At 46.6% G+C, this 72,089-nt stretch overlaps 2 protein-coding genes across 6 annotated transcripts; both read left to right on the top strand.

Moving 5' to 3' along the window:
- Nucleotides 1-36,979: 36,979 nt before the first annotated feature.
- LOC119276234 (transcriptional corepressor LEUNIG-like) lies at nt 36,980-50,425 on the top strand. 5 transcript variants are annotated; one of them, XM_037557263.1, is made up of 18 exons: nt 36,980-37,313; nt 38,334-38,431; nt 38,545-38,654; nt 39,982-40,356; nt 40,491-40,573; nt 41,545-41,632; nt 41,730-41,805; nt 41,956-42,005; nt 43,047-43,346; nt 44,017-44,187; nt 45,009-45,239; nt 45,309-45,423; nt 47,394-47,503; nt 47,581-47,730; nt 47,873-48,037; nt 48,136-48,255; nt 49,536-49,742; nt 50,024-50,425. In XM_037557263.1, the coding sequence occupies exons 1-18, from the start codon at nt 37,282-37,284 to the stop codon at nt 50,168-50,170; spliced, it is 2,628 nt and encodes an 875-aa protein (XP_037413160.1). In that variant the 5' UTR covers nt 36,980-37,281; the 3' UTR covers nt 50,171-50,425. The 5 variants fall into 5 exon arrangements, with proteins under 5 accessions (XP_037413160.1, XP_037413159.1, XP_037413157.1 ...); XM_037557262.1 differs by having other exon boundaries at nt 43,984-44,187; XM_037557260.1 differs by having other exon boundaries at nt 43,044-43,346; nt 43,984-44,187.
- Nucleotides 50,426-51,620: 1,195 nt separating this feature from the next.
- Nucleotides 51,621-53,888, top strand: LOC119276233. The gene has a single exon (XM_037557258.1). It carries the CDS (start codon nt 51,835-51,837, stop codon nt 52,720-52,722), a length of 888 nt encoding a protein of 295 aa, XP_037413155.1. The 5' UTR covers nt 51,621-51,834; the 3' UTR covers nt 52,723-53,888.
- Nucleotides 53,889-72,089: the final 18,201 nt, after the last annotated feature.

The raw sequence follows: 72,089 nt of genomic DNA, 5'->3' as shown, positions 1-72,089 counted from the left end.
TGTCTTCAAAGACCTCGTGTTTTGAAGACTTTCATAAAAATCGCCTATTCACCCCCCCCCAGTCGACAACTAGCAGTTTCATGGATATTAAGGCCTCCTTTTAATAGAGAACCGGAACGAAGCATTAGCACTTAGTGAATACATTAACTCCTCAAACTACGGTAATCACTGGAGAGAATCCCAATTATTGTCACCTTGGGGTATATATGCGGATCATAACTCGTATTAGGTGTCTACAACTTGCAAGATAGGATCAAGAACTCACATATATTCATGAAAACATAATAGGTTCAGATCTGAAATCATGGCACTCGGGCCCTAGTGTCAAGCATAGTGGATACTAGGGATCAAACCCTAACAAAACTAACTCGATTACATGATAAATCTCATCCAACCCATCACCGTCCAGCAAGCCTACGAAAGAACTACTCACTCCCGGCGGTGAGCATGATGGAATTGGCGATGGTGGAAGGTTGGTGATGATGATGGCGACGGATTCCACCCTTCGGAGCCCCGAACAAACTCCAAATCAGCCCACCCGATGAAGAACAGGAGGTGGCGGCGGCTCTATATAGTAAAATGTGATGAATCCTTCTCTTTGATTTTTTTTTCTCCATGAATAGGTATATATGGAGTTGGAATTAGGGTTGCCAGAGCTCCAGGGGCAGCACAAGCCTGGGGGCGCGCCCTGGGGGGTAGGCGCGTGATGTCTACTACGCACCCTTCTTCTTGTAGACTCGTGTTGGACCTCCAAGCGCAGAGTTTTGTAGGACAGTAGCAAATTTCCCTCGAGTGGATGACCTAAGGTTTATCAATCCGTGGGAGGCATAGGATGAAGATGGTCTCTCTCAAACAACCCCGCAACCAAATTGACAAATAATCTCTTGTGTCCCCAACACACCCAATACAATGGTAAATTGTATAGGTGCACTAGTTCGGCGAAGAGATGGTGATACAAGTGCAATATGTATGGTAGATATAGGTTTTTGTAATCTGAATTTATAAAAAGAGCAAGGTAACTAGTAACAAAAGCGAGCGAAAATGGTATTGCAATGCTTAAAAACAAGGCCTAGGGATCATACTTTCACTAGTGCAAGTTCTCTCAACAATGATAACATAATTGGATCATATAACAATCCCTCAACATGCAACAAAGAGTCACTCCAAAGTCACTAATAGCGGAGAACAAATGAAGAGATTATTGTAGGGTACGAAACCACCTCAAAGTTACTCTTTCCGATCAATCCATTGGGCTATTCCTATAAGTGTCACAAACACCCCTAGAGTTCGTAGTAAAATAACACCTTAAGACACAGATCAACCAAAACCCTAATGTCACCTAGATACTCCAATGTCACCTCAAGTATCCGCAGGTTTGATTATACGATATGCACTACACAATCTCAGATTCATCTATTCAACCAACACAAAGAACTTCAAAGAGTGCCCCCAAGGTTCTACTAGAGAGTCAAGACGAAAACGTGTGCCAACCCCTATGCATAAGTTCACAAGCTCGCAGAACCCGCAAGTTGATCACCAAAACATACATCAAGTGGATCACGTGAACATCCCATTGTCACCACAGATAAGCACATGCAAGACATATATCAAGTGTTCTCAAATCCTTAAAGACTCAATCCGATAAGATAACTTCAAAGGGAAAACTCAATCCATTACAAGAAGGTAGAGGGGGAGAAACATCATAAGATCCAACTATAATAGCAAAGCTCGCGGTACATCAAGATCATGCCAAATCAAGAACACGAGAGAGAGAGAGAGAGATCAAACACATAGCTACTGGTACATACCCTCAACCTCGAGGGTGAACTACTCCCTCCTCGTCATGGAGAGCGCCAGGATGATGAATATGGCCACCGGTGATGGATCCCCCCTCCGGCAAGGTGCCGGAACAGGGTCTCGACTGATTTTTCGTGCATATAGAGGCTTGCGGCGGCGGAAGTCCCGATCTAGGTTCTGTTCTGGAAGTTTGGGGATATATAAGAGGTGTTTGCGTCGGGAACAAGTCAGGGGGTCCACTAGGAAGCCACGAGGTAGGGGGCGCGCCCTCCACCCTCGCAGTGGCCTCGGGACTCTTTTGGTCCATCTTCGATGCTCCGTGGGCTTCTTCTGGTCCAAAAATAATCTCCGTAAATTTTCAGGTCAATTGGACTCCGTTTGGTATTCCTTTTCTGCGATACTCGAAAACAAGGAAAAAACAGAAACTGGCACTGGGCTCTAGGTTAATAGGTTAGTCCCAAAAATCATATAAAACAGCATATAAATGCATACAAAACACCCAAGATGGATAATATAATAGCATGGAACAATAAAAAATTATAGATATGTTGGAGACATATCAGCGCGCCCCCTGGGCTTGTGGCCCATGGGTGGCCCCCTCTAGTATCTTTTTCCGCCATTATTTTTTATATATTCCAGAAATATTCTCTGTAAATTTTCAGGTCAATCTGTGAACTTTTATTTCTGCACAAAAATAACACCATGGCAATTCTGCAGAAAACAGCGTCAGTCCGGGTTAGTTCCATTCAAATCATGCCAATTAGAGTCCAAAACAAGGGTAAAAGAGTTTGGAAAAGTATATATGATGGAGATGTATCATGCGCGTTGATGCCGCGACGCGGTTTGTTGCTTTAAATGACAGTTCGTGGTGTTTTCTCGAGGCCACCGTCAGTGCCTTCGACGAAGACTATGAGGTGTTTTCTCAGCATGCCCGTGCTTACCTCAACTTGAGAGCCAGCAGGTTGGTGCCAGGAGCGGCTCAGGCAACTCACCACTACAAGGAGGGCACCCATGATGTGGAGGCCTCACCCTCTTCCAAGTCCAAGGACCCAATCGTCATCGATATCTCTGACGATGAGGAGTAGCTTGTCTTATTAGCTCACTATAAGGACCTATGTTCAGTTAGCTAGCTATGTCAGTTAAGCATGTTTGGTTTACCTGTTGCATGTGATGCTCCTGCCTTTCTTTAACAAATTCTACTGAACTGTCCTATGTACTTTTACCATGCAATTTGATCCTTTAGTGTATATATTCTATATGTCGTGCAATGTGGTGCTCACTTATTAATTGTTTGGTTAAGTTGTTGTCTTGTTCAGTTAACTGTTTTTGTTTAATTCTGCAATGTGATGTTCAATTCTCCTGGGTGCAATTTTGTGTTGTCTTCCATGTGAGAAATAAATCGAATTTGGTTGTACAAAATACATGAGAAGCAAATACAGTTGCTATATTTCCAAGTTGTCAAGCATGCTTGGTTTGGTTAACTGTCTAATCTTTCAGTATGTTATATATTGTGCAATGTGGTGCTCAGTTAATGTTTGGTTCATTTGTTGTGGTGTTTAGTTAACTATTTGTTTTAATTATGCAATGCGATGTTCAATGGTTGTGGGTGCATATTTTATTGTCTACCATGTGAGAAATAAATCGAATTTGGTTGTACTAAATACATGAGAAACAAATACAATTGCTATATTTCCAAGTTGTTAAGCATGCTTGGTTTGGTTAACTTCCTGATCTTCTATTAGCAGTATGTTATATTGGTGCAATGTGGTGCTCAGTATTGTTTGGTTAATTTGTTGTGGTGTTTGGTTAACTGCTTGGTTCAATTCGCAATGCGATGTCCAATTGTTGTGGGTACAATTTTGTATTGTTATGAATGTGAGGAATAAATCAAATTTTGTTATACTAAATACATGAGAAACATATACAATTGCTATATTTCCTAGTTCTTAATCATGCTTGGTTTGGATAAATGGCTTTTCCTTGTGACTCGAATTAATCTACTGAATTTACAGTGTGTTTACTTTTCATTAACATATTTTACTGATAGCATGTCAACCCTCACTTAACCTAATCAATTACAACCTTATATGTGTTGCAGGGAAACTATGGGAAGCACCGAGGTTTACAATCGAGGTTTGCACATGCATGTTCCTTTGTCTAGTAGCACATTATTGTGCAATTGCAGGAATCTTTCTAATATTTAGGTTTTTAACAATTTGGTCTTGCACATGTAGGTCCTGCTGTCAGAGGTTTTGACCCACTGTTCGACCCTTTTTGCATATGGGGGAATGAGTTGTCCATGAATATCAGTCAAGTCAAGAAACTCAGAAAGATTGTTAGGATAAAGAAACTAGCGACAAAAAACAACAAGATCTTTGTCTGCACAATGAAGAAAACATCAGTGTCGGTGTATAAAAGTAGGGGCTCTCCTTTTGACCCCTTTACCTGTGCACTGGCAGTTAGAGCCACCCGCCACGGCCACGCATAGCAAGGCAGGAAAGGGAAGCCGGAGAGAAGCCGAAGGCACAAGACAAACAAAGCAATGGCAAGGACCAAGGCCACAAAGATCGAATGGGCGAAGCAGGTTTCCCAAGACCCTTGGCGGGGCAGCCTCAGCAGCCCCGGCAAGACCCTTGCCGGGGCAGCTTGCCCACACCAGCAGAGTGAGCCACCTTTGAGCCCACCAACGCTAAACAAACGCATTGGGACAAGGCTCGGGAGGCACCTCCGTGGTGGCATGCAGATCTTTGTGAAGACAAAGAATAGTCAAGATCAAATGAGGATAAGAAGGCAACAATCATCACCGAAGAAACCCACAAGACCCCCGGCAAGATCCTTGTCGGGGACACCAGCGCGCCACGGTAAGACCCTTGCCGGGCCACCCAACAAGACCCTCGCCAAGCGCGCCAGCAGGGCCACTGCCAAGACCATGCCGGCCAAGCCTCCACCGCCGTTCGCATGCAGCTGACGACCCAACCAACTGGGCTGGCACCTGCGTGGTAACATGCAGCCCTTCATGGAGGCTCCACCACCGCGCCACCTCAACTACCTGCCTGCCTACATGGCACTGCATGCATCGCTGGCCAGGGCGCGTTTTAAAGCAAGGAGGAGCGGCGACGGACAGGACGGGCCTCGGCCCCGTCCCCGATAAAGTGGAGGGACACCTAAGTTGTGCATTAAATGCACGTTGTCCTGTAATACCAGCGATAAGCTCACAACGCTGTAGCACTTTCCACCTCCTGTGTGTCACTGTGGTAGCCCCTTTCGCCTATAAAAGGAGGCCCATGGTGCACTGGAGAAGGATTCGGCTCTTGGGAACCTAGCAGCACCCAGAGCTAGTTCAAGAGCTCCAGAACACTAAATACATCCACCAAAGCAGGATCGTAGGGCTTTACACATCTTTGCGGCCCAAACCTGGGTAAATCCCCTTTGTGCTGTCTACTAGTCCTGCTCTTCTCACGATCCCCGCGCCCCGCAACGGTAGTAGGGATTCCAATGATCCCATAGGTGTCGTTTCCCACCGACATCTTTGGCACGCCAGGTAGGGGTGCAATTGTGAGAATCCAGTCTAGTAGTTGACCTAGCTGTTCTTCATCGCCATGGCTCCCAAGAAGAAGAAGACCATGGTGATCGGTTCATCCGGGACCAGATTGCCAGTACCGGTGCGGACCAGTAGCGGGCCAGTCGCGGAGAGAACCCATGGCGCGGCCCGCGAACATCCACATCACCCTGGCGGTCCGGGCCTGGCGAGTGGCGTTGTTCGCGCGCCAGGCGATGAGCCACCAGTCGCAGGCTCCAGAGACAGAGTCGGCCCCCCCACAGGCGGCGCGAGGCCCGCCAGGGGCGCCGCCATCCCGCCAGACGGTGGCACGGCGGCCTCCAAGACACCAACACCGGCGCCCACGGCGCGCTCTTCCCAGGTTGTGCGTGATGAGCAGTGTCACCCTGCTGGTGACCCTGCGCGCCGCCCTGGGAAGAGTCCCATGCGCCCATCACATGACGAGGAGGGCCAGCATGCGCGCCGAGGTGCTGACGGAGGTGGCGAACGGCTGCGGGGCCGTGACGCAGCTCCTTCTAACGTGGTTAGAAGTCGAGGCGCATCGCGGTCCACCCAGCTCTCGCCACCACCCACGCCAGCGGAAGCCCTAGCGCGTGTAGCTGCTCCTCGATTTTCCTCCCACCGCGGAGAAGCTCGACGAATGGAGGGCCACCGTCCGGAGCCTCATTGGCATCACCAACAACGATAAGTTGCGGCCAGCGGGACCCGTAGGCCGTCACTCCACCGGGCCACCGCATGCCAGCGGAGACCGTGCTGGAGGCGATGCAGCCACGGTGCACTCCCCTCCTCCATCCCGGCCACCCCGGGCGTCGGTTCGTCGCGACAACGCTCGAGACGATACCTCCATCGCGTCGTCCGACCCACGAACCAACCGCGATCAGCGTCAAGTCCTTCGGGAGCGGGCTCATGAGGACGCTCGAACTACGATCGAGCGCCGACATGATGCACGCCACCAGTCGGACAGGCGGGCAGGGCCCTCCACGGACCACCCAGCGCCGGGAGGCTACGGTGGCCTACCTTACGAGGTGGGTTGTCCGGCCTTCACCCGTGAGCTGCGGCAGTTCTAGTGGCCCTCCCATCGTATGTTCAAGCCTGACATTGGCAAGAAGTACAATGGCAAGACTCACCCATCGGAGTTCCTCAGCATCTACACCATCTTGATGCAAGCTGCTGGGGCCCACGATGATAAGGTGCTTGCCAACTACTTCTCGTTGGCACTCAAGCCTAATGTTATGTCATGGTTGATGCACTTACCGGTGGATTCCATCTCTTCTTGGGCGGATCTGTGCCATGAGTTTGTTGGCGCCTTTACAGGAGGTCACCAGGCTCATGGCCAGGCGAGTGATTTGCACATCATCCCCCAGAAGGAAGGGGAGAACTTGCGCAAGTACATCCAAAGGTTCAGCCGAGTGCAGTACAACATCCCCGACGTTCATCCTGCCGCCGTGATCAGTGCATTGTGACACTCCAAAAAAATTCATTTTTGGTTTTCAGCAAATTCCTTGTTTGATTAGAAGGAGGCTATTCAAAATCTTTTAAAAAGGCTCTCCTTCTCAAAAAAAATCTGTTATGTCAAAATCTTCTTTTTGGGTCATCCTCAACCTTGATGTTTGGCTTTGAAAGACTTCTCCAAAAATTCTACCAAAAATCAGGCAGCCCCCAGGTGCAATGAGAGGCCACCTCACCAAAGATCAGCTCCAGATAAATTCTCCACATGCCAAATTCATTTCATCGAACACCTGGCCTGCACTGTTACTGTGCATGTTCAGAAAATTCAGTGATTCAGTTTGACAATCAGTGTCGTTTTCTTCAGAGACTTGGCGTCGATCTCACCAGTGCACACTGGCGCCTTGCGCACTGCTGCTTCTTCTTATCCAGAGCGCCGCACGCTCTCTTGGACGGCGCAGGTGTCGGTGTCGGCGTGCCTCGCCGACGCCGGCAGCTTCTGCGGTGGCAGAGCCACCCGTGGCGGCCAGCGAGAGCCAGCGCCAGCTTTCTGCGCCGTCCAGCACCGCCCAAAGCACCCGAGGCCTCCGCGTGGCCGTCTACTTGCCAGCACACGCCGCAGCACCGTCGACGTGGCCCGGCAAGCATAGGGCGCACTCTCTGCCGCCGATGGGCCCGCGAGGCGCCGTTCCGTTGAACCCGCAGAACAAGCCAAATCAAACCGAGGTTAGCGTCAAAATGAAACCAGTGGATCACCACTCTGATGCCCAGCCACCTAAACCAACCATTTGGCCACTGCAACATCGTAATCACCGCCGGAGTTATCCCGTTCGTGGGAACCACCTTGGGCCGGCTATAAATAGCCATCCCGAGCTCGCTTTCGACCAGCACTACCCCCACCACCTCACCAGAGCCCTGCCAAGACACCAGGAGGCCCCCGAGGAGGCCTTCTTCTTCGTCTCCGGTCCCCCATTCCGCCTCGGGCTCCATCTCGATCCACTCAGGTGAGGCCATCCCCGCCTCCCAAACCGCGTCAGTAGCCCTCTAGTGCACCCAGTACTCTAACCCGAGCTCCAATTCCACCTCCATAGCTCTCCCCGACGAGATCCAGCAACGCCCGAACCACCGTCCGCCGGAGTTGAGGCCGCCGTCGATGTGGTGCTCGCCGACGACCAACTCCACCACCCATAGGTGCGAAAGAACTCAAGGGACCCGTACGTACCAACCACTCTTCCTAACTCACCGTGGATCGCCGCCGGCGACCACCGCAGCCTTCGGGCGCCGGCGCGCTCTGTTTTCTCCCTCCAAATTTCAAACCTGATGAGTGGGACCCCCTCGTCAGCCTCTCATTTCTATTCGAACCGTTTTCTTTGGAAAGCGCCTTCGGGCAAATACGCTTTCAGTCTGAAACGTTTTTCTAGCTTTTTCTGTTCAGCCCCCTGGAAAGTTTCTGTTTCATTACACACAAGTCCCTGGGCTAAAACTTTAATATCTTTTAAACAGAAAAGGATTTTTGATTGATTCTTTTTCTGTCACCTTTATTTTTCTGTCTAGTTTTTTATCATATTTATTTGAAAAATATTGGGAGCACTTTTTGTGCACAGACGGTATTTATGTTAGAACGTATGTTTCTTTATATCGTAGATACCCGAGGAGGTGACGGAACCCCCAACTTCACCGAGCTAGACTCCGACTACTCCGAACCAGGCAAGCATGTTTGAACCTTTGATATGATGAGTGTTTTGCAATGTTGGCTTTGAGTAGCTAGTATATGGCATGTTCATATTTATATAGCAGTAAGTGTTATATTGCATGCAAAGCTGATGCAAGTAAGCTTCGAGACTCTATATGCTTTTGATGTGAGTTTACATGATCATGTGGTGACATGAGAGGTGGTAAGATGGCAGTGTTGTAGCATGCCAGTCTTATGCCAAAACATTTAACTCCAGTGTTAACGTGGATCAAGTCACGTTATCATCCATTCCTTCCTTTTGTGCTACCACATGTTTTCTGCAAAGAATATGGTTTAGTAAGTTGCAAACCGCTCTCCTCGTACACACCAGATAGAGAGGCCGTGATGAGGGTTCCATGGCCCTGGATTAAAGCCAATCATCCGGTCAGGGGGCATGGGTGTTTCCGTTTGGGACCGAGAGGGGGGCACCCCTTAGAGCGCGCGTATATAAATTTGATCCCATGCTATTCGAGGTTGTAGCCTCCCCGTCTCAAAGTTTTTCTTGAACGTTGCCTAGGGTGATTCCTGGCATCGTGAGGTGGAAATGGGTGTGTACTGGTTAGATGTGTTTCTGCTAAAATACCGTAAACGGAACTAGTCCTTCGTGACTACTGAAATCCGTTGGCTGTGGTTAAATAGTACAAACTCTGCAGAGTCAAAATCATTCAAGTAACCGTATCTTGGTCATCGTCTGTGTTCAACTTATCTTCATCAGTGTCAGTCTCAGTGACAAAACCCCGGTGTACAACATGAGTGTTGAGTCCGGCTAAATGATTATTCCTGTGGATGGACTAACCCGTTTATTACCATGTGTTGAGTATTTCCTGTGAGTGATATATCTTCATGAATTTATTGAATATGAATGATGAAATATAAGCCCTTTCTGTGATGTCGCTCAGACGTCCGACTGTGGCACTCTTGCTATTTACTTTCAATATAAGCCCTTTCTATGATGTCGCTCAGACGTCCGACTGTGGCATCTCTGTTATTTATTTTCATTATAAGCCCTTTAAGAGATGTCGCTCAGACGTCCGACTGTGGCATCTCTGTTATTTACTTTCATTATAAGCCCTTTCTGAGATGTCGCATAGACTTCCGGCTATGGCATGCAATGTCGTTTGCCTTTCAATATAAGCCCTTTATGTGGTGTCGCCCAGATGCCCGACTGCGGCATGTTAATTTATTTATTTCACCTTTCGAGGCGTCGCTTCAGACACCCGATCGGTTTTCAGTTATTTTCTTTGGGATTTCAGGAGGATTACCGCCTGACTTCCTTTTTATTCTACATGTCGTGCAACTTTATTATTTGAGTATGCATTGCTAACTGCTCATGGTGCATCTTGTTTGTATTTGTTATATCTTATGTCCGAACTGTCTTGCGAGTACATTCAAAGTACTCACCTGGCTTGTTGATTTGGCCAGATGTTGACGAAGGCGATCTCATGGATGAAGAGTTCGATAGCGAGTCCGACGCCTAGAGGAGTCCCAGTCAGTCCCGTGCGATCCTGGATTTAGTCACTTGTATTATACCCGCTTCCGCTACCCAAATAGATTCATCGAGCCTCACTCCGACGCCCGATGAGCTGCATGACTAAGAGTCTTGTTACCCACTCCACTGTGACATTTCCACCGCCACTTTTATTGCAAGTCGGTAGTATGCCACCACATCCTTGTGTCATATCCGCCCTTATGTAAAAATATTGGTGTGCTTGTAATAAGTTGTTGAGCAACCTCAGCTCAACCCTATACAATATTTAATACTACTGGATTTCTGTATCAAAGATTTGTCTACCAGTAAGAAGGATTTTTCCTATACTGGTCTGCATAAAGGTCGGTTGTTCAATAAGCTTTTTATTGAAAAACCGGTCATGACAAACTTGGTACTAGAGCCAGGTTGACTGTAGGAAGCCACTAGGTGCGATCGCTAATCGGTTATTAGCGTAATTAGTGCTATTTTAACATTTTGCAAATGTAGTCATTTTCTAACAGTCAGCATAAATTTATGATCTGACCATTCAGAATTTTTGCCTACTTTTGTAGATGGCTGGCAACGACTGTGAGTCGCAGGTGTTCGCCAACGTACCTGAGGGGTTCGTCAAGCTCCTCACCTCCATCGTCAAAATCGCGATCGGTCCATTGACTCGTCCGGAGTTCACACTCTACCAGCACAAGATCAACGACAGTCTGTCCATGCACCAGGCCGCGGTGCAATTCAAGGGAGGGCGTGTTGAGTTACGCCGCTTAGGTTTGTGGGAAGAGCCATGCCTACGGAGAGGCATGCTATGCAGATGGCTGCCCGTGAGGCGATAGCTCGTCTTCGGGATGTTCTTCCTTCAATGAAGACTCGTCGCTACCGCTACCTCCCCTGCCACGTGCCATACACCTGTCACTACGCATTTGCTTGCCCTAGAGGAGAAAGGGATGAGGCCATTGAGATGCTGGTTGACTATCTCAAAGCGCTTGAGGCCGCTTTTGATAACCTTGTGGACGACCTCGTGGCTGCTCGCATGTCCGTCGTGCACAGCTGTTCCGCCAACAGGAGGGAGCTTCTCCATACAGCTCCACCACTAACTTACGTCTCGTCCTCGGCATTTCACACACCTGCCACACCCGCCACTGCTCGCCGCCTGCCTACTCCTGAAGAATTTGACCGAGTCATCGCCCCTACTCCAGTCAGAGCTGCACCACCTACCGCACCCGTTCCAGCTCCACAGCACAGTGCTTCCCGTCTGGAGCCTATTATTGAGGGGGAGGTTGAGTCTCCAACTCCACTGGGCCTTACCCTTGGCAGGCCAAGGGAAGTCCTCACCATCTCCGACTAAGTGCGCCCAGCATGCCGTGCAGAGTGTCAGCATGTATGATATGTTTATATGTTCATAGGTTGTGAGAAGTAGTCTGTTTGCACATCGGCATCATGTAGGAACTGGAGAAGTGCACTAGCCTAAATAACATGTCAGGATTGTGTATGCACATCCTGAGTGATGTATTGTATAATTATGCTTGCGTGTAAGATATGTACTAAGCGATCCTTCTCCGTGCGCAATCGAGTATTTCCTTGAAAAATATTGGAGTTCTTAATATTATTATTATTTTGTTTCGCAAAAAAAATTGTTTTTGTCTCGTAGCTTTTCTCACAAATATTGTTACAAAAAATACCCCAGAGTGGAAAATGCATCGCCCTTGGACTCGCTCCATGCCAAGTCCGCCAGAAGAAAATTTTGGTACGCAGACAAGCAACAACTTCACACAGGGACAATCAAGTCAGCAAGGCAGTGACATTGCATTTTCTCAAGTATGCCGCCTCTTTGAACAAAGCCAGCAACAGCACCAAGAAGTTATGAACCAAGTCATCAATATGGGAAATCACCGTGGTCCGTATCAGCAGCAATCCAAATTGACTGAGTTACAAAAGACGCGTCCCCCAACATTTTCTCATACTGACAAACCTCTTGAGGCCAACGACTGGCTTCGGGACATGGAGAGAAAGTTAATTATTGCACAGTGTTCAGATTGTGAGAAAGTACTATATGCACCGCACTATCTCACTGGAGCGGCTACATCATGGTGGGAGAATTTTCTACACATGCACCCCAATGAAAATGAAATAACCTGGGAGGAATTCAAAGAAGGTTTTCATGGGGCGCACATCCCCAGAAGTATTATGAAGATCAAGAAGAGGGAGTTTGATGACCTCAAGCAGAGGACCATGACGGTGACTGAATACAACAGTCAGTTTACACTATTGTCTCGCTACGCCAACGAAGAACGTATGACTGAAAACAAGAAGATGGAAAAATTCTTGGACGGTCTGGCTCCACCGCTTAAATGCCAGCTGGTCGTACACACCTTCCCAGATTTCAAAACACTGGTGGATAAGGCTATTACCTTGGAAAATGAGCGACGCATCTTGGAGGATTTTCGCAAGCGCAAAAGGGACAAGACTACACTTGCTCGCAACCAACGGAGCAAGACTGATTTTCAGAAAGGTGGAGCGCACAAACCCACGACCAATGGTTCACGTCCAATCAAGAATTTCCATGCAAGGGACAAGGAGTTCACATATCGCCCAGGCATTACTTGCTACGCTTGTGGAGAAGAAGGACACTATGCCAAACAGTGTCCCAAGCCAAGGAACTCGACCCCAAAGCCGAACAACGGTGGCAATAGTTCAGCGCCCAAGCGAAACAATTTCAACCCCAATAACAACCACAAGAAGGGTCACCTGAACCACGTGACCAGAGAGGAAGCATAGAATGCACCGGATATCATACTCGGTATGTTCCCTGTCAACATAATACCTGCCACGGTTTTGTTTGATTCTGGAGCTTCTCACTCGTTCATTTCAAAGAGATTTGCTTTGCAAAATAATTTTTCGATGCTTCCCTTGGAAAAATCCATGATCATCAAGTCCCCTGGGATTAAGCAAGTTACTCAAATTACTGCCAAGGTGTGGTTATTGAGCTTGAAGGACTAAAGTTTCATGCAAACCTCATTGTATTGGAAAATAAAGGGCTGGATGTTATCCTAGGGATGGACTGGTTAACCACCAACAAAGGATTTATTGACTGCTTCAATCGGACTGTGATTCTCACCCATCATCACGGGAAGACAATAAAGATCTCAGCTCAGGAAAGACAGATATCATGGCAACCAAGGTTGAACAAGGTCGACACCTCAGAGTTAAGCAAAGTTCCAGTGGTATGTGAGTTTCCCGACGTATTTCCCGAGGAACTACCAGGCATGCCGCCAGATCGGGAAATTGAAGTCATCATTGAGCTAGCACCTGGAACCACGCCCATTTACAAGAAGCCCTATAGAATGGCACCCTCCGAGTTGGTAGAATTAAAGAAGCAAATAAAGGAATTACTGGACAAAGGATTTATTCGAGCCAGCTCCTCATCTTGGGGTTCACCAGTATTATTTGCCAAGAAAAAGGATGGGACCCTAAGATTGTGCATAGACTATCGAGCACTCAACATGGTCACCATTAAAAACAAATATCCAATGCCACGGATAAATGACTTATTTGACCAGCTCGCACAAGCCAAAGTCTTCTCGAAAATTGATTTGAGGTCGGGATATCATCAATTAAAAGTACGGACAGAGGATATTCCCAAGACAGCATTTACCTCAAGATACGGATTATACGAGTTTACAGTAATGCCGTTTGGACTGACGAACGCCCCTGCATATTTTGTCCACCTCATGAATAAAGTATTTATGAAATTCATGGACAAATTTGTTGTGGTATTCATCGATTATATTCTGGTATACTCCAAGACACCAAAAGAGCACGCTGAACATCTCAGGATTGTACTGGGAGAACTAAGGAAACATCAATTGTACGCCAAATTCAGCAAATGTGAATTTTGGTTAAGACAAGTCGGTTTTCTAGGCCACGTGCTAACCCAAGAAGGTGTTGACGTAGATCCGGAAAAGGTCAAGGCCGTACTTAGCTGGAAACCACCAGCCAGCGTAAAGGATGTACGAAGTTTCTTGGGAATGGCAGGATATTACCGAAGATTTATTGAAGGGTTCTCCACCATAGCAAAACCAATGACCCAGTTGCTCAAGAAGGATAAAAAGTTTGTATGGACCGAAGCCTGCGAGAAAAGTTTCCAAGAACTCAAAAGGAAACTGACAACAACACCAGTATTGGTCGTGCCCGACATACACAAAAGTTTTGAAGTGTATTGTGACTCATCCCGAAAGGGCCTCGGATGTGTATTAATGCAAGAAGGCAAGGTAGTCGCCTACGCTTCCAGGCAACTACGAAAGCATGAAGAGAATTACCCCACTCATGACCTGGAATTGGCAGCAGTCATCCATGCACTCAAGGAATGGCGACACTTTTTGCTTGGAAACCGTTGTGAAATATATACGGACCATAAAAGCCTCAAGTATATTTTCACACAACAAGAACTCAATTTGCGACAACGACGTTGGTTGGAATTAGTAAAAGGTTATGATGTTGGCATACACTACCATCCAGGAAAAGCAAATGTAGTGGCAGACGCCCTTAGTCGAAACCCCAGTCCGAGCAACGACAACCTACCAAATTTAAGACCAGAATTTCAGCAGGAATTTGCCAAACTCAACTTAATAATGGTCACTGAAGGCAGTGTGCCGAATTTGGAAATACAGCCTACCCTAATAGAAAAGATTAAGGAGGCTCAGTGTGGACACCCCAGCATTGAAGGCACAAAAAGAAAAGTGAGTTTGGGCAAGGCCTCGGAATTCGTCATAGACGAGCAGGGAATATTGTGGTACGGAGATAGGCTTTGCGTACCAAATATCGAGGACCTCAAACAGCAAATTCTAGCTGAAGGCCACACTGCCCCGTATTCAATCCATCATGGAGGAACAAAAATGTACAAGGACCTTCAGGAAAAAATTTGGTGGCACGGTATGAAAAGGGACATGGCCACGTTCATTGCATGTTGTGATTCATGTCAATGCATCAAGGCCGAGCACCAGAAACTAGCTGGACTATTACAGCCAAACAAGATACCCGAGTGGAAATGGGACGAGATTGGTATGGATTTTATTGTTGGACTACCTCGGTCACGACACGGAAATGATGCCATATGGGTCATCACCGACAGATTGACTAAGGTGGCGCATTTTATCCCGGTGAAGACAACTCACACCACTCAGAAGCTTGCCAGGCTTTATCTTGCCCGTATCGTCTGCCTGCATGGAGTCCCAAAGACTATAATATCTGACAGAGGCACACAATTTGTTTCTAGATTTTGGGATCACCTACAACAGGCACTGGGAACTCAACTAGCATTCAGTACAGCATACCACCCTCAGACGGATGGTCAAACTGAACGGGTAAACCAAATTCTAGAAGACATGCTGAGGGCATGTGTCCTCACCTATGGAACCAGTTGGGAAGAAAGCTTACCGTATGCAGAGTTCGCATACAACAACAGTTACCAAGCCAGCCTACAAATGGCACCCTTTGAAGCCTTGTACGGGCAGAGATGTCGTACCCCGCTAAATTGGTCAGAGACCGGAGACAGCCGTAACTTCGGTCCAGATATGCTCAAAGAAGCCGAGGAAAAGGTTAAGCTAATCAGGGACCGACTCAAGACATCTCAAAGTTGACAGAAGAGTTATTACGATCGAAAACACCGGGGGATCAATTTTGAACCCGGTGAGTATGTGTACCTACGAGTATCACCTATGAGGGGCCTACAACGATTCAAGGTTAAAGGAAAGCTAGCACCAAGATTCATCGGACCCTTCTGTGTAGTTGCACAAAGAGGCACAGTAGCCTACCAGCTAGACTTACCCGAAGAACTGTCAGACGTCCACGACGTGTTCCACGTCTCACAGTTGAGGAAATGTGTGAGCAACCCTGAAAAGCAGGTATCTCATGAAGACATTGACGTGCAACCAGACCGCACCTATAGAGAACGTCCGATACAAATATTGGAGGAGTCTGAAAGGAGGACCCGTTAGAAAACAATCAAGTTTTTCAGAGTTCAGTGGAGTAATCACACCGAGAATGAAGCAACCTGGGAGAGAGAAGATTTCCTTCGGACAGAACACCCACACCTATTTAAGGATCAGCTGAAATCTCGGGGATGAGATTTTTCCTAAGGGGGTAGGTGTTGTGACACTCCAAAAAATTTCATTTTTGGTTTTCAGCAAATTCCTTGTTTGATTAGAAGGAGGCTATTCAAAATCTTTTAAAAAGGCTCTCCTTCTCAAAAAAATTCTCTTATGTCAAAATCTTCTTTTTGGGTCATCCTCAACCTTGATGTTTGGCTTTGAAAGACTTTTCATTAGTATTGGCTCACCACCAATTTTTGTTGAAAGTTTTTCATTTAAAAAGAAATCCTATGGGCTTTGGATTTATTTCCTTTTTATTTCCAACCATCACCTTTCACCATGTCTCTTATTATTATTATTTTTCAAAACACCTCCCTTCACTTTGGGTCAAGTCAAGTGGTCATTCCCAGCAAGTTCAACTCATTTTTGAATTTTATTCCATTTATTTTTACCCCCAAAACTATTCCTGTTTTTATTTTTGGACCTAGGTGGTTTACAAAGGAAGTATCTTCTTCCCTTTGAGTTTTGATCTCAAACCAACTCCTCTGGCTAGTCCTTAGCACCCACAACCTAGATCCATCAAGATCCACTCCTCCACAATTCAAAATTTTCAAGTTTCACTCACTGCAAGTTTGGACCAGATTCATCATTTTTGGTGAAATTCATATTTTCTCTTCTCCAAAAATTCTACCAAAAATCAGGCAGCCCCCAGGTGCAATGAGAGGCCACCTCACCAAAGATCAGCTCCAGATAAATTCTCCACATGCCAAATTCATTTCATCAAACACCTAGCCTGCACTGTTATTGTGCATGTTCAGAAAATTCAATGATTCAGTTCGACAGTCAGTGTCCTTTTCTTCAGAGACTTCGCGTCGATCTCACCAGTGCACACTGGCGCCTTGCGCACTGTTGCTTCTTCTTATCCAGAGCACCGCACGCTCTCTTGGACAGGCGCAGGTGTCGGTGGCGGCGTGCCTCGCCGACGCCGGCAGCTTCTGCGGTGGCAGAGCCACCCGTGGCGGCGCAGAAAGCCAGCGCCAGCTTTCTGCGCCGTCCAGCACCGCCCAAAGCACCCGAGGCCTCCGCGTGGCCGTCTACTTGCTAGCGCACGCCGCAGCATCATCGACATGGCCTGGCAAGCACAGGGCACGCTCTCTGCCACTGACGGGCCCGCGAAGCGCCGTTCCGTTGAACCCGGAGAACAAGCCAAATCAAACCAAGGTTAGCGTCAAAATGAAACCAGTGGATCACCACTCTGATGCCCAGCCACCTAAACCAACCGTCCGGCCACTGCAACGCCGTAATCGCCGCCGGAGTTATCCCGTTCGCAGGAACCACCTCGGGCCGGCTATAAATAGCCATCCCGAGCTCGCTTTCGACCAGCACTACCCCCACCACCTCACCAGAGCCCTACCAAGACACCAGGAGGCCCCCGAGGAGGCCTTCTTCTCCGTCTATGGCCGCCCCGTTCCGCCTCGGGCTCCAGCTCGATCCACTCAGGTGAGGCCATCTCCGCCTCCCAAACCGCGTCAGTAGCCCTCTAGTGCACCCAGTACTCTAACCCGAGCTTCAATTCCATCTCCATAGCTCTCCCCGACAAGATCCAGCAACGCCCGAACCACCGTCCACCGGAGTTGAGGCCGCCATCGACGTGGTGCTCGCCAACGACCAACTCCACCACCCACAGGTGCGGAAGAACTCAAGGGACCCGTAGGTACCAACCACTCTTCCTAACTCGCCGTGGATCGCCGCCGGCGACCACCGCAGCCTTCGGGCGCCAGCGCGCTCTGTTTTCTCCCTCCAAATTTCAAACCTGACGAGTGGGACCCCCTCGTCAGCCTCTCATTTCTATTCGAACCGTTTTCTCTGGAAAGCGCCTTCGGGCAAATACGCTTTCAGTCTGAAACGTTTTTCTGGCTTTTTCTGTTCAGCCCCCTAGAAAGTTTCTGTTTCATTACAAACAAGTCCCTGGGCTAAAACTTTAATATCTTTTAAACATAAAATGATTTTTGATTGATTCTTGTTCTGTCACCTTTATTTTTCTGTCTAGTTTTTTATCATATTTATTTGAAAAATATTTGGAGCACTTTTTGTGCACAGACGATATTTATGTTAGAACGTATTTTTCTTTATACCGTAGATACCAGAGGAGGTGACGGAACCCCCAACTTCACCGAGCTAGACTCCGACTACTCCGAACCAGGCAAGCATGTTTGAACCTTTTATATAGCAGTAAGTGTTATATTGCATGCAAAGCTGATGCAAGTAAGCTTCGAGACTCCATATGCTTTTGATGTGAGTTTACATGATCATGTGGTGACATGAGAGGTGGTAAGATGGCAGTGTTGTAGCATGCCAGTCTTATGCCAAAACCTTTAACTCCAGTGTTAACGTGGATCAAGTCACGTTATCATCCATTCCTTCCTTTTGTGCTACCACATGTTTTCTGCAAAGAATATGGTTTAGTAAGTTGCAAACCGCTCTCCTCGTACACACCAGATAGAGAGGCCGTGATGAGGGTTCCATGGCCCTGGATTAAAGCCAATCATCCGGTCAGGGGGCATGGGTGTTTCCGGTTGGGACCGAGAGGGGGGCACCCCTTAGAGCGCGCGTATATAAATTTGATCCCATGCTATTCGAGGTTGTAGCCTCCCCGTCTCAAAGTTTTTCTTGAACATTGCCTAGGGTGATCCCTGGCATCGTGAGGTGGAAATGGGTGTGTACTGGTTAGATGTGTTTCTGCTAAAATACCGTAAACGGAACTAGTCCTTCATGACTACTGAAATCCGTTGGCTGTGGTTAAATAGTACAAACTCTACAGAGTCAAAATCATTCGAGTAACCGTATCTTGGTCATCGACTGTGTTCAACTTATCTTCATCAGTGTCAATCTTAGTGACAAAACCCCGGTGTACAACATGAGTGTTGAGTCCGGCTAAATGATTATTCCTGTGGATGGACTAACCCGTTTATTACCATGTGCTGAGTATTTCCTGTGAGTGATATATCTTCATGAATTTATTGAATATGAATGATGAAATATAAGCCCTTTCTGTGATGTCGCTCAGACGTCCGACTGTGGCACTCTTGCTATTTACTTTCAATATAAGCCCTTTCTGTGATGTCGCTCAGACGTCCGACTGTGGCATCTCTGTTATTTATTTTCATTATAAGCCCTTTACGAGATGTCGCTCAGACGTCCGACTATGGCATCTCTGTTATTTACTTTCATTATAAGCCCTTTTCGAGATGTCGCATAGACGTCCGACTGTGGCATGCAATGTCGTTTACCTTTCAATATAAGCCCTTTATGTGGTGTCGCCCAGACGCCCGACTGCGGCATGTTAATTTATTTATTTCACCTTTCGAGGCGTCGCTTCAGACACCCGATCGGTTTTCAGTTATTTTCTTTGGGATTTCGGGAGGATTACCGCCTGACTTCCTTTTTATTCTACATGTCGTGCAACTTTATTATTTGAGTATGCATTGCTAACTTCTCATGGTGCATCTTGTTTGCATTTGTTATATCTTATGTCTGAACTGTCTTGCGAGTACATTCAAAGTACTCACCTGGCTTGTTGATTTGGCCAGATGTTGACGAAGGCGATCTCATGGATGAAGAGTTTGATAGCGAGTCCGACGCCTAGAGGAGTCCCAGTCAGTCCCGTGCGATCCTAGATTTAGTCACTTGTATTATACCCGCTTCTGCTACCCAAATAGATTCATCGAGCCTCACTCCGACGCCCGATGAGCTGCAGGACTAAGAGTCTTGTTACCCACTCCACTGTGACATTTCCACCGCCACTTTTATTGCAAGTCAGTAGTATGCCACCACATCCTTGTGTCATATCCGCCCTTATGTAAAAATATTGGTGTGCTTGTAATAAGTTGTTGAGAAACCTCAGCTCAACCGTGTACAATATTTAATACTACTAAATTTCTGTATCAAAGATTTGTCTACCAGTACGAAGGATTTTTCCTATACTGGTCTGCATAAAGGTCGGTTGTTCAATAAGCTTTTTATTGAAAAACCGGTCGTGACATGCATTCCATCAAAATGTGCGCAATCGTAAGATGCGTGAAGAGCTGGCGATGAACAAGGTCAGAGATGTGGCCGAACTTTATGTTCTGGCCGATAGGTGCGCTCGTGCTGAAGAGGGAAGGAAGTACCCCGGTGAAGACGCCGGTGCGGAAACCGACTCCACGGATGACACCGCCACCCCAGTGAAGAAGGGCCGGCACCGTAACCGGAAGCGCATGAGCAAGACCGTGCTTGTCGTTGAGGGATCCGACGATACCGGCGCCACCAAGAAACCCAAGGCAAGTGACCCCAGCAAGGAGGTTGCCGGGTGTGCCGCTTGCCGGGCCTTGGCGGTTGCCGATAAGCCAGGGGGCTCCGACAAGCATTATTGCAAGATCCACCGCACCAAGGGCCATGACCTCCAAAACTGTCGGCAGGTAGAGCTGCTCGCTGAGAAGCAGAAAGGTGAGTATAAGCGGCGGGACAAGGAGAAAGGCCCAGATGGTGCCGAGGGATCCGGCAAGAAAGGTGGCGGCCAAGGAAGTCGCCACGGCAAGGATAATCAGCAGGAGAGGCCCGCTCGAGGCCGCGACAAGAACATGAAGACGATGATCATGATGAGGACGACGAGTCCAGCGACCACGAGTTTCAGAAAGCCACAGAGGCCATGTGCATCGATGGTGGCATATGTCCCACCGCCAACTCAAGTAGTGGGCGCGTGAGATCACGGCGGTGGAGCCATCGTTCGACGGACGGAAGCCCCTGAAATGGTCCAGCACGCCCATCATCTTCGACACCGAGGACCACCCTGACCGCACGACTATAGTCGGGTGCTTGCCATTGTTGGTTTCACTAACAATCCGCAACCTCAAGGTGACAAAGATGTTGGTTGACAGCGGGGCCGGCCTGAACTTGATCTCGCCTGTTGTGGTCAAGAGGCTGCAGATCCCCGATGGAGACCTCGAGGAGACGGGCACGTTCCAAGGGGTTAACCCGGGGAGAAGCCAGCCAAAGGGAAAGGTCACGCTGCCCGTGACATTCGGAGGCGAGCTGAACCACAGGACGGAAAGGATGGTTTTTGATGTAGCCGAGATCCCCTTGCCTTACAATGGGATCCTCGGCCGCCCAGCACTAGCCAAGTTCATGGCGGCTTCACACTACGCCTACAACATGATGAAGATGCCCGGGCCGATGAACATCATCACCGTCCCCTCTGACAAGAAAGATGCATTGATCTGCGCCGACCAACTCTACCAGGAAGCAGTTGCAACAGATGCCACTAAGGCACCTGCTCCTGCCGACGGAGCCCCGGGGGGGAAGAAGACTGGTGAGACCCCTCGCACCCACTCCGGCAAGCGCGCCTCTTCGGGGTGTTGCGCTTCCGTTGAGAACGTGCCAGAGAGCTCCGCTGGCAAGAGCAAGAAGTCTAGAGCCACACCACCAGAGACCAAGAAGGTGCCCGTCAAGGAGGACGGCACGGGGGGAGCTTTTACCATAAGCTCCACCTTCGATGGCAAATAGGAAAGCGAGCTCGTCACCTTCCTGCGGGCAAATGTCGATGTGTTTGCATGGCAAGCCTCCGATATCCCCGGCGTTCCCAGGGAGGTGATTGAGCACCACCTTGCTGTCTGTCCTCATGTGCGGCCCGTCAAGCAGAAGGTCAGGAAGCAAGCTCTGGAGAGGCAGGAGTTCATCACGGAGGAAATCAGAAAGCTAGAGGCGGCAGGCTTGGTGAGAGGAGTACTCCATCCGACGTGGTTGGCCAATCCGGTAGTAGCGCGCAATGCAAATGGGAAGTGGAGGCTGTGTATTGACTACACAGACATTAATAAGGCCTGTCCAAAGGATCCCTTCCTGTTACCGCGCATTTACCAGATTGTTGACTCCACGGCCGGGTGTGACCTTTTGTCATTCCTCGACGCCTACTCAGGATACCACCAGATCTTCATGACAAAAGAAGACGAGGAAAAGACAGCATTCATCACCCATGTGGTACATATTGCTTTTTACGGATGCCTTTCGGGTTGAAGAGTGCTGGCTCAACCTTTGCAAGAGCAGTCCAAATTGGTTTTGAGCCCCAGCTACATAGAAATATGGAAGCTTATATGGATGACACGGTGGTCAAAATCAAGGACAAAGCAATCCTTGTGCGAGATCTGGAGGAAACATTTGCAAACCTGCGCAAGATCAATCTCAAGTTGAACCCTGAGAAGTGTGTCTTCGGCGTCCCGTCGTGCAAGCTTCTCGGGTTCTTTGTGTCCCAGCGCGGGATTGATGTGAACCCAGATAAGATCAAGGCCATCGAGCAGATTGAGGCACCCAAATGGATCAAGGACGTGCGTCGGCTCATTGGCTGCGTTGCCGCCATGAGCCGGTTCATCTCCAAGTCCGCAGAGTGTGCCCTTCCCTTTTTCAAGATCTTGAAGAAGGCAGGGCCAGTGGAGTGGACCCCAGAGGCCGAGGCAGCGCTGCAAGATTTGAAGAAATACCTCTCCTCTACCCCAATGTTGGTTGCACCCAAACCACAAGAACCATTGCTGCTCTATCTAGCGGCAACAAATCAGGTGGTTAGCGCCGCACTAGTGGAGCAGAGAGAGGTTGGTGAGGAGACAACAGCAGCGGTGGAGTCAACGGTTGGCGGGCCAGAACCCTCCCCGGTAGGGCTCGGTCCCAGCAAGACTGGTGTCAGTACGACAGGGCCCGTACGACCGGGTGAAGAGGCGCACAAGAAGAAAATGGTACAACATCCAGTTTACTTCGTCAGCTCCCTCTTGCAGGGGGCTGGGTCGAGGTACTCATGTGTGCAAAAGCTGCTCTTCGGCCTCCTTATGGCTTCGAGGAAGCTGCGCCATTACTTCCAAACGCACGAGATCACGGTGGTCACCCGCCTCCCATTACAACGGATACTGCATAATCCAGATGCAACGGGGAGGATCGTGGAATGGGCCCTGGAGCTGTCAAGTTTCGGTTTGAAATTCGAAAGTACCTCGATGATTCAGAGCAGAGTCTTGGCGGAGTTTGTTGCAGAATGGACCTCGACGCCTGACGAAGAGGTACAGGAGACCACTCTCCCTGGCAAGGAAACGAGCCGCAACTGAATCATGTATTTTGATGGTGCCTTCTCGCTGCAAGGCGCCAGTGTTGGTGTGCTGCTTGTCACACCCACTAGAGAGCACCTCAAGTATGTCATCCAGATGCTCTTTCCCCGGGAGATGTCAACTAACAACACCGCCGAGTACGAGGGTTTGCTTGCCGGTCTCAGGATCGCGGCAGACCTCGGAGTTAAAAAGCTCATCATCAGGGGCGACTCACAGCTCGTCGTCAGGCAGATCAACAAAGACTATCAAAGCCCGTTGATGGAAGCTTACGTAGATGAGGTGAGGAAACTGGAGGAGCGCTTTGACGGTATACAAGCGGAGCATGTCCCTCGGGCGGAGAACGACATCGCCGACTACCTGTCAAAGCGCGCTGCCCTCAAGCTACCTGTGGAACCAGGTACTTTTGTGCTTCAGTTAACTCAACCATCCGTTGAGCCGTCAACCGGGCAGAGCAAGCGGAGGAAGCTAGGCTCCGACAAGTACTTCCACACCGAGATCCCCGGAGCCGCCGGCGAAGATGTTGCTGTAGATGCCGATCCTGCCGCGGGACAGCCGACTCCGGCAGGACCTCAGGTCATGGCCGTGGAGGCGGCTGCTCCCGTGGCAGAAGAGACGCCTTTGGTCCTTGTCGTCGAGCCACAGGCTCCGGCATGGGCGCAGCTCACCGTCTGATTCCTTCAAAAAGGAGAGCTTCCTGAGGAGCAGGAAGAGGCGGAAAGAGTAGCCCGCCGGTCTGCTCTGTACCAATTTGTTGATAACGAATTGTACAGAAAAAGACCGAATGGGGTGAAATTGAAGTGCATCTCCCGGGAGGAAAGACTAAAGCTGTTGGCAGAGATACATGGAGGCATATGTGGCTCCCACATAGGGTCAAGGGCCCTTGCCGGCAAGGCTTTCCGGCAAGGTTTCTTCTGGCCCACCGCCCTCCAGGATGCGACGTCACTAGTAACCAAGTGTGAAGCATGCCAGTTCAATTTGAAGAAGCTCCATCAACCAGCTCAGGCCTTGAAACTATCCCTCTCTCCTGGCCCTTCTCGGTCTGGGGGCTCGACATATTGAGCCCTTTCCCCCGTGCTGTCGGGGGCTTTGAGTACTTGTACGTTGCAATCGACAAGTTCACAAAGTGGCCAGAGGTGGAAGCAGTGAGGACGGTGACAGCGCAGTCAGCCATCAAGTTCTTCAAGGGACTAGTGTGCCATTTGGGGGTACCCAACAGGATCATCACCGACAATGGCACACAGTTCACGAGCCACGCCTTCATGCAATACATTGAGGATCTCGGCAGCAGGGTCTGTTTTGCCTCCGTGGCACATCCACAGAGCAACGGCCAAGTGGAGAGAGCAAATGCTGAAGTCCTACGAGGCTTAAGAACGAAGACTTTTGACAGGCTGCGCAAGAGTGGAAGGCGCTGGATTGATGAGTTGCCGGCGGTTCTTTGGTCGATCAGAACGACACCAAATCGAGCCACCGGCTAGACGCCCTTTGCCCTGGTCTACGGGGTAGAAGCAGTTCTCCCCACGGAACTCATATACGGGGCACCTCGAGTGCTCGCTTATGATGAGCTTGAGCAAGAGCGATTGCGGCAAGACGACGCAACACTCCTTGAGGAAGATCATCTCCGGGCGGCTGTGAGAGCAGCACGCTACCAGCAAGCCTTGTGCTGCTACCATAGCCGCAAGGTTCATGCTCGAAGCTTTGAGGAAGGCGACCTTGTTCTTCGGCATGTTCAGTCGGCCAAGAATTCCAACAAGTTGACGCTAAAGTGGGAAGGCCCTTATCGGGTAACACGAGTCACCAGGCCTGGCGTAGTCCGGCTGTAGACCGGAGATGCCATTCCAGTGAGCAATTATTGGAACATCGAGCATCTCCGCAAGTTTTATCCATAAGGCGCAGCTGCCGGGCCTCCCGGCAAGCCACCCTTTTGTACAAGCCTTGTCGGCAAGGCATGTAACACTTTGTACAAAGCCAGGCGCAGACCCTGAGCATAAAGAAACGAAACGCTGGTGCCCTAAGTTATAGCATGCATGCTAGGTTGAGTCTCTTCCTTGGTTAGGGTTGATAGTGCTTAGCGGCGGCTAACCCCTAGCTTAGAGGTTGAGTGTGTGTCTCTCTGTTCTTCTCTGTCTTCTTTGGTTCGCAGGGCACCTAAGTATTCTTGCCGAGCTATTTTGGAAGAAAGGGAACGGACCGGCGTCTGGGCCCCGACAAGCTAGAGTTGTCGGGGGCTGCAAGAGAAAGGATCCATCCGCGACAAGCCAAGGTTGCCGGGGGCTGCAGATCCAGATAAGTTCTTTATCCTCTATCATGCATTCCGTTATGGACTGGGATACGTGAAACCTCGTTTTATCCCTTGGCTACCGTGCTCCCCCTTTTTCCGTACCCTAGGGCCATCTCCTGGGGCCGGATTCGGTCGTAGCCGCGGTAGCAAGGAAATGAAACGAGGAGCCTAAGCCCACCTCATCCCTGCCTCCGCCAAGAGCGAGAGAAAGGTCGAGCAAAGTGGGGGGACGGCAAGGCCTGTAGCCGGGTGAAAAAATGTTTATCTTAAAGGTAACAAGGATTCACTCCTTGTCGTGGTTTCCATCTGCGAACAAAAAACCCGGCAAACATCCCTTTTTCATTAAAAAAACATCCCGTACAGGTACAATTCATATGAAATGAAAAACATGAACATGGGGATTACAAGTTCTAAAGTTAACAAAGACCCGAAGGCTTACAAGACTAAAAAGAGATAAGGTGCCCGTAATCCCTTTCTTGTCCCTCTCCTTAGGAAATGGAACAAGAAAGCAGAAGGGCAAAAGGGGCGCCTAGGCGAGCTACGGGTGGCAGAAGACACCAAAAGAACATCTCGGTGGCCATCCAAGGGCTGGATGGTGATGGCGGCGCCGGAGGCAGAGCTCGAAGATGAGGCGGCAGGACGTCAATACGCGACGAAGGTGTTGGTGTCCGCGTACTCCGACTTGACGGCCTTGCCGCCCGCCCTCTTCCTCTTCCGCAGCCTCCCTACGCCAGCCGCCCAAGGAGGCGACCCCGAGAAGTTCAAGGAGCCGGCGACACGGATGATGGGGTCGCCGGTGCTACCCGGAGCGGCGCCCGACACCTAGTCGGACCCGTCATCCTGCCGCCCGCTATCCTCGTCGTTGCTGCCACTGTCCTCCTCGTCACCCTCGCTCGAAGAGGAATCTTCATCATCAGAAGAGCTCTCCACGCAGTACCTCGTGCGAGTCCTGAGGTGCCCGAAGATCTTGACGGAGAGGAGGCCACCCTCCATTAGTTTGAAATGGAGAGTGAGCCCCTCCGTCAAGCTGTGGATGCGAGCAAAGGTCTTCCACCCTCAGCGGAGACACATGATGTGAGGGGCGGGGAACTCGACATCAGCTCATGTGTCGTTGTTCCCGCAACCCCTCATATGCAGCCGCAACGCCTGCGGCGGATCCAACTCCATCTCCCGCGCAAATGGAGTCGGGAGGCGAAGGCGACGGCGCGGTGGCTGGAGCAGCCTGACGAAGAACTCACAAGGGTTGTCCCCAGCGTGGCCCTCCATCAGAGGAGGGGCTGCTCGCGGAGGCGAGGATGATCTGCCGCCCCGTCCTCCTCTCCCTCGAGCGCCGTGACGGCCTCGACCTCGCCCCCTCCCCCTTCCTCTAGCGGCCGGCTCCGCCACTACGAGCTCTTGGGGAGGAGCAATGCGCTATCTGGCCGAAACCCTCGCCACCACCGATGAAGCATCGCCATGCCCCCTCGCCATGGCAGAAGAAAGGAGAAAGCAGGAATGGGGAGAGGCACATGGCAAAAGGTTGAGAGGCACCGTTCCTCCCGCTCCCCTCTTTATAAAGGGGCGGGGGCGAGGCTCCGCCGCCCCCTCTCGGCCAATCCAGCCTGTTGAAGTGACAGCAAGCGGGGCCGACAGCCGCCCTCCCCGCTCCATTGAAGGCGCGTGGGAATCGACCCACACACGTGCACGACTTCTCACGTCCCACGCGCCTGTCATTCGCGCTGCGTCGTGCATGCAGCGAACATGGCGCGAGGGATAGGCGCAGTGGGACGCGTGGAGCGACGGTTCCCGAGCGAGGGCAGTAAATGAGCAGCGGCCCTGCGGTCTCAAAGAGACACACAAGCTGCCTCTTTACTGTCCACCGCGGGATGACGCCAGCATGCTTCCGTCATGCGCGCACACGACCCCCCACATCGTGCGTTCAATGCGGGTCGTGGGGAAGTGCAGCGGACGGAGCAGTGGTCGCAGTAAAATCCGCCCCCAACTTCTCGCGCACCATTCTGGGCTTGGCCCAACAACGTGTCGCGCTTATGTATGGCCCAGACCCGGGGGCTCCTGTCGGTGTACAAAAGTAGGGGCTCTTCTTTTGACCCCTTTACCTATACATGGGCAGTTAGAGCCACCCGCCACGGCCACGCATAACAGGGCAGGAAAGGGAAGTCGGAGAGAAGCCGAAGGCACAAGACAAGCAAAGCAACGGCAAGGACCAATGCCACAAAGATCGAATGGGCGAAGTAGGTTTCCCTGGCAAGGACCCTTGCCAGGGCAGCCTCAGCAGCCCCGGCAAGACCCTTGTCGGGGCAGCTCGCCCACACCAGCAGAGTGAGCCACCTTTGAGCCCACCAACGCTAAACAAACGCATTGGGACAAGGCTCGGGAGGCACCTCCGTGGTGGCATGCAGATCTTTGTGAAGACAAAGAATAGTCAAGATCAAATGAGGATAATAAGGCAACAATAATCACCGAAGAAACCCACAAGACCCCGAGCAAGATCCTTGCCGGGGACGCCAGCGCGCCACGGAAGACCCTTGTCGGGCCACCCGACAAGACCCTCGCCAAACGCGCCAGCAGGGCCACTGCCAGGACCATGCCAACCAAGCCTCCACCGCCGTTCGCATGCAGCTGCCGACCCAACCAGCTGGGCTGGCACCTGTGTGGCAACATGCAGCCCTTCGTGGAGGCTCCACCATCGCGCCACCTCAACTGCCTGCCTGCCTACATGGCACCGCATGCATCGCTGGCCAGGGCGCGTGTCAAAGCAAGGAGGAGCGGCGACGGACAGGACGGGCCTCGCCCCGTCCCCGATAAAGTGGAGGGACACCTAAGTTGTGCATTAAATGCACTTTGTCCTGTAATACCAATGATAAGCTCACAATGCTGTAGCACTTTCCACCTCTTGTGTGTCATTGTGGTAGCCCCTTTCGCCTATAAAAGGAGGCCCATGGCGCACTGGAGAAGGATTCGGCTCTTGGGAACCTAGCAGCACCCAGAGCTAGTTCAAGAGCTCCAGAACACTAAATACATCCACCAAAGCAGGATCGTAGGGTTTTACGCATCTTTGCGGCCCGAACCTGGGTAAATCCCCTTTGTGATGTCTACTAGTCCCGCTCTTCTCACAATCCCCGCGGCCCGCAACCGTAGTAGGGATTCCAGTGATCCCATAGGTGTCGTTTTCCACCGACAATCAGTGTACTATAGGATGGTACTAACTATTATACCTTGTCTTTTTTATTCCTTTGCGCCATTTCAAATCTAGATAAGATATTTATGCATATCCTTGTTTTCAGGCCTTTTCAAAGTAGTTCACTGATGATTACCTTTCAAACCACTTGTATGGTCAGGAGGCGAGGAAGGTATTCATAGAACACCCATGGTACAATATTGAAGTCTTCCTGAAGAGGATGAAGGATGGACGGTCAATCATCCACATGCACTGGCCTAAAGTTACAAAGACCTTCAAAATCAATGAAGGCTCAATATTCGCCTTCCGTTTCAGCAGTTTTCCAGATGAAATTTATCTGTCTATCTACTGTCTATGATGCTAATTTCCAAAGGTTATAGATGTTGCATGTGAAACTTGGTGCTGGTGCAATTGTGTAATGGGGTAGCTAGCTATATGCCCATATGGTGTAACTGAGTGCTGAAGCTATATGATGTTGTACTCTGATGTATTTCAATTATGAAATCTTGGTTCTGTAATACAAAAATGAAATATATTGTGTGCTTAATATGAAATATCAATTTGATTAATAAATGGATTATTAATAATAGGCCAATTGAGAAAAAGGTTATTTAGAAAACACCATGGGCGATGACCTCAAACAACTCACACAGTTTCTGGGAAGAAAACATGTTGGATCAATGAACAATCACACACGACTTCCTCTTGAAAACTATTTGTGTTAGGCCACCTTGCACAAAAATTTTCCACATAAAAAATGTGTGCGATGGTCAGCCTATGCGACACGGTTTCTTCTACGCATCGTGCGTGATGCATTCAATAACGCAAATGATAAAATTGTTAATATCATCTGCAATGGCAGCGCTATCATAGACGATTTGATGGGGGAAATTGTGTGTGATGTACGTGCGAACGAAAACATTTGTCTAGGATTCATTGTGTGGGAACATACGCACAGAAATGTTCTTCTTGGATTGACTGTGTGAGATGTACATACAAACAGAAACGTATTCCTTGCATTGACTGTGTGGGATGTACATATATACTAAGGGAAACGTTTCTCTGGGATTCACTGTGTGGGATGTACTTACAAACGGAAACGATTGGGCCTGTATAATTGTATGTGATGGCTAGCCGGATCGCATACAAGCTCATTTTGCGCAGTGTGTGTGACCGGAAGGCCTATCCCCGACAGTTTCAGGGTCGCATGGGAAGGACCCCCCTATTGCCCACACTAGCAAGGCGACGGTTTTAAATGTCGTCATGGAAAGGGGTTAAAAACTGTTTGTATATCAGCTCGCTGTACCAGTGATTGTATCATCCACATATTGAATAACCCGAAGGTTTTCTGAGGTGGGCTGATCAATTGGAAGATTAATGTGTCCTTCCAACCAAGCCTTGTTAATTGAAGATAGTAGTAAATCAGCCACCAGCACGAATAGTAATGGGGACAGTGGGTCACCCTGCCTCACTCCATGCTTACTTAAATTTCGTGCCAGGTATTACCGTTGAGAAGCACAGATGAAGAGCCTAAGTCAAGTATCATTTTAATCCACATGCACCATCTGTCATTGAACCCTTTGCATTTGAGCATGTTCAAGATAAAAGAATGTTCCATTGTATCGAAGGCCTCTTCAAAATTGAGTTTTAGGATGACAATCTCTCTGCCATACTGTTTACATTGATGCAAGTATTCGAATGCCCATCCTAGACAGTCATGTATAGTGCGGGTCTTAATGAAGCCGTATTGGTTTCGATGTGCCACTTTGAGGATCCATTTTGGCAGTCTCCCTGCAATAATTTTTGTTATGACCTTGAGTACACAGTTTAAAAGTGAGAACGAACGATAATCGTTGACCATTTCTGGTGCAAGCTTTTTTGGGATCAAAGTGATTAGAGAATTATTCAAGCAATTTAGATTGATCTTGCCTTCATAGAAGTCATCGCATAGCTGATAAAAATCCTCTTTGATAACATGCCAGCAAACTTTCAGGAAGTGTCCATTGAAACCATCCGGACCTGGCGCACGATCAACAGGGATAATTTTGATTACATGATCAATTTCTTCCTTGGTGAAGGGTATCGATAATTCTTCCAGCCCCTTACATTTTTGTATCAGTTCTGAGATCTCAAAATCATATATGAGTTGGCTAGAGACCCCCATTCTCTTCTTGAAGCAATCATAAAACGCAACGGCTTTTTCATCGTGATTTTCAACCAAACGACCATCTAGCATCAGCAAATTTGGAATGGAATTTCTTCGCAATCTCTCAGTTCCTCGAGCTTAGAAATATTTAGTGTTCTCCTCACCTTGAACTGCCCAGTGAAAAGTACATCTTTTTTTTTCCAATAATCACTTTGGTATCTTAAAAGCCTTAAAAGGTGTGACTTTAAAGTGTTTCTAAATTTGGTTTCAGAGTGAGTTGCCAAAGCTCTTCAAGGTTGTCTAACTGCAACAAAATCTTGTTACAATTCTCAATGAGCAGTTTAAGTTTGGAGATAGATTTGCTCCACTCCTTTAGAGCATATCAGAGTCTTTTTAATTTGGCAGATATTCTAGTAGCACTAGAAGAAGCTTTGATTGGTGCATTCCAAGAGTTTTGTACGACTTGCATGAAACCAGGGTGAGAGGGCCAGAAATTTTCAAAACAAAATAGTTTGGATCTAGAAATGACCATTTCAATAGATAATACACAGGGTACATGATCCAAGATAGGGCGTGCTAGGGGCTTTACCGCTGTGTTTGGAAACTTTGAAATCCATTCAGGCGACGAGAAAAACCAGTCCAATTGCTCCAGCAGTGGTGTTTGTGCAGGTTACTCCACGTATATTTTCTTCCTTTGACTCGTATCTCCAGCAGAGCCAATGCACTGATAATTCCATTGAATTTGATAATATCATCAATATTTCCACATGGCAAATTCCTAATGTCCAAGGGCCATATAAAGTTAAAGTCCCCCATGAAAAGACAAAGGTCATTTAATTCAATATTTAAGCTTTCCATCCACTCTGTAAAATTGCCTCTGTCTAGCCCATCACAAGGCCCCAATATATTTGTAATCGACCAAGATATATTAGATTGCACTGATGTCATTTTAATTGTAAGAGCAAAAGGAAGTTTATGTACAACCCGACCCATAAATTGACTACTACACCAAATAATTATGAGACCACCCGAAGCACCCCCAAAAGGAACAAATTCAAATTTATCGAATCTCCTAGGACAACATTTTTTAATGAAAGAGTGATCAAAATCATCTTTTTTTTGCTTCTTGCAGACAGACAATCGAGTAGTTTTCTTCATTTATTTTATTGCGAAGCGCATCACACTTGGTATCGGAGTTCAGACGCGCACGCTCCAGCATATAATGTTTCACAAAAGCGACGACATTAAGGTTCACAACAAATTAAAGTGCGGAACACAAAAATAAAAGATAGGAAGACAATTAATCTTCATCGAGCCATAGTCGGGCGCTTCCCCTTGTTCTTGAGAGGGGCCAGGAGCTTTTCCTTGGTGATTTCTTCTTGTGGCACGACACAAGCATTTGTACCCAGGTACTACATCGTCTCAATCGGGGTCAGAGGGGGTACCTGATGTTCTTCAACTGGTTTGTTGTGTCAAGCTGCTGCTGCTGCTTCACCAGAAGTTCGGGGACACACCTTGGTTAAACATGCGAGGTTTTCTTCTTCAGCTCTGCCATAGACAGTGCTTTGAATCCCATGTATCTAGTGGCTCTAACGCTGCGCCTAACCTTGGACACATTTAGAAGAGTAGCCTTGCAACGTCTTTTCCTATAAGTGGCAATGTCCAGGTCCATCATGTCTTGTTGCATAACCTGGGAGGAAGCAGATTTAGAAGTAAGCATGTCCTCCATTGCCATATCTCCCTGAGAGAAACTTGGCAGCAGGTTATTTAGACTTTCACTAACATAATCAATGCAGACAGTCCAAGTTTCAGGTGCGAGGTGTATGGTATTGGTCCCAGGAGTGAATGGTGAGAAAGAGAATTTAGTAAAACATGCAGCCCCACCATCTCATTCAGAGCAACCTGCAAACCCTTATAGCAAATCTCTTCCAAATAGTCTCCAATGCATACTCATCCCTATTCTAACCAATTTTAGGAGTGAACGGAAGAAACCCGAGTCCTGGTCTAGAGGGTAATGAAGAAGCGCCGCCGCCCATGGGTGTGTCACCACATCCAGAACAATTGTCGTCTCTGAATGCAATGCAACAGAAACAACATAATGCACATGTGTGGCATCTTCAAAATGCAGCAAATGCCTGGGAGGCAGCACCACCGCCACCACCACCTCAACAAGGTTGGAGGGTATGGCCTGAACTTCCCCCAATTCCACCAGCTTATCAAGGTTTTAGCTACAGGCAGTTCACAGGATATGATGGACCATCAATGATAGATGGGATACAAACAGAGGACTCTGGGTTTAATGATGACCTAAGAGTTTGGAACGAACACATGGCTATGATCGATGAGGTGTCTGAAACGTTCATTCAGGGAAGAGAGGCAGGGGATTTTACTTTTAGACAAGTTAATGCTCATGAGACAATAATAGAAGTGCGTGTTGAAGAAAGGCAGACATATCATATGTGATAGCCTTATTACTTCGCATGGAATCTTGAGCACGGCCATAGTAAAGACCGGAATTGATTGAATGACCGCTTTCAACAAGATTTCTTCCTCCCATTGCTAACATTTTTTCCTCCCATCCCTTTAATCTAGCCACCACCCTTTCAAGAAAATGTATGAAGCTATTAGATCTATCTACACCAACCATTTATAGTAAACCAATATATTTATATGATAAGGATTCTGACATAATATCCAATTATGAACAAATCTCTGTCTTCCACCTTCAAATATAGACTAAAAATATGCTACACTTTGCTTCGCTTACCAATTGTCCCGAGTTTGCACAATATTCATCAAAAAACTGTCACAATGAGGTTACATTATTCAAGTCATCCTTCACAAGAATTAATGAATCATCAATAAAAAGTAAGTGTGACCCTTATGATGCATTTGTGCACACCTTAACTCCCATAATCCTACCAACCTTCCCTCTATGAGCCAATAAACTTGAAAAATCTCACGTGCACAAATGAAACAAATAAGGTGATAAGGGGTCCCCTTGCCGGAGCCCCCTTTTAGGAATGGAATCTTTTGTGTTCTTGGTCATTAAAGTGAACTTTATACTTCACCGAAGTATTACATGCCATAATCATACCAACAGAGTCACCATGAAAACCCAATCTCAACATCATTTTTTCTAGGAACCTCTATTCAACTCTATCACACGCCTTATGCATGTCTAGTTTCACTGTACTATTTTCCCGACTTATTATGCTTTAATGTATGGATATATTCATAAGCTAACAAGATACTGTTAGTAGTTAACTTGCCTGTAATATAAACACTTTGCACATGGGAAAGTATATCATCAAGGACATGCTTCAGTCTAAGGGTGATCATCTTTGAAATTATCTTTGTAAAGGGTTGTACATAGGTTGATTGGCCTATATTGTGTGATACATTCTGGATTCACAACTTCTGGAATGAGCTCAATAACTATATGTTCCACCCCTCAGGAATTTATTATTCACAACACCAAGAACCTCTCCTATGATTGAATCGCCTAGGATGTGCCAACATTTTTTGATAAATATAACATGCAAACCATCAACCCCCAGAGCTTCCATGTCTCATATAGAAAATAAGGCTTCTCTTAGCTCTTCAACCAAAGGTTTTGACAGAGACCCATTTGTATGTTCGTTCACCCGGGACACCACTTTGTCCAATAATGCAGGATCTATCTCATCAAATTTAGTAGCTCTGAAACAAGTGGATTCAAATATGCAATACCTTCATGCAACTTACCTAGATTATCCTAAGCCTTTTAATTTTTTTCTCTATTTTCTCGTTGTGACAGATTGGTGGAAAAAGAAGTATTCCTGTCACCAAACTTCATCCAGTCCATGTAGCTTCTTTGGAGATGGCACATCTCCTCCTACTGCAATAGTTTCTCAATCTACTCTACCGTCCCTCTTTGCTTTGCAAGATTTGAATCATTTAGTGGTTGTCGTGTGACAACTTCTAATCCTCGCCGAGCTCGCCTTAATCCGCCTTTTGTGCTTCTCAGGACCCTTATGTCTCACTGATGTAACTGTTTGTGAAAACAACCAAATTGCCTGCCAAATTATTGGTTTGAACTCTATTTCCTGCCATCCCGGGGCCCCTTGGACCATTTCCTTAAAACGGGCTTCCTTTAGCCATTTAGCCTCAAACCTCAATACCCTTGGTTTGCATCCTTCTTGGGTTATTTGGGCCTTTGTATTCATAAGTAAGGGCCTATTATCCAACTTTGCATAACCCAGGTGTGAGAGAGTTGCTTCTGGGAATTTATCCCTCCACTCCTCATTAACTAGTGTCCGATCTAGTTGCTCCCTTAATAAGACCTCTATGCCATGTGAACTTATCTCAAGTGTACTCAAAACCTAACAGTTCACAATCTGCTATCGCCACCATAAAAGCTTGCATGTATTGATGCAGCCATGGGTTTCCTCCTCCTTTCTGCAAAGCAAATAAAAATTCATTCATATCACCAATTACCAACCAAGGAAGGTTATTGACTACATGCAGATATCGAAGACAAGCCCATGCTTCATGTTTGTTTTCCCATTTTGTCTCTCCATACAAACCTATCATCCTCCAAACATTATTCTGACCCATCGGACCCCCAGACCCTATGCAAGCGGGAGCTACATTCACCGGCCTGCCCTTATTCCAACGTACACATCTATGAAAAGTTTGTTTTCTATCCGAGGGTAACCATAGCCTCATTCTTCTAAAGCAAGAGCAAGCTGCCACTCCTACCATTACTACACACCACTTCCTTATGATCTATCTTCATACGTCTTCGATCACTTCCGTAGCCCAATCATCCAAATGAGTTTAGACGCGAACACAATATTCGGGCCTTGTAGCCATTTAATATCCAGAAATGCCCTTAGAACCAAGTCCCTCAAAAGCCCCCCGACAACTATAGCTTAGGATTTTCATTGTTCCTGAACAATTGCCATCTTGAAGGCCACCGATATAAGTTTTATTTTCCTTTTTCTCCCTCACCTCCCCTTCACGTGGTATCACCGATCCTGGAGCATTGACATTTGAAACCATACTATCAATAGCTAGACCATCAAACCCCTTTCGTTTATTTTCTTTTGCACTTTTTTGAGGAGTTGAAGCCGTCTCTGATCCATATTCCCACCAAATAAGTCCACTATTTTGCGACCTTTGATGACACATCCACTGGGATTAAAGCTCCAACCAAGCTTTGCGCTTCTTTGACCCTCGAGTTAGAGTTCATAGCCAACCTCTTCCTCGCCAAAGGAACTATATCAGTCATGTTAATATCCTCATGATGGTCATTCTTTTTCGCATGTCCCGTCAAAAGATTTTGAGGTTCTTTGTATCCAAATGTTGCATTCCATCTCCAGCTACCTTGACCATCATAGGTTATATCCTCTTCTCTGTTACTATTCCAATTCCCATGTAGAACACCTCCTCTTCCAACCCCCCTGCCAAAAGGAGCACCTCCCCTTCCGCTTCTTTTACCCCTTCTAGAACCACGACCACCATCCCGATTTCTCCGTTCACCAGTTAAAATAAATTCCCCTTATTCAAACTTGGGCACAGCGTGTTATCCTGTTCCACATTCCTTATATCAATGACCTATAAGTCCATACTGGTTGCAAAAAACTGGTTGCTTCTCGTATTTTACTTGGTACAGTCGTTTTTCCTAGCCCTAGTAGTTGAAACAAATCTTTCCAATTTTTTATTCACATCAAGATTTACTTTCACATGAACAAGGGTCCAACATAACTTGTGTGAAGCTGACTTTGCACTTTCAGGATCTCTCCCATCTTTCTACACATTCTCTTGATCACCACATCATTCAAATAATTATCCGGCAACTTTAATACTCTTGCCATACAACATTTTTTCTCTCAAAGACACCGATCTAGGGTTCATGAAACCGTCATATTCCATCAAGAACATTGTCCGATTTCTAAACAACCATGGTCCATTAAGCATTGCCGTGTTCTAGTCCCCCAAGCATCCCTGGGTCATTTGAAAAATAATTATATACATAGCAAAAGTGTACAAACATCACATGATGGCACATGTGGTAAGCCATCTTGATAAAATATACATTACATTTATATATATGGAAAAAAGAAGGTGGGAAATCCGTGGGTCCCGTTGCGCTTCTATACCTTCTCTTTCTTCTCCCCTTCCTATCCAGTTCTCCCCTGCACACCCTCCTCGCGCTTTTGCAACTGCAAACTCCAATCTGTTCTCACATCTCTCGCCGCCGCCTCGCCTCACCTTTCCTCCCAACCGAGCTGCTTCTAGGTTTCGCCTCGGGTTCCTCCCTTCCGCCTCTCCTCGTCTCGAGCAACTCGCCCGTCCACCCGCTGCACAGCGGCTGCGTAGACGTCGGTGGCCGCGGCGGCCCAGGCGTAGCCAGAGCTAACTTTTCTCGTGGGCGGCGCTTCGGGGGAAGGGAGGCCGGTCGGCGAGCTGCGGTGGCCATGTCGCAGACGAACTGGGAGGCTGACAAGATGTGAGGATTTTGTTTCTTTCGTATTCATTCTGTTGATTCGCGGCATGTTTTGGCTGGGCAACGTTGTTGTTGCTTAATCTGGAGATTATTTGAGCAAAAATCACGGGAGGGGCTACGAAGTTTAAACTGAAGTAGTGGAGAGGAGACCCGTGGTGCGGTGGTGGCGCGTTTGGCCGCTAGGGTTTCAGGAGTTTTTTTTTTTTTGCGGGTTTGGTTTGAGCTTTGTTTTACCAGTTGAAGGACCTAGTGTTTTGACTACATAGCTCTTCAGTGATAATCTGTCGTGGTGATCTCTCAAATATCAGAAAAGTGATTTGGGGATTTGAGAACAGCAGGATAACTTGTCCATCAGATTTGAAATACCGGTAGTAATAGTTGACCTATCCATTATATATGGATATAAGAGAAGGGAGTTCGATTTGGTTCATGGGCCGCTGTAATCTTCTTCAGGAGGATAGTATGGAGGGAAGTACCAGCGAATAAGTTGATTCCTTACACATCGATGACTAGATTTGAACTCACATCTGAGTTTCAACATTTCTTGTACGAGGAAGGAGGTGAAATATCTCATTCTGCTTCTGGGAACTAGACCTACTAATACTTTTCATGATTTTTCAGTGTTTCACGGAAACGTGCACTAGCAAACCTAAGCATTTGTCGTACATAAGATCACTCTAGGTGACGATGTGCTAGTGATAAAATAAAAGTTGAAGAAACAAAATGAATATACATTGATGCAGCATAAATGTGCCATTCAAGTCTTAATGTTTTATGCCCAAGCTGGTTATTCACCATACTGGTTGCGGGTCTTTTGAATGGTATCGTACTTGTGGTTGAAGAATTCTACCCCCTCTGTCCAGAAATACTTGTCGGAGAAATGGATGTATCTAGACGTATTTTAGTTCTAGATACATCCGTTTTTATCCATTTCTGCTACAAGTAATTCCGGACGGAGGGAGTATGTCTTAGTGCATTTAACCTTCCCCCTAAGGACTAATGTTTAACTGCTTGCTGAAACAGGCTCGATGTTTACATATACGACTATTTTATGAAGAGAAATTTGCAGGCAACTGCAAAGGCCTTCCAATCAGAAGGGAAGGTTTCTTCAGATCCAGTTGGTATGTGCTTCTCAGCAAGTTTAGCTACTTATGTCTTGGTTTTTGCAACCTTTCCCTTTAAACATTTTGTTTGTGAAAACTATTGCTCACTTTTTAGCTGTGCTTCCATGCAGCAATTGATGCACCTGGTGGGTTTCTTTTTGAGTGGTGGTCAGTTTTTTGGGATATATTCATAGCAAGAACAAACGAGAAGCATTCAGATGTTGCAGCGTCATATATTGAGGTAAACAGTTATGCATTTGATTATCCTTATTATAATGTAATAAAAATCCTTTGTGACCTGTAATCTGATGTAAAATGTCACTAATTTTAGTCTGCAGGGCCTGGGAGGTCCTTTGGTTTACTACAATTTGTTTGCTGTTACTGCTAAATGACACTTAAAAGGTGTTTGGTTCATGAGTCAGTAACCAATTTTACTTGCAAGGCCTGTGAGGTCCTTTTTGTTTACCACAATTCATTTTCTATTGCCTTTAAATAACACTTAGGAGGTGATCCATTTACACCGGTGTTTGTTTTGACTGGGTCATAATCAGTTGCCGCAGTATCAGTTTCCGACCTAGTGGAATTCCGTTTCCGCCCGAGATCCGGTGTAATCGCATATGAGCTCCTGTAAGAAAAAAAAGGAAAATCTCCCATACGAGTTTATCCCCAGGAGACCACGATGTATTCTCCACGATCTCCCCTCGCTAGAGGGCGCCACCGTCGCCACAAACCAGTCGCGTCATTCTTCCCTTCCGTCAAACTGCCAGACCTGATTCATTCTCCATGACCCCCATCTCATGCAATTGGATCTTAGCGACGCCAGAGTTTTGGTCGAGGCATGGTGGAGACGTGAAATCGTGGCTGGGCTGCCACTGAGGAGATCTTTTGGGTTTTGATTGATGCGCTCTAGATTGATTTTTTCTAATCTGCTATGTCTTGTGAGGGCTGATGCAATTTTTGTTCTTCCACGTGCTATTTTTTTCCACAGATGAAATCCCTTCTAATCATTGAAATTTTTGTAAATTGGTGCTGGACGTAAATGATTCAAAATACCAATTTGTATCCTTCGTTGTTTGGTGGTTTGAATTCCATTTGTGGATGTTCTTCCTAGTTGCATCCTACAGGTTAAAGAACACAGACCTAGCTTTGCAATTAGTTAACGTCATATTTCATGGTAACCGAACAAGATTGAACTTTCTTCCATTCCATTCCATTCCATTTACATTAACAGTGTGATACTGTTATTCCACCATGTTTACCTTTCCATTACTTCTGACAAACTAAACAAGTTCTTAGTTCTTAAACTTCTTGTTACATGTGTTACATCCACTATAGCTGGGAAATTCCGCTGTCATCACATATGTTTTATTTTACATATTAATAATACATTGTTGTTTTCTATGTTTTCGCTTGTCAAGGGCACTTTGTTGCATATTGATCTAATTAATTGCATTAGAAAATCATAATTTTATTTGTGTTGCTTTTGCATCAATAGCTGTGATTCTGGGGCATCTTTTGTCCTGGATTGGTAGTTCTAACTCAGCTAGAATGTGCTGCTCTCTTTTCAGACGCAGCTCATGAAAGCCCGGGACCAACAGCAGCAGTTACCTCAACAGCGGCAGCAGCAACCACAGCATATACAAATGCAACAAATGTTGTTACAAAGAGCCGCACAACAGCAGCAGCAGCAACATCAGCAGCAGCAGCACCAACATCAGCAGCAGCAGCAGCAGCAGCAGCAGCAACAGCAGCAGCAGCAACAGCAGCAGCAGCAGCGTAGAGATGATTCTTATCTTCTTAATGGTACTTCAAGTGGACTTTCTGGAAACAATCCTTTAATGCGACAAAACCAAAGTACTGCAAATGTTATGGCGACCAAAATGTATGAGGAGAGGTTAAAGTTGCCTTCCCAGAGAGACTCGTTGGAAGACGCATCTATGAAGGTATCACTGTAGCTACATCCATTGTTCTAAATTCTCTTAGTTGACTCCTCAAAGGTTTTCATTTATGTTTTCCTCAAAAGAAAAATAAGTTCATTTGTTATTACTCGTTATGACATTGAAACTTTCGGTTGCAGCAAAGGTATGGAGAAAATGCTGGGCAACTACTTGATCCAAATGAAACATCACTGAAAGCAGCTGCAAGTGGACAATCCTCAGGGTACTCGCTGAACTTGTAAATTATGAAGTGCTTTAACAAAAAATGTTCTGCATACAGAAGTAGCTGATGACATTTTAGCATTCTTGTTAAAAGTAACAAAATCATCATTCAAATGCCACACTTACACCTGCTGGTGTGGCTGGCTATCCTTGCTGCCTTCTCCTTAGAGCCTAGAGATGTCAATAATCCTGGACGTGCATCAATTGTAAGGTTTTCAATGTGTATGGAGTGTAGATGCGTACGCCCTATGAATGTAGGGATGAAAATGGAGTGAAAACTTTCCGCTTTTGCGGAGGAAAATCTGAAAAGGAGAGGAAATATGGAAATGGGAATTTGCAAAACGGAAACGGGAACATAATTTTTTATGCGGAAACGGAAACAAAAACAGAATGGCATTTTCCGACGGAACAGACATGGAAACGGAACTCTCCGTTTCCGTGAATATAGAATTTCCGTTCTTACTATGGGCCTAAGGCTGTTTTGTAGCTCAGCCACCAAACAACACACAATGACACAGTGAGTAGAATGGCCCATGTGAGGCCCAACTTCTACTACCACGCACGTACTCAAATAGACCCTATACGCAATTGTCCAGTACTACTACAATACTATGCTAATTCACTAACCTAATCATATTACTCTGTAGCTATATTAACAATTGATCAATTTTATGGTTAAAGTGTGTTTAAGTTCCGAGCAACACTTGCTTTTGTTGCCGCATCCACTGCGTATTTGCTCTGTGTTTGTTCCTGCTAGTAACTGTTTCCATATTCATTTCCGGGGTTTCTGTATTTGTTTCCGCTTCCGCAAAAAAATATGAAAACAAATGTGGTAGCACCCAGTTCTGTCCGTTTCTGTTCCGTTTTCATCCCTATATGGAAGGACATACTGTTTCTTTATTAGTCAGATTGAATGATATATTTTATTCCGTATTTTTTTCTTAATATGTTAAACATTTGCCCCCTATATAGGCAAATTTTGCATGGTTCCATTGGTGGTTTGTCGGGCACTATGCAACAAATTCAGGGTAGAAGTCCCCAACTTCCAGGGCATGCTCAGGTTAGTCCCTTGAGTCTTCCTGATTTATCTATTATCTGTCAGCCCTAACTATACCCAGCTGAAACAAGAAAATACTATTTATGTGTTCTTTTAGCAGAGTATCAAGACAGAGATAAATCCCATTTTGACACCTAGAGCTGCTGGTCCTGAGGGGTCATTCATGGGTCAACAAGGTAATATTTTTATTCTTCTCCAATGAATTACTATTCTCCACTACTCACGTCATTTTTTTTCATTTTTCCCACTATTCTTATTTCCAATTTTGTATTTATCTTAGTTGAGTGACCAGTTTTGTGAGGCTAATTTAGATGCATTCTTAACAGGATCTAATCAAGCTGCCAATAATTTGACTCTCAAAGGATGGCCACTCACAGTAAGGGTTTAGTTTATGACTAAACATTTACTATTTTGTGCTTCATCACTGTTGTATTCAGGGTTCAAATTTGTTGCGGGAGATTTTAAGCCTAAGGGGTTTCTGTATTAAGTGTCTGAGTTTAATTCATCTTTTTTAAAATTGAAAAGGAGATTTTTTTCCAGTTACGTCAGTAACCAGTCAAAAACTGCAAGGGCCCCAACTTGAATCCTAGTTACGTACACTCCACTTATGATTAATGTCCTTCTATTCAGTATTGATTCAGCTTAGACTGAATTCCCCTACATTGACGAAACCTGACAATTATTTTATGGGACACACACACTTGCCATGGTTGGTAATAGCATAGTATTTTTTGCAGTACTTTACTGACCAAGGGGAGCATCTAAATTTGCGTTGATCTGTTTTGTGTTTACCTGGTACATTATGACCACGTCTGTTCTTTCTTCTGTTGATTTGCACAATTTGATATTGCCCTAGCGCATCTCACCTTTATGCTATCATATCTCGGACCTTGTCTATGGCTCTCTCTGACCCCTGTACGTAAGTAATTTTGTGTGGTTTACATAGAGTTAATATATAGTGGTATCACAGACAATGTCATTGCCAGCAATTTGTGGAACAAAGGCTAGTTTTGTACTCCCTCTGTTTCATAGTGTTGGGCATATATATATTTTCTGTTTCATAATGTTGGGCATATAGTTTTTTCGGAAAGTCAAACCTCACAAATTTTGACCAAGTTTGTGGTGAAAAACATTTACATCTAGAATGCCAAACATATACCATTAGATTCATCATAAGATGTAGTTTCATATTTTATATATTTGGTATTGTAGATATAAATAGTTTCTTTATAAACTTGGTCAAAGTTTGCAAAGTTTGACTTTTCAAAAAATCTATATCGCACTACATTATGGAACGGAGGGAGTATTTCTTTTCCAATATAATGTCAAATAGCAAATATGTGATTTGACATCTGCTAGTAAGGGTGCTAAATTTTAACCTTGTTTTGACATGCATTCTGCTTGTTTATTTCAGCAGGGACTTGAGCAACTTCGGTCTGGAATTCTACAGCAGAAGTCATTCATGCAGAATCAACATCAATTGCAACAACAGATCCAATTTCTGACTCCACAACAACAGCAGCAGCTTGCCTTGCAGGCGCAGCAAAATATGGCATCCCCAACATCTAGTGATGTTGACAGCAGAAGATTGAGGATGATGTTTAACAACAGAAATGTAGTTCTTGGGCGGGATGGGCAGACAACAAGCGGTGGAGATATCATCCCAAATATTGGCTCTCCTAGTCAAAGTGGTGGTGATATAGACATGCTAATAAAGGTAGACCTTTTCATTTTTAACCGAGTGTTCATTTTCTTGTATTTTCTCCACTAGCAGGTTTGAATTTTCTCTTTGGTGAAATTTTATCTTCATTTTTTAATTGTGTCAAGTGCTTATTATATGAGGTAAGGCAACTCCTGTTCCATGATAGATGGGGGGTTCGATCATAGAAGATAGAACATCATGGCAAAATGTCATCATCTCAATCTGTTCATAATGTATTTTTGTTGCCTGATATCATATTCTGGCATTTTCTGTAATGACAAAACAATGAATGTGAGTTATTTTATATTCGCCATTTTACCTGACTGCCTAAACATCTAATTGCCCATAAGGTGCTTGGCATGGTAAGGCCAATGTTTTAATAGTGCAAAGACAACTTATAATGTTCATAATTTTTTCTAGCTCCTGGATTTATACTTTTATGGTATTGATTTTGCAGTTTTCTATCTTCCAACTCTGTTTTATTCCACTCATATAGTCATATATGTATTATGCTTCCCTGTTGATATAAGATGACCTAATTTTATGTTACATTTGTCTTTGATGATTCAAATTGTAGAGATGTCTTTGGGTTATTCTTCTAGCCTTTTTTTTTCTGCTGCCATGTTCTTATGTAGAATTTTCTGTTTAGTAGAAGAAAATTGCTAATGCACACCACCACCAGCAGCAACAGCAACAACTATTACAACAACAAAGCAATAGCCAACAGCAGCACCATCAGGCTGTCTCCAGTCAGCAGTCTCAAAGCTCAAATCAGCTTCTCCAACAAGAAAAGCCAGGAACTGGAAATATGCCTGTTGATGGGGGCATGCCGAATTCTTTTGGGGCCACTGATCAAGTAAACTTTTGCAGCACACAAATGCCTTTTATGGTTATTTTGCATTAATCATTAAACCTAAAGTCCTCCTGTTTATAGTATACATAAGATCTGAATGTGCTGATAACTTTCGTTCAAATCTTCCTGCCAAATAATGCATTTTCACACAATATAATATTAGCAATAACTGAGCTAAGTTTGCTGTGGTACATGATCTGGCCATGCCTACACCACTGTGTCTAGCTCCATGACCCATCTTCTAGGGTTTATAAAAACATACAATTGTATTCTTTGCTCGGCACTACAGTTCATTTGTCTATAGCACTAAATTGACTGAGCTGTTACTGCTCCTTGTCTCCCTTACTGTTACTCCTGATCTTCCATTTTTTGTTGTTGTTGACGGTTTTAGATCTACTTCCCAGCAGTGACTAAAAAATGACGAACCAGCTAGACCTCACCAGACTGGTAAAATTATATCAGTCTGGAAAGTGGTGCTTTCAGACTAGTAAAGATGTAGTGCAGAGCAAAGAATACTGTAAAAGTATATCAGTCCGGAAAGTGGTGCTTTCAGACTAGTAAAGATGTAACTTGATATTAGTGTTCATATAACACAAGAGAAATACAGTACTTCGACAAGAAAATGTGTAAAGAAAATATAGCAAACTGGAATGGATCATAGGAGACTGGCGGTAACCTCTTGGTTATAGGCTACCGGTCTCTCTCCGGTTAACTTTCAAAAACCGTCGTTTCATTTTTGCCTCCCACTGCTTTAGATTAGTGAAGTGACCGATACACTAGACCTCAGTTGTTCATTTACACAAACAATACTATTTGTTGTTCAGTTAACGAAGAAAAGAAAGAAGCCTGGCTCTTCCTCGGGTAGAGCTAATAGTTCAGGAACTGGAAATACTGCTGGCCCATCTCCAGGTTCTGCACCCTCGACACCTTCCACTCATACACCAGGAGATCCGATGCCAGTACCACAACTTCAGCAGAATGGTGTTTCAGCAAAACCCTTGGTAATGTTTGGCTCTGATGGCACTGGAAGCTTGACATCTACCGCGAACCCACTGGTATTCTTATGTTCGATCAAAATTTTCTTTTTTTTTGGGCAGTATAATAATAAAAATGCTTCATTACAGGGTGATGTGGACCGTTTGCTGGAAGAAGGATTGGATGAAAATGTTGAATCTTTTCTGTCACAGGATGACATGGATCCCAGGGATACCTTGGGACGCTGCATGGATGCTAGTAAAGGTATGCTTTTTAGTCCTGCTGATAACTGGTCCTTGTCAAGTTCAATCTGTGTATTCTGTTACTTGTGACCGAGGTAATGTAGCTTGATAAATAGCCCTCATTGCTGATCGCATGCCTATTTTGGGTACATTGTCCACAATCCTTATTCTAAGAACCACAGTGCTAAAGATAGCCAGATGGCGTGGCTGCTAGGTATTGTGTAGACATAGGTTGAGTCGAGAGAATAACTGGCAGAGTTTAAATTGCTTGTTCTTGCTTGCCTCAAACATACATGGCATCCTTATATAGTTGGATGCTAAGGCCCTTTTCCTTCCCTACAACAATATGGGCTCCTAATAATCTAGATTCCTTTATTAATCCTAAGCTTCATAATACAGTACTGTTTCCTAAAAGCACCCCTCTTTTGGTTTGCTTGCTGTTGCATGTCCTTGATCAAGGTCCAAGGTGCGGTGCACAGAAGTAGTTGTGCCCCGTGGCTACATCTCAACAATGTCACCATTGATAAAGTCATGGGGCCTTGGTTCCATATGGGAAGGGGGAGAGTATTTTCTGCATCTCTTTATTCTAAAACTGACTCCTAATGCAGCATCTGCGTTAAGCCACATCACTTTAAAAAGAACAGTCATCGGATTATATCGAGAATTAATCAAGTCAGTTAGATCTTAGCGGTTGGGGCCGACGAACAATGTGTCCTTTGACTAAAAGACACATTTGTTGGTGAAGATGTCCCTTGTTTAAAATACATCTACTCATGGGACACGACCATTGATGAAAAGATGTCCCTTCGTGGAGAGGCGTTTCTCTTGGTAAAATGATACCTCTTCGTGGAAAGATATTAGGAAAGAATCAAAAGAAGCACAATGATTGTAAGATTAACACGTCGCAAAATTCTGGTTGTAACTTCACGAAAGATGCTACCACTGAAATTGCCTTAGCTGTGCCAAAGTTTAACATTTTCATTTGTTTATGCACTTAAACAGTGATTGAAATTTGTGACTCTGCTTAAAAATATATTCAAATTTCATATACACGCATTTTAAAATAAACTTGTCCGCAGCAAAGCGCAGGTCTTAAACTAGTTAGATCCTAAAGCTGTCGTCTAATCTTGAAATTAAATGCGATTATGATATAACTTGCAAAGGTGTGCAGGATAGGGACCTGTGATATGATCATACCACTTTAGGGAACTATGCAATCCTCTCCGTAAGAAATGTCTTACATATTTATTCCTTGCTCCATGTAAGGGAGCTCCTGCTTGCTTGCAGCTATACCTTATGGACATTCAAATCTAGCTATCTTAGCAAAGGAAGTGACATTCAAATCTACAGGTTTTTCTTCTTCAGCCTTCTCGCCCAGCGTTGTCATTATTGACACGTTTTTGCGATCCCTGTTATTGAGATCCTCAATGACTACCACCAGAAAGGGAATGTGCCAACTGCCAACCATTCTTATTTGAGATAAGTGTCTCCACTATAGCACTAACGATCCTAGACAGCAGCGCAAGCTTGATTGGAGCTATGAACTATTTATAAAGGATCCCTTCCACTCTTGTGTGGAAAGATCCTTCTTCGTTCAGTCCAGTCTGATTTAAAACGTGTCGTCGTAGTATTTAAAGGGGCTGTTGTTAGGGTCATTCCTTATTATACCGGCAGATGACAGTTATCTGTATTTAGAAATGATAATTAATATGGGTGTGATTGTCATCACAATGGACTGATTGAGTAATCAGCCCTGTAGGTCCCTCTCTATTTAGATAGACCCCATCAACATGGCCATTCCCTTCTCCTGGTAGCAAAAACCTGGTCTGATTCTCAAAAGAAAACAGACCAGAAACTCGAAACTGTTACTATTTGCCACATGGCTTTATCAATTTTAGTTTAAGAGTAGGAAAAAAGGTGTCAAAAGTAGTAGTATCATAAATTCTTAAGGTGTCCAATTGCTGCAATCTTCTCAAGATCTGTTTGTTGCAGGGTTTGGCTTTGCTGAGGTTGCAAAAGCACGTGCAAGTGCAAGTAAAGTTGTTTGTTGCCACTTCTCATCCGATGGCAAATTGCTTGCTACTGGTGGTCATGATAAAAAGGTGTGGCTGTTGATGCAGAAGTAGCTATATTCTACCATTGTTAGAAAACCTTCAATCACACACCTGCCCCTCTGCAGGTTCTTTTATGGTGTACAGATCCCCTGAAGCCTAAATCCTCGTTAGAAGAGCATTCGTTTCTGATAACTGATGTTCGATTTAGCCCAAGCATGCCCCGCCTTGCTACATCTTCCTTTGACAAAACCGTACGGGTTTGGGATGCTGACAATGTATACTCCTTAGCATTTGTTTCCTCCTTTGAATACTCCTTAGCATTTGTTTCCTCCTTTCAATATATTTCTCGCACGAAGATATTGCATTAGAAACTGCTGCAATCTTAGTTTGTTGTGACTAACTGATTTGACTGTGCAGACTGACTATTCGCTCCGTACTTTCACGGGTCATTCAGCATCTGTGATGTCACTTGATTTTCATCCAAATAAAGAAGATATTATTTGCTCCTGTGATAGTGATGGGGAAGTCCGCAGTTGGAGCATTAACAATGGTAGCTGCCTGACCTGTGTCAAGGTTTTTAAGGTATTTGCCTATTCAGTTCTAATTTTCACATACAGCACAATTTTCTGCTCAAACAATTGTTTTTTTGATGGTTTTCTCTCATATTATTATCTTCGCAGGGAGGTGCCACTCAGATGAGATTTCAACCCCGCAAAGGAAAATATCTAGCAGCTGCATCAGAGAAGGCTATCTACATACTTGATGGGGAGACACAGCATGCTTGTAGAAGCCCTTTACAGGTTTGTTACCAAAAGATCAGCTACAAAATTTGTTGAGAGCATTTAAGAATGCATTTACATCCTTCTCATAAGAGCATCTCCAAAAAAGGATTATAGGGTAGGGAGAGAGAAGGTTTTTTGGCATTGTGGCTGTTGTTGCTTTTCCAGATGACAAAAAATTGGAAAGCAAATGAAACATGAGATCCAATGGTGGGGAGGCGGATCTGACGGCTGCCGGGGCTGAGTCGGTCGCCGGGCCGCCTAGGACAGGAGACCAGGAGCCGGGGCAGCGGCCAACTCCAGCGGTGGCGCGCCGAGAGCTCCGAAAGGGTCTGGCAGCTTGGCGGTGGTCGGGCCGCTCGATTGAAGGTCGCCCGGCCGCTAATCGACCTCGGCGACCAACTGTGAAGCGACGGTGACCATCTCTGGTGGTGGAGGGGGGCGGGGGGAATGACCGGAATCGGCGGCAGCGGCGGGGGTTGTGGCGGTTGTCTTGGCTGACGAGGAGCGGTGGGGTGGCTCCGGGGCTGGGGCCGTCGTGGGACCGGCGGCGAGAATATGTCAGAACCGGGTGATGGTCAGGCGACGGGGAAGTTTCAGCATGGCAGTTAGCTTCCCACCGCAGCGTTTTGGTATTGGGCCGCCGCTAGAGGGCTCTGGGCAGCACTTGGGGCTGAAATTTTGGGCCGCCCACAATTTTTTGCATCATCAAATAGAGATACATCCTCTGCTGGAGCTGGTTCTTTGGCCCAAAGTGCCTCAAACTGCAGTTGTTTGGGCACCGTGGCTGTTTTTCATCAGCTGTTGGAGAAGTCATTACTGTGCAAGTTATGCTGTGCCATGTCTTTAGTTTCTCCAGTAGTAAAAGCATTCCAATTGTCTAAGATAGCAGTGGACAAAGAAGGTTCACTATATGCACTTGGTACTAGGAGGAGGCTTTAATCAGTAGGTTTGCTGAAACCGAAATATGTTTACACCTTTCTGTAAAATTGTGTTCCTTGGTCCAAGAGTTTCCATATGACCTGCTAGGGAACAAACCGAGCATGGTAGTGTCCATTAGGTAGACACTGCATGATCAGACCAGTGCACCCAGAATAAGTTCCTCTTTGCTAATAATCATCTCCTATATGTATCAAAGGCATCAAAGATTATGATTCAAATGGTAGTTCCTCTAGGGATTTTATGAACCTTAATTATGTTAAGCTGTATGTTTCTTCCATCTCAAAAAAGAAGTTGCAAGTATCTTGTGGTCCAGTGGTGGTGGTGGATTTTTGAGTGGGAAGTTCTGTTCATGTATGCAGGGTCATGCAAAGGACATTCAGTCAGTTTGTTGGGACTCTGCGGGTGACTATCTCGCTTCTGTTAGTGAAGATGCTGTCAGAATATGGTCATTTACTTCTGGGCAGGATGGTGAATTTGTGAATGAGTTGAACTGCAGTGGGAACAAGTTTCAAACATGTGTTTTCCATCCAGCTCACCCTTCTTTGCTCGTCATTGGTTGTTACGAGGTAAGTTTCGAAAGTGCCCTTTTAATCCCGAGCCCAAATGCCCCCTATGAACAGGAAAAAGTAAGTAGAGAATTAATTGAATTTGGGCTCGATCTTAAAATAGCACTCTAAAATGCTTTAAAAAAATAGTCTTTTTGGAGCATCAATTTTGTTTTTTACACCCAGCTCAGTAGAAATGCTTTTTCAAGCTTACTGTTCATGAGGGTGCATTTGAGCTTGAGTGCAGAAACTCCATTTAGTGAGCATGCTGATAGTGTGTGTTGCTATACTCTGCCGTGCAGTCCTTGGAACTTTGGGACATCAGGGAGAAGAATGCCATGACCTTTAACAATGCTCATGACGGTTTAATTGCAGCCCTAGCAGCATCGAGCGCAACAGGCAAGGTTGCCTCAGTTAGTCATGACAGGCTTGTCAAGCTCTGGAAATGACTTGTAAAATAGTGACTGTTGTTTGTTGACTTTTACATTCTGTTGCTAGATTTTATAGAGAACATGATGGTTCAGATAACCACATGACAAGAAGGTACTAGCTAACAAAAGGCAGGTTTGCGATTTGTGGTTGTCTTAGTTGTATCTTGTATGCTGCTTCTCAAGTTTGTAACTCGTTACAGAATGGGCTGTTTGCCTGCTGTTACAATGAGGACTTTGTGCTGATTAAAAGTTACAGAACTACCCTTGCCGTCTCATGTATGCCCTTTTGGAAGTCACCGTCCTGAAGCCTTGTATCTCCCCTTGATAGGAGTAAGTAATACTATTTCCCAATCCCTATTTTATTGATTAAGAAAAACCGAGCAAATATTAAGTGTTGCGTGATAGGCCGCAACGTATGGGTCGAGGGCAAGGTAGCTTTTATTTTGCTGGCAAGTAGGAAGTCGCAATGCTTGCACCGACCTAGGGTAGGCCGATGCATCAACTGGAGAGTATGCCTAACGCACGCACGGTACAACAACTTCACTTTCACTAGTCTAGAGACTTGGACCATGTTGTGTACCCCCTCCATTTCAAAATAGATGACTCAACTTTGTACTAAAGTAATATAAAGTTGAGTCATCTATTTTGGAACGGAGGGAGTAGTAGATTTGGTGCCCGGTTCCTTTCCCTGAGATAAAGCAGCAGCTATGGGGCCACGAGCCATTGATCTTCCAGACGGTCCCTCTGACCGCTCTACGTGTTCCCTCCCCACCAATAAAGCGCTGCACACTGGACGCACTCCCATTGGTCCAAAATCCTCACCCCCACTCTACCCACCCGACCACCGCCACCTTTACCCGCAGCAACAACACACGCAAAACCTGAACTTCGGCCCACAGACATGTGGACCTCATAGCTCCGTCAGGCCCACCTCTCAGTGAGGTGCGCGTGCTTGTACTTGTAGCCGAAGCGAATTACGCCTTTTGCGCTCTCTTGTGTTCTACGGATGGGGCAGCAAGCAAGCGACACGTCGCGCTAGCGCTAGTACAAATCTCTTCTCTTACTGGCCAGTCTGGTACTCCTAGTACTCCCTCCGTTTAAGTGTGTAAGTCATCTTATGAAAACCAAATAATCCCAAAACACTTAAGCACGGTGCATTAAATTTTATCTCGTTTTTTGTTTCTTGACATATCAATCAATAAGAGATGTGGGGTGTACATGTTTTTAATGACTTGAGACTACCAAACACGACATGCAGTGGCTAGTTCATTGCATGCAATGCTATTAATTAGCAAATGAACATTAAGTTCTCTCGTTTTTTCCTTTTTTTTGGTCACGGTGCACAACCTAAGATGACTTACTCATCTAGATGGAGGGAGTAGATATTTAAATCCGCTTGCGTGCCACGGCAGCCATGGCGAGCGCGCCCAATGGGGTCGCGGCCTTTCACGTGCTGCCGCTGCCCGTCGGGGGCCAGGTGGTGTCGCGAGACCAATCATAGCCCGCTCCCACTCGCGACACCTGTGCTCCCTGACGCGTGTCCCTTGCGCGTCCTTGATAAAACCAACCTGCTTGCCGCCGTGGTCTACTCGCACCGCGCCGAGAAAGTAGCACTCGGTGTAGCTGAGACTAGTCGCAGGCTCGCAGCCGTTCTGTTCTGCTTCCGCCGAGGTGCGTGGTGTATGATGGAGAGGAAGGGAGGGTGCTGCTTGGCGCCGAGGGCCGCCCAGGCAGGCCAGGGGTGGCACATGGGAAGGGCCATGCTGAAGTTTAGGCCCATCGCGCCAAAGCCGGCGGCGATGTCGCCTGCGCCGATGCCGGCCGTGCCGGCTGGGAAGGGGAAGGGGAAACGGAAGGCGGTTGCAGGGCCAGGGGGCACTGGGAGGAGGGGACCGAAGCCCAAGAAGTCGGCCACTGTGGCTGCACCGACGACGCAAAAGTTGGACTATGTGCAGGACAAGCCTTTGTCCTCGCCGTCGTCCTCCTCGTCGGGGATGACGTCCGTCGACTCGTCGCCTCCTCCACCCCTGCCTGCAACCCTGCCGCTCATGCCTGCGCTGCCGGCAGAGGAGGGGTTCGGTGGGGCGGCGCCGGTGGCGAATCTGGCGTCTGCCCACGTTGTCAGACAGCCGCAGGCCCTGCGGCAAGTGGTGTCCTGGGTGACGGTTGAGGACGTTACAAGCATCTGGCGCGACGGCGAGGCGCCGTATGCTGCGGCCTGCGGCGGCGACGAGGCCCCAACGTTCGTGTCCGACCAGTGCGGCCGCGTCACGTGGACAAACGTGGCTTTCAACCGGGCAGTGTCCGGTAGGGAGGACGCCGACGCTACCATGGCCCCATCGGCGGCTGCTTCCGAGGTGCGGGTGGTGCTCGCCGCCAAGGATGGCGCCCCCGTGCCGGCGTGGGGCTCATGTGCCGGTTTCACCTGTCGGGTGCGCGTCCCGTACGCATGCCCTCGCCGAGGTTCCCTCGTGGCCCCGTGCGACGTGTGGCGGCTAGACGCTGGCGGCTACCTCTGGCGGCTCGACCTTCAGGCCACCCTCAGCCTCTCCCTCGGCGGCTTCATTTGACTGCGTAACTGCGTACGCATTCCTTGTACGGAGACCAGACGTATGAACCAATCAAAATCATGTGTTAGTCTGCGCTATGATTATGGTATTAATTTAGCAGTCATGACTCGTTACCAGATTTGGTATACTCTTATTATGAACTGAACTAGGAGTAGAGTAGTTTAAGTAAGAAGAGGGGCAGAGATGCAAGCGCAAAAGATTTCTTTCTAACAATGGTAGGGTCCCCCAGATCGGATTTGGGGAGGGAAGTGCTGGCCAGATCGGATTTCCCTCAGATTCAATCTGGCCTTGGGGTTGAGTTCGTTGCACGGCAGTCACCTGGAGCGGGTGAAGGCCGTCGTGCTGGATTCAGCCCTTGCACGGCATGGTTAGCTGCTGCGGCTCCTCGTTTGAGTGGTTTGTGGCTGTTGGTCGCGTTCTCTCGGCAGTGCGGGTGCGGGAGGACCTCGGTTGCACGGCTTCGATGGCAAGTTGCTACGGTGACGGCGGTGCGAGACTTCATGGTCGGTTCTGCCTATATCTGGAGGTGCGGAGATGCGTGGCATTACGGATGAAAGTCCTGCCCGGTTGTGGCCGGGCCGGCGGCGATGGCACCCGTGGGTGTCGTTTCCCTCCTTGAAGGCGTCGCCGAGTGTGTCGCCATCTTCCTCGCTCGCTTGGTGTTGGCAATTGTCTCCGGGTGAAAGCCTTGATCTGGTGCTGGATCGGCACGATGGCAGTGTCTTCAACATTGTCCCTCTGTTGGGTGCATCGTGCCAGAGACATGGTCTGGTTGTCCCATGTTGCGCTCCTCCGGTGTTCGCCGCTGCACGTAATCGCTCACGTCGGTGTTATGTACGATCTTCGCGGTGATTTCAAGACGACGTCTTCCTCGGGTCAGATCGGGTCCTGCCATCCTCTTGCCATCTCCTTTAGGCATTAAGGGAGGATGGTGCATCGACAAGAGATGCTTGGTGGAAGTTGCTGCTCTTCGGTGGTGATCGTTGTCGGTCGAGACGCGGCAAGGTTTTCGGTGTTGGGCAGGCTCTTTTGCTTTGTAGTTGTGTGGTTGTTGGTGGCTGTCTTTGGACTAGCCGGATGTGGAGTTGGTGCTAAGCTTGTTGTTCGCAGCAAGTGTTAGTTGTCTTATAATTGTTTTCTCTTTTATAAAGCTATGGTACGCATTTTACGTACTCTCAAAAAATCAATGATAGGGTCCCGAGGACTCATATGGAAACAGATCTGATCGGACTGCAGGTGCCATTGGTCCACTGACATATTGGCCCATGTCGGCCCAGGAATCTTCGTAGCCAAGCTATATAAGAGAGCATGGTTTCATTCTTTCAAAAGACGCATCTAACTTAATAATTTTTAATGGAGGCAAATGATAAGTGTTTGTTTCATTTTATTATTTTTCTCAATAGTCGCATCTATCCAAACCGTTTCTAAAATGAAGGCAAAATATTTGCCTCATCGATTAATTGAGAAAAAAAGAATTGCCAATTAAAGAACTATGTGAAAACCAATGCAAACATCTCACATGCACTATACACGCCTACACGGCTGGCTGGCAACCATTTCCAACACGCAACAATCACAAACTCACAAACTCCCATGCTCAACAAAAAACATCTCAATTAGACAACGAGCACCCACAAACACATAGAGAAAGTCAAGCCAAACCTGGAAGAAAATCTAGAAGACTAAGAAGCACCCATTAAGCAGCCGCCAACGCCTTTTTGGCATCATTCTTCTTCCTTTTGCTCCGCCGACACCTTCTTGGCATCATTCTTCTTGTTTTTGCTCCTTACAAACTACTCTACCTTCTTGTTTTTTCTCCGGTAGCCTTTCCTGCCAGGAGGATTGCCAAATCTAGGGCTAGCTGCCTTCAAGTTGGCGAGCAAATCATAAAGCTCTTTCGCAAAGAGAGCATTAGAATTAGGTGCCAACACACCTGCTCAATTACCCCATCATTCACAGACACCGATAGCTGGCTAAGATCCAACGACGGTGGTGGGTGCATCGTGGGCACCGTGAGGGCCCCTAGCGAGCCCATCTCCTTGGGAATCACCATTAATAGAGGTTAAGTATGCTTCTCACATGGCACCCGCAGCTCAGGCATAATCTGTAGCACTTGAGCTACGACCTCGACGATGACTTCACTCTCATAAACAGAAGTCACCACAGGCAACGACGACGAGTAAGATCTAGAACGTGGGGAGAAACCTCCATAGTGGAATACTTCCCCTTCATCTGTAGAAACAAAAACAACCTGAAGCAAAGGCACAACGAGCACAACCTGGAGCTTGCCAAGAGCGGCCTCCACTCTCACAAAAACACTCCCAACACGAGCAAGGCAGCCGTGAAGCTCAATGCAAAGCAACTCGCCCCTCATCATGCACACATACTGCAAAGGCACGTCATTCAGCGTAGCATCATCGGTGGATGTAGGTGGTGGGGTAGGAGGTGGACTAGCTCCCCAAGGCGTCGTAGTCTAGTCGTCGCAGGGCTCTACATGACAGAAATGAGCGATACGCCCGAATTAAAGGCAACCCGTGCACTGGATTGGGTCCCTACACTCCCGGGCGCGATGCCCTATAGAGAAGCATCAAAAGTAAATGATCCTGCAACCACCTCGGGGGAGTAGGCCGCGCGATGAAAGCATGACGACAGAGGACCATGGAAGGCGGTGGGTGGGGCCTCATGACGGTGTGCCAGCAACCAGAACTCCAGAAGGGTCTGCACGAGGTGTGGGCGTGCCACACACACGGGACCACCAAAGTCACATCCCGGTCGAAGGACGCTTGCCAGTTCCCCGACCCGGGGCCTGTCGCCTCGGGCGACACTGACGGGCGGATCAGCAGGTGCCACCACCGGTGCCAAAGGTGACATCGGCTCCAAACTGAATGCATGCAGGACGCATGACGGGCACAAACCCACAAATGGAGATGACGACAGAGTCGGCATGTCCGTATCCAACTTCTTATGATTAGGAATGGGCGGAAGGTGTGGAGGAACGCCAGTAGCAATAGCACGACAGATTGATGTTGGCGAGGGCTGCAGCTGGTCGACGATGGCTCCAACCATGGTAGAAGGGATAACGGGTACTGGTGCCGAATTAGTTGTCTTGGTTCTTGGGAGGCAGCGAGCGCGAGCCAAACGACCACCGATGGATTGGTCGGCCTTGCAAAAGGCCAGGACAGTCACGACCAATGCGGCGGCAAAAGCCTTTGGCAGAGTCGGAGTAGTTGTCCCGGGCATGGGGAGTAGTGTCACAGATGCATGCACAACCAACTTGCTTAGGAGAGCCTCCGGCACCAACACGCATGTGCCACCTTCGAAGATGGGGAGGCCCATCGTCGGTTGGGACATGATGTCACGACCCGATCCCTGATAGGGGCTCGAATCTCTGCGCTTACCGTGTCAGTCCCTGGATCAATAGCTAACACGCACGGTCGACTACCAAGAATACATCACATGTCATAGTATTACATCATAGATCCAGTGCTTTGCAATACACACCTGCTTAGCTCATGGACTAGCTTACAATACAATCATGCAACGGAGATAATGTTTAAGTCTTGTTGAGTCCATCCACTCATATGCAAGAGTTGAGTATAGCGTCATAACCTTACTTTGTTCCTTTCCTTCGATGCGGTAAACTTGCTACATGATATGTTGCAGCCACAAGGGTCAATACATTGAATGTTTTGGCGAGCTTCACCAAGATTACCCAGTTAGAGCATAAACATGCCATTTGTTGCAGTTGGGTTTTCCTTTACATGAAAATAGTTTTCCTACCATTGTAATAGTGGTCTACTCTAATAGTTGTACATATTGTATGACACGACAATCCTTGACAGATTGCATCACGCGCCGTCCAAAATATAAGCATTTGAGCATGTGGGTCTCCGCGTCACACGACTACCCTAAATCACTACCAGAAGATCCTCCTGGTATCACGCCAGGCATATGAGTCGGTCCATGTTCCCCTTTGGCTCAACCCATTGATTTTATTAGAAGAGATGATGAGATCAAGCTGATAATTCTCAGATGAGTTGCTTAAAAGTTGTCCGTAACCAGGGACACGGCTAATCATGATCAGTTTTATACACTCTATAGAGGTTTGTGTACTTTACCCGTGATTCCTGATCACACCTTCCTGCTACTAAAACTTCACATGTGAAGTAGCTAGGTAGATCAAGAGAAGACTTTTGGGAAGTAGTAGCCCTCTCAAATGGCTGACCCAGTTTGGTTTCCCTACATGCAAATCTACATCAGCTGGTCAGCCTAGGAGGGTTCCCACAACTTACTTGGTCCAGAGAGAGCCCATATTGTCTCACGGTCAAACATGGAATGTACTGAACTTTGAACTCGTACAACCCCTTTGATACATGGGGGCATTCCCCAGATCGATCATTAATTAAGTAGTACTTAAGTAGTCAACCGTAAGTAACCTTTTAATGTGATCCCAATCCATGTTATAACAGCTAAGCAACTACTTGTCGGTTACAAGGTCAGGGTATAATTGACCTACATTCCTTCTACTGGGTTTTGTCAAGCATAAAGTAATATCACATAGGGGTTCCCTAGTTGAAAACAACTACAATGCATGAAAACGTAGGTTATGATCAAAGGTTCCACTTGCTTGGTATTGACGATTCTTCAATCTCACAATATTGATCAAGTTACTCTTTGCTCTACGTATAATCTATCGTAAGTAGAGAGAAATCATAAACAACCATACAATAAAACCAAATATATAACAAGTGTTGTGCATGGTGTCAGTGTCATTGTGTGTTGAGATCATGTGTCATGTCAAGTCATAAGAGTTTGGAAAACAACATAGTGGTTGTTAATTGGAATACATGTGACATAAGGGTTCACATGCAGTTTCAAATAATAGGGTTCTTCACATATGGAGTATGTGATGCCAAGTTGTGGTTGCCAGATTCTGCAAAATAAATCTTGCAACTAGAGTCAAGGTCTATGAATTCTTGGGTAGCCAAGTTCATGTCCAAGTTTGATGACAATTCGAACTTGTTATCCTTTCATGAGATTGAATACACTAAGGTCTGAACTAAAAAATGATAACTTGGTTTGGCTTCCAATTCAATTTGGATTTGAATTAGGGTTCATCTTATTGAATTCAAATTGAATTAATTCATAATTGATTTGGTTCCCCTAAGTTTGAGCTTACCAAATTAAAATGAATTATGAGTGATTTCCTATTTGACTAAGTCAGTTCAATATGATTAATGCTTAACTAAAGTCAAATAAAAATCCAATATAATTACCAAAGTTTATTAATTTAAATTCAATTTTAAACTAATGTCTGTCGGATTCAGCGCTCTGTAGACCCAAGAAAGGTTCGAACTCTGGGGCGTGTGCTAAGAACTCAACCTCTTCAGCCAACCAGTTCGTCACCCCCACGGCCTAGCTCGATGAACAAAGAAGAAGATGGACACGGTAGTTTACCCAGGTTCAGGCCACCTTGCGGTGTAAGACCCTACTCCTACTTTGTGGTGGATTAGCCTCATGAGGGGCTGAGGATGAACTAGTATAAGGGAAGAACAACCTCGCGAGGTCTGCTCCATTGAGGGAGATATGAGTTGAAGAGGTTCGGCCCCGGAAGTGAGAGAGAGAGATCCCCTTCCACGGCGGTGGCTAGCCTATACTTATAGTGGCCCTGGTCCTCTTCCCCCAAAGCGTAGGTGGGAAGGGATCCCACAGTGGACAATTTGGAAGGGGACAAGTAGTACATCTTATCCTGACGAAAGGTGGTCTTCGCCTGCAAAGCTTCTAGTCATGACACTTCGGTGGGCTCGATGATGACACCTGTCTTGCCGTCCTGGCGGTCTTGGTCTTGCTACACGGGAATGGAAACCTTTGCCTGATTCCTCGGGGCCCCGCACCCGCGCTTGCCTCCTTAGCACCAAGGAGGAAGCAATCTCCTCTGCGCTCGCTGGCGCCCGCCTGGCCTTAGTCGTCATGGCTTGCATCACCGCAACCTCACGAGGTTGGGCACCTGCATAGAAATCTCCGCTCCTCAGGAGCAGCCCGGGGAGGCCGCTCCCTACGGAGGTCTTGGCGTCGTCCGCCTCGCGAAGCTTGGCCTCTCACAAGGGTCTTATCTTGACAATCTTGTAGATGGGCCGTACCAGGCCGTCGATGGAGCCATGCCATGGGCCGCATGCAGACAGGTCTGGGTACCCTGGTTCCCAGAACGCTGATAGTAGCCCCCGGGCCCAAGGCGCGCTCGGACTTAGCTTCGAGGCGAAGCCAAAGGGCAAAGGCGGAGCACCACGGGTCCCCAATCGCATGCGGACCGAGCCGACGCATGGCACTTGATGGGACGTGGGCATCTCCACTTCCCCACGCTGCCTTGGCAACTGCCCGACTGGACAACTGCGTGGTGCATGTAGAAAGGCCATCATTGCCCGAGATGAGGGAAACCCCAGCCCATCTTTGTCTTCTCGCCTCTTGCTTCTCCTTCTTCTTGGTTCCGCCATCTCGCCAGAGCGTCCATGGCGCCAGCGAGGAGGTTCTTTGCCGTGGAAAAGGAAAAGGCCCGCAAGGAAGGATCGGGCTCACCGCCACCAAAGAGAGGCTGCGGCCGCCCTCGCAAGTACGCCGCGACACCAGCGTGGCTCCCCGAGGGCGTGGGTGCACCCCCTCGAAGGCTAGCACTACCTCCGGTAGCCGTGGGGGTGCTCCTTCCCGCGGCGGAATTTGCCGCGGCTGGGGTGGCCAGGGCGACGGGGGAAGGCATGCGGCAGCCGTTCGGCCACCGTGTTCGCGATCCCATTCGGCCGATGCGTCCCCAGAGTTCGTGGTGTGGGCAGAAAGACCCACGGGTGTATGGTTCCAGATCCCGCGCTTCTTTGCGGGCGCGCTGCCGGCCGGGGGGCCTTGTGGCCTATGGCCGCAGGCTGATGGCTGTTGCAGCAGGGCCTCATGGGTGGAGGTCGAGGTCACCCCACTAGCAACGTGTTCCTGAACCGCGGGTGGCAGCCGCCCGCGCCCGCGGCCTGCAGGGGAGGTGTACCCTCTACTTAAGGTATGACGGCGTTGTGACCCTCTACGTCAGGGTCTCCGGGGAAGATGACATGCGCTTGGGGTGCTGCCCTAAGAGCGACAACAATGACGACGACGTCCACCCCTCTAACAACGATGACCGGTGGGGCGGCGGCATCTCCGGCGGTGATCTTTCCCTTGGCCAAAGAAAGCTATCCTACAAAATCATATAGTATGGCTATGCTCTATCTTCATCACACAAAATATTTAAATCATGCACAACCCCGGTTTTATCCAAGAAATTGTTTCATACTTTAGTATTCTCAAACCTTTTCAACTTTCATGCAATACATGAGCATGAGCCATGAACATAGCACTATAGGTGGAATAGAATGGTGGTTGTGGAGAAGACAAAAAGAGGAAGATAGTCTCACATCAACTAGGCATATCAACGGGCTATGGGGATGCCCATCAATATATATCAATGTGTGTGAGTAGGGATTGCCATGCAACGGATGCACTAGAGCTGTAAGCATATGAAAGCTCAAAAAGAAACTAAGTGGGTGTGCATCCAACTTGCTTGCTCACAAAGACCTAGGGCATTTTGAGGAAGCCCATCGTTGGAATATACAAGCCAAGTTTTATAATGAAAATTCCCACTAGTATATGAAAGTGACAAAATAGGAGACTCTCTATCATGAAGATCATGGTGCTACTTTGAAGCACAAGTGTGGTAAAAGGATATTAGCATTGCCCCTTCTCTCCTTTTCTCTTTTTTTGTTTTTTTGGGCCTTCTCTTTTTTTGGCCTTTTTTTATTTTTTTTTATTTTTTGTCCGGAGTCTCATCCCGACTTGTGGGGGAATCATAGTCTCCATCATCCTTTCCTCACTGGGACAATGCTCTAATAATGAAGATCATCACACTTTTATTTACTTTACAACTCTAGAATTACAACTCGATACTTAGAACAAAATATGACTCTATATGAATGCCTCTGGCGGTGTATCGGGATGTGCAATGATTCAAGAGTGACATGTATGAAAGAATTACAAACGGTGGCTTTGACACAAATATGATGTCAACTACAGGACCATGCAAAGCAATATGACAATGACGAAACGTGTCATAATAAACGGAACAGTCGAAAGTTGCATGGCAATATATCTCGGAATGGCTATGGAAATGCCATAATAGGTAGGTATGGTGGCTGTTTTGAGGAAGGTATAAGGTGGTGTATGGTACCGGCGAAAGTTGCGCGGCACAAGAGAGGCTAGCAATGATGGAAGGGTGAGAGTGCGTATAATCCATGGACTCAACATTAGTCATAAAGAACTCACATACTTATTGCAAAAATCTACAAGTCATCAAAACCAAGCACTACACGCATGCTCCTAGGGGAAGAGTTGGTAGGAGTTAACCATCGTGCGATCCCGACCTCCACTTATAAGGAAGACACTCAATAAATAAATCATGCTCCGACTTCATCACATAACGTTCACCATACGTGCATGCTACGGGAATCACAAACTTTTCACAACTACTCCACTAGCATGACTCTAATATCACCATCTTCATATCTCAAAACAATCATAAAGAATCAAACTTCCCATAGTATTCAATGCACTTTATATGAAAGTTTTTGTTATATCCCTCTTGGATGCCTATCATATTTAGGACTAAATTCATAACCAAAGAAAATTACCATGCTGTCTAAGACTCTCAAAATAATATATGTGAAGCATGAGAGTTTATCAATTTCTTCAAAATAAAACCACCATCATGCTCTAAAAAGATATAAGTGAAGCACTAAAGCAAATGACAAACTACTCCGAAAGATATAAGTGAAGATCAATGAGTAGTCGAATAATTGTGCAACTATGTGAAGAATCTTTAACATTTAAGAATTTCAGATCTTGGGATATTATTCAAATAGCAAGCAAAACAAAATAAAATAAAATGACGCTCCAAGCAAAACACATATCATGTGGTGAATAAAAATATAGCTCCAAGTAAAGTTACCTATGAACGAAGACGAAAGAGGGGATGCCATCCGGGGCATCCCCAAGCTTAGGCTCTTGGTTGTCCTTGAATATTACCTCGGGGCGCCTTGGGAATCCCCAATCTTAGGCTCTTTCCACTCCTTATTCCATAGTCCATCGAAACTTTCCCCAAAACTTGAAAACTTCACAACACAAAACTCAACAGAAAACTCGTAAGCTCCGTTAGTATAAGAAAATAAATCACCACTTTTGGTACTGTTGTGAACTCATTCTAAATTCATATTTGTGTAATATCTACTTTATTCCAACTTCTTTATGGTTCATACCCTCCGATACTACTCATAGATTCATCATAATAAGCAAACAACGCATAGAAAACAGAATCTGTCAAAAACAGAACAGTCTGTAGTAATCTGTAACTCTCAAATACTTTTGTAACTCCAAAAATCCAGCCAAATTAGGAAAACATGATAAATTTGTCTACCAATCCAGATAAAAAATAATCATATCCAAAGCACGTTTCTGTGAATTATTAAAACTAATTTACTGGGTGCAAAAGTTTCCGATTTTCAGCAGGATCAACACAACTATCACTGTAAGCTATCCGAAAGGTCTTACTTGGAACTTTATTGAAACAAAAGCTATAAATCATGATTACTACGGTAGCTTAATCATGTGAACACACAAAAATAGTAGGGGTAAATATTGGGTTGTCTCCCAACAAGCGCTTTTCTTTAATGCCTTTTTAGCTAGGCATGATGATTTCAATGATGCTCACATAAAAGATAAGAATTGAAACATAATGGGAGCATCATGAAGAATATGACTAACACTTTTAAGCCTAACCCACTTCCTATGCATAGGGATTTTGTGAGCAAACAACTTATAAGAACAAGAATCAACTAGCATAGGAAGACAAAACAAGCATAACTTCAAGATTTTCAACACATAGAGAGGAAACTTGATATTATTGCAATTCCTACAAGCACATATTCCTCCCTCATAATAATTTTCAGTAGCATCATGAATGAATTCAACAATATAACCATCACATAAAGCCTTATTTTCATGATGCACAAGCATAGAAATTGTATTACTCTTCACATAAGAAAATTTGTTCTCATGAATAGTAGTGGGAGCAAACTCAACAAAATAACTATCATGTGAGGCATAATCCAATTGAAAATTAAAATCAAGATGACAAGTTTCATCGTAATCATTATTCTTTATAGCATACATGTCATCACAATAATCATCATAGATAGCAACTTTGTTCTCATAATCAATTGGAACCTCTTCCGAAATAGTGGATTCATCACTAAATAAAGTCATGACCTCTCCAAATAGACTTTCATAATTATCACAATAAGATTCAACGCCCTCCAAAATAGTGGGATCATTACTCCTAAAGTTGACACTCTTCCAAACCCACTTTCATCAATATAATCATCATAAATAGGAGGCATTCTATCATCAAAATAAATTTGCTCATCAAAACTTGGGGGACTAAAAATATCATCTTCATTAAGCATAGCATCCCAAAGCTTGTGGCTTTGCATGTCATTAGCATCATGGATATTCAAGGAATTCATACTAATAACATTGCAATCATGCTCATCATTCAAAGATTTAGTGCCAAACATTTTAATGCATTCTTCTCCTAACACTTGAACACAATTTTCCTTTCCATCATTTTCACGAAAGATATTAAAAAGATGAAGCATATGAGGCAACCTCAATTCCATTTTTTGTAGTTTTCTTTTATATACTTAACTAGCGATGAAACAAGAAACTAAAAGATTCGATTGCAAGATCTAAAGATATACCTTCAAGCACTAACCTCCCCGGCAACGGCGCCAAAAAAGAGCTTGATGTCTACTACGCAACCTTCTTCTTGTAGACATTGTTGGGCCTCCAAGTGCAGAGGTTTGTAGGACAGTAGCAAATATTCCTCAAGTGGATGACCTAAGGTTTATCAATCCGTGGGAGGCGTAGGATGAAGATGGTCTCTCTCAAACAACCCTGCAACCAAATAACAAAGAGTCTCTTATGTCCCCAGTGCACCCAATACAATGGTAAATTGTATAGGTGCACTAGTTCGGCGAAGAGATGGTGATACAAGTGCAATATGGATGGTTGATATAGGTGTTTGTAATCTGAAAATATAAAAACAGCAAGGTAGCAAGTAACAAAAGTGAGCGAAAACGGTATTGAAATGCTTCGAAACAAGGCCTAGGGTTGATACTTTCACCAGTGCAAGTTCTCTCAACAATGATAACATAATTAGATCATATAACAAACCCTCAACGTGCAACAAAGAGTCACTCCAAAGGCACTAATAGCAGAGAACAAACGAAGAGATTATTGTAGGGTATGAAACCACCTCAAAGTTATTCTTTTCGATCAATTCGTTGGGCTATTCCTAGCCCTAGATTTCGTAGTAAAATAACACCTTAAGACACACATCAACCAAAACCCTAATGTCACCTAGATACTCCAATGTCACCACAAGTACCTGCGGGTTTGATTATATGATATGCATCACACTATCCCAGATTCATCTATTCAAACCAACACAAAGAACTTCAATGAATGCCCCAAAGTTTCTACCGGAGAGTCAAGACGAAAACGTGTGCCAACCCCTATGCATATGTTCACAAGGTCACTGAACCTGCAAGTTGATCACCAAAACATACATCAAGTAGATCAAGTGAATATCCCATTGTAACCATAGATAAGCACATGCAAGACATACATCAAGTGTTCTCAAATCCTTAAGTACTCAATCCGATAAGATAACTTCAAAGGGAAAGCTCAATCCACTACAAGAAGGTAGAGGGAGAAACATCATAAGATCCAACTATAATAGCAAAGCTCGCGGTACATCAAGATCGTGCCGAATCAAGAACACGAGAGAGAGAGAGAGAGAGAGAGAGAGAGAGACCAAACACATAGCTACTGGTACCTACCCTCAGCCCCGAGGGTGAACTAATCCCTCCTCGTCATGGAGAGTGCCAGGATGATGAAGAAGGCCACCGGTGATGGTTCCCCCCTCCGGCAGGGTGCTAGAATAGGGTCCTGATTGGTTTTTCGTTGCTACTAAGGCTTGCGGCGGCGGAACTCCCGATCTAGGTTTCTTTCAGGGGTTTCTATATTTATAGGAATTTTTGGCATCAGTTTCACGTCAGGGGGGTCTCTGAGTCAACCACGAGGTAGGGGGCGCGCTCAGGGGGGTAGGGCGTGCCCTCCACCCTCGTGGATGACTCGAGACTCTTCTGGCCCAACTCTTTTGCTTCGGGGGCTTCTTCTGGTCCATAAAAAATCTCCGTAAATTGGCAGGTCAATTGGACTCCGTTTGGTACCTTTTCTGTAAAACTCAAAAACAAGGAAAAAACAGAAACTGGCACTAGGCTCTAGGTTAATAGATTAGTCCCAAAAATCATATAAAATAGCATATAAATGCATATAAAACATCCAAGATGGATAATATAATAGCATGGAACAATAAAATTTATAGATACGTTGGAGACGTATCATTGGCTTAGTTGGTTTTTTAGGACGAGTAATAGTACAACTACGTAATCTGAGTTACGTAATTAATGTAATGTGAAACGTGTGAGCTGTTGATTGGAGATTTGGGGAAGGGAGGGGCCCACCACCATGAAAATCAGGGGGAGAGAGAGAGGCAATTTACGTTAACCCTTTCATAGGTTCCCGTAGATGTAGAAAGATGTGAAATGCGTGAATGTGTAGTGGACGTACTATTGGAGTGCCTAAGATAAATTGTGTATGTAGACCCAATGTGTTTATTTACTTCGCATGTTAGCTTTGTCTCGGGTCAAACCTTCTAAGTTTATACACACAAAAATGAATCATCATTCCATATACTAGTATTTTCATACTCCTACAATATATCTTACTATTATTGTGGAAATTCATATACACCGGACAAGATTAATGCAAACACGACAGATTTTCATTACATTTCGAACTTTTATAGGACAGAAAAATAAAACAAAACCCGACCCTAAACCTATTCTATAATGGCGACCGACGTCCTCCATCTACGATCTCCATGTACGGGGGCGGGGTTCAAGACCCGTGAAGTGAAGCTGCGGTCTCTGGCGAGGAAGAGTAGAACACGGGAGATGGACTAGCCAGTTGGCACACCATGCCCAGCCGCCTCCCATGCCCTACTCATCCTTGGAGGAGTCCCCGACCTCGGCGGTGCCGGTGGATGTGAGGTCTATGATGATGGACGTGGGCGGTTCATTGCTTCAACTTCCACATGCACCACCGAACGTTGGACAATGGAAAGTAGGACGTGTGGCTGACGGTGCTCCCATCATCGGCCGCCAGCGTGGCCACCACTTGTGCGGTCACGTCCGCGTCCGGCTATGCTGCTATTACGTTCAAGCGGCGACTTGAGCGAGGGCGGCGACCTCGAGCTTCATCCTCGAAGACAAGCTCTCCCACAGAGCGTCCGTGCTCGCGGTCATGGCGGATGTGGTGCTAGTAGCAGGACGATGCACTATGATGTGGAGTTTAGCTAGGCGTTGCCACTTTAGGTAGCGCATTCTGGTGAGGCCAAGCATCCGGGTGCGTCATTATGTCGCTGGAGTTGGTTCCTCGGGCACCGAGCCTCTTAATGGTGGCATACGGGCGGACGACATGAATGCGGGCAGTTGGCGCCGGCTAGGAACGCACCGCACGACGGTGCGAGGGACGAGGGTTCTTGGTATGCCAGGGTAGTCAGCTGCGGTCATGGCAACGTTGGAGATGCCCTTTGCTCACATGCGATCCCCACATGTCATTGGAAAAAGCAAGACGACCCGGCATGGTCTCAGGTTCTGGGGATGCAGTTGGCCGCGCTACAACACTCTGCGGACACATCGCGGCGCGCCCGCACTTCGGCGCCCCGTGCATCCTCGACGTGACGGGTGTTGATCTGCTGGTCGTGCCACAACACTAACGCCACCCTCGGCACACTAAAGCCGACCGTGTCCAGCGACGATGAGCGTGTCGCTCACCGCGGTCGCCGTGTCCAGAGGCGGTGCGGGAGCTGCGCCACGTTCCTAGCCCCCACCACCCCCATGAACGGTTGCCGGTGGCGGGGAGGTCGTGGGCCAGCTCCTCCATTGGACTAGTCTACACCATGTCATCCTAAAAGGTGTGACCCACATGTCGGTTTCCCTATTTTCCCGGCCAAATTCGAGTGTCAGTGCTCCGCGTTGTGCATTAGGCGCAGAAAGGTGGTTTTTGTGCCCTGGTTCAAATATGGTACAATACCAAGTTGTTACCCTAGCCCCAAGTGTAGTGGTTTTGGGTATGATACCACCCTTTTCCTTTTCAACTAGTGAAGCGTAACACTTGATTAAGTAGCCAGATGGTGTGCTAATGTAGGTGTCCGACTGTTTGAAGGAATAATTGAGGTGTGCCCGGTCCGTGCCCGCATCTAGGGGTCCAACTTACCATGTTCCGGCAGTAATAACTATACTAGTCCCTGCGTACTCCCTCTGTTTTTATTTACTCCGCATTTTAGCTTTGCTCAAAGTCAAAATTTGTAAACTTTGACAAAGTTTATAGACAGAAATAATAACATATACAATAACAAATCAATACCATTAGATTCGTTATTGTATATACTTTCACATCATATAGATTTGCTATTGTAAATGTTCATCTTTTTTCTATAAATTTGGTCAAATTTTATGAAGTTTGACTTCAGTCAAACCTAATATGCAGAGTAAATAAAAACGGAGGGAGTATCTTACTCCGTGACCAAGACGAAAGGGAAAATGAGACAACTTATTGTTTATTTGATCTGTTCAAGTATAATCATGTGGCGTTGCTTATTTCTCATTCCTCTCCAACCCTCTCATGCCGCCCTCTGGTCGAGTCCATCCTCCCGCATGCCTCATTTGAACATTCCGCCTAGTATCATTTGCATGTGGGCCTAGACCATGCTTGTACTTCCAATGTTGTAATTTGTCCGACATGCATACAGACAAACGGTTCGTTTAAAGTTTCACTTTGCCTCCACTACGTGTCACTTCCCATCTTAGTTTTGACATCCCATTCGGTTCCTGCCCCAACACATCTTGACGAGATCGATTGATGTTGAGAGATCAGTTGCGTGTCGTGCAAGGAGATAACGGTTTGGTCTGTTTCTATGATAAAATGACCCTGGGGGGGGGTCTGTGGGGATCAGGGGGAGTATATTGTACGTTCAAAAGCGAAAGGAACATACTGTACCCACCCTAGTCCTCTTCCAATCAATCTCCAGACCCCGAGATGAAACCGAGAGAGAACGAGTGAGTGCATGCGTGATACCTAAGGCAGATTCAAAATTTTGAACTGGTGATCATAGCATCAGCAAATCATATATAAATGGTATTCAATGTTCATTTCGCTTTTGAACGTACAATATACTCCCTCCGATCCTTTCTAGTTTACATATAAGTTTTATGTGTAGTCAAAGTATCTCTACTTTGATCAAACTTACAAAAAAAGTATCAACATTCAACAACGCCCAATCAATATTGTTAGATTCGTACGTACTCCTAGATTTGTATTCAAATAGAGATGGTTTCCAATTTGTTTTAAAACACATGAATGTGCTTGTTTCGCGCATGATATTCCTACTAGGATTTCACCATGAATAGCCAGTCCAATAGTAACTTTTTTAAGCTCCCTGTCCAATAGTACTAGTGGAGTACTGGCAACATCTGTAGTAGAGTATGCAGTGCTCATACTAATAGTAGGCCATGTCAGGGGATCCTCATCTGTAGTATACTCCCTCTATTTTGATTTACTCCGTATAAAACAGAGGGAGTAGTAGTATAAATGACGCGAGCGGGGGAGGGGGAGGGACGTTGGTTTGCTCTCAACTGCGGTCCCACAAGCGAGCGAAAACACAAGACGAAGCGCGTTCCATTCGGTAAGCGACGTGGAGGGTCCATCGTGCCGGGGTGCAATGCGAATGCGACAAGAGCGATGTACAGTCAAAACCGATTGATCGGTCATCACCGAAACCAATATTCACACCAGAACCTTTGCTGCTTGGCCTACGCTAGCCACTGCCCCAAAACCACACCTCCTCTCCAGCCCATTCCCCCACCTTTCAATCCCCTAGCCCGCATCAATCGTCCCCTAGTGCGCCGGAAAGCCATGGTGCGCCACAAGATCACGTACTACAAGATGTTGACGCCGGAGCGCCGTGCAAAAATCGCGGCGACGGTCGGCACCACATACCTCCGTTCCCAAGCTCGCTTTGCTGCGGGCCAATCCCCGAGTTCTCTAGAGCCAAGCTCCGAGGAGGAGGAAGCAGATCCAATGTTCATGGCGAAGGTCGCGGCACAAAAGGCCCCCGATGCGTATGAGACGATGGACGTCAACTTCATGCCGGCGTCCGGGTCCCCCATGGTGCAGGCAAACCAGCAGTTCAACCTAGCGATACTAAAGGAGGACCGGGAGGCGGATGCTCAACTCGACACGGAGCACGCGCATGCCATTGCCATCGAGGCCCTCCTGCAGACGGAACCGGAGGTCATGGATGTGAACTGGGCGGCGGAGGCTCAACTTGACGCAGAGCGCGCAGATTCCGCTGCCATTGAGGCCCTCCTGCAGGCGGAACTGGACGTCCTGGACTTGAACCGGGCGGCGGAGGCTCAACTCGATGCGGAACACGCGGATGCCGCTGCCATCGAGGCCCTACTGCAGGAGGAACCTGACGTTCTGGACTTGAATCGGGCAGCGGATGCTCAACTTGACGTGAAGCGCGCGGATGCTGTTGCCATTGAGGCCCTCCTACAGGCGGAACCGGACGTCCTGTACTTGAATCGGGCGTCGGAGGCTCAACTCGATGCGGAGCGCATGAATGCCGCTGCCATCGAGGCCCTCCTGCAGGCGGAATTGGACGTCCTGGACTTGAACCGGGCGGTGCTCTCGTCCGTGCAGAGCGCCCGCACGCTCCGCGTGAACGAGTAGCTGGAGGCCGAGGACAACCACGGTGCGGAGACAAATGTCGGCAGCTATGGCTGGTTCGTGCCGGCAGGCAAAGATGACGAGGCCGTCTCGTTCCGCGAGCAGTGATAGTTTTTCTTTATGTTGTTGTTTTTAGGGATCTTTTGCTATGTAAAAACATATATTTATGCAAGTCGCCTGACTTCCATCATTTGGGTCAGTCGACCATTTCAGGCGGTTGGATGAATATCCTACGTCTCCTAACCCTTCTTCCTCACATCTTCTTCTTCCCCAACAGACCACCGCACGGGCCGTACGGATCTTCCCCAACATGCGGTTGGATAAACATACTGTATGAAAAAAAATTATGTGTTAGCGGTAGGATGGATGAGTTTGGTTTGATCACATGCGGTAGCACGTGTCAGTGAGGGTGCGTTCCCTTGGTTGGGTTTGTGGCGTGCAGGAGCTACTGTGTGAGGGTGCGGTGCGACCGTGACAACCGTGCGCAAGTGTACCTCCTTTAATTTTGAAAACTTTAGGCAAGCTTGGCAAAAATGTGTGGCAAAGTATGGCAATGCAAGGCCTAGACCCAAACATGATACAAGTACCTATGTAGGAGTACTACTTGTGTTAAAAAAGAAAGGCGGGGTTTTCCTTCGCGGGATTGATCGATACAAATCCTCGTTTGACGTGTCAATTAATGCGTATTTTTTTCTCCAACGCCCAAAGAGCTAACCATCTCACTCCTCATCGCTTGATTAATACAGCGCCATGCAATCCAACCTTCTCACTTCCGCATGCATGCAAGGGTATATTAATGTCCTTGATTTCTAGTACGAGGCAAACCCCATCAATTTTGCCTCGATTAGTGTTAGTGGCCTTCTACAAATTGTAATTTTGACATACTGTCCTTGTGTACAAAAAATGGAGGCAGTGACTATTTGACTTCCTTCCCCATTGCGGTGACATAGATGATATCTCGAACGTTGTGGTTTGGCGAAGTGCGTTCGACAGAGAACACCATTGAGGGAGACAACGGTAAGTCATTCCCAAATGCCGCCTGCAAGCAGAGACAACCGCCTTATTTGCATCCAGGAAGTCCGTTGAACCAAAGGACGCGTAAATGTACTAGTACTACACAATAGTGTTGTCCGTCCAGCTTAGTGCCGCAAGGTCGTTTCTCGAAGAAGACGATGGAGAAGCGGAGTCAGCGAAGAGTGAAATGATGGTTGCTTCGTCCGTACTTTGTGATTTGATGCCTCACTACTTTGTGATTTGGGATAGAAGGGACAGGGGAGTAGACTCTGTGCTCTATACTGTACATGCGTCCAAGCACGGGAGAAAGAGGAGAGAGGTTGCATTTTTCTATTCCGTCAATCAATCAATTAGGGAGCTTCAGTTCCATCTTTTTGGCTTTGGCAGCACCGTTCACAATGGTTCCCGTTGATGCCAAAAGCTATTTTCACATTTGGCTACACATTGTGGATGCCCTTAACCGTACCACTTGGTTTTGCTCCTGTGTGCTATCTATACAAATCTCGATTATATTGATCTAAAAAATTATAGTATCAAGATTAGTAAAAAGGAGGTGATTTTGCCGCGCGGATGGCGAGGGAGGTTTCTTATTTTTAGAGGACGTTGGCCTGGCGGTTTGCTAACATGCGGTCCCTCGTGTCAGTGCTTTACCAAGCGGATCCGCGTCCCACATGAGGCAGAACCAACATGTGGTTAACTTGAAGAAGATGAGGGAGAAGCGGATTCAGCAACGTGTGAAATGATGGTTGCTTCGTCCCTCCAACTTCTTTTTTAGCATTATTACTTTGTCGCTCCAACTTAACTGCGGGAAAGGTGCAACTTTGTGATTTGACGCGTCATTGCTCATTACTACGTCGGCGCCACGACTGGGGTGCTTCACCCCTGCTGCTCTGCAATGTTATTTCGGTATGGCACATGAACCCGGTTGCTTGATGTCCCACATGTCGGCGAAAGGGACTAGAACATTTATGAAAGTGAGCGCTCCACTCTTACGACAGAGGAGTACATGACACGGCAGCCCAGTGAACTGTTACTTGTACTGTAGTACTACTACTATAGTTCTGCTGTTTTGCACGATCCATCGATATAACCCGATTAAACAGGCAAGGGCGGGATTTTCCCCGCGTGGTAGATGATACTATACATTTCAAAGGCAATTTTAATGTATGCACACTGAATAATTAAGTAACAATATGAGATCTAGTAAAACTAAAAACACATATGAGTTATTGTGTTAGAGTGTAGTAGTAGTGATGTATTGCATAGTTGTTAGATGTAACATGAGAGAACATGTAGAGATGTACTTTTGGAGGGCCTACAGATAGAAATTGGGCATAAGGTGGATTCAAATATTTGTATTCGTCTTCATA

Source organism: Triticum dicoccoides, chromosome 3B, assembly GCF_002162155.2.
Source record: "Triticum dicoccoides isolate Atlit2015 ecotype Zavitan chromosome 3B, WEW_v2.0, whole genome shotgun sequence".
NCBI classification, from domain to species: Eukaryota; Viridiplantae; Streptophyta; class Magnoliopsida; order Poales; family Poaceae; genus Triticum; species Triticum dicoccoides.
This window is presented reverse-complemented; position numbering and strand designations above follow the sequence as displayed.

Bases quoted from the DNA above. Each gene is read 5' to 3' on its own strand.
- LOC119276233 (XM_037557258.1), top strand. From the start codon at position 51,835: ATGATGGAGAGGAAGGGAGGGTGCTGCTTGGCGCCGAGGGCCGCCCAG.
- LOC119276234 (XM_037557259.1), top strand. From the start codon at position 37,282: ATGTCGCAGACGAACTGGGAGGCTGACAAGAT. The intron at 48,038-48,135 runs GTATTTGCCTAT...TTATCTTCGCAG, and splicing joins CCTGTGTCAAGGTTTTTAAG to GGAGGTGCCACTCAGATGAG. The intron at 48,256-49,535 runs GTTTGTTACCAA...TCATGTATGCAG, and splicing joins CTTGTAGAAGCCCTTTACAG to GGTCATGCAAAGGACATTCA.